Source organism: Mesoplodon mirus, assembly GCF_964341445.2.
Source record: "Mesoplodon mirus genome assembly, chromosome: 15".
NCBI classification, from domain to species: Eukaryota; Metazoa; Chordata; class Mammalia; order Artiodactyla; family Ziphiidae; genus Mesoplodon; species Mesoplodon mirus.
The window spans coordinates 5,054,480-5,126,245 of record NC_138991.1 but is presented as its reverse complement, the minus strand read 5'-3'; the positions used below and the strand labels follow the sequence as shown (position 1 = coordinate 5,126,245).

At 49.3% G+C, this 71,766-nt stretch overlaps 1 protein-coding gene across 1 annotated transcript; it reads left to right on the top strand.

Moving 5' to 3' along the window:
• Positions 1–29,787: 29,787 nt before the first annotated feature.
• CIMIP1 (ciliary microtubule inner protein 1) lies at positions 29,788–38,626 on the top strand. Its single transcript, XM_082644928.1, has 4 exons — positions 29,788–30,132; positions 32,099–32,180; positions 33,816–33,917; positions 38,215–38,626. Exons 1-4 carry the CDS (start codon positions 30,065–30,067, stop codon positions 38,374–38,376), a joined length of 414 nt encoding a protein of 137 aa, XP_082501054.1. The 5' UTR covers positions 29,788–30,064; the 3' UTR covers positions 38,377–38,626.
• The last annotated feature ends 33,140 nt before the right edge of the window (positions 38,627–71,766 follow it).

The following is a 71,766-nucleotide window of genomic DNA, read 5'->3' as shown; positions in this document are numbered from 1 at the left end:
GGCAGGCTGTAAGCAAAGGTGAGGTTGCATGGCACATTCCCCATAGTCACCATCCCAAACTTAATATTTCCTTTAAATCAACTCTTGCTTTTGTGTCCTAAATGTATTTACAATAGCCAAGAGATGGAAGCAACCTAAATGTCCATCGACAGATGAATGGATAAAGAAGATGTGGTACATGTATACAATGGAATATTACGCAGCCATAAAAAAGAATGGAATAATGCCATCTGCAGCAACACATATATATAAATGTGTACATATATATATATATATATTTTTTTTTTCTCCCTGTTGGTTCTTTTTCTCTGGAGAACCCTGACTAAGACAGTCTGTTTGGGAGAGGCCCTGCCCTAGTACCCCATTGTAACCTGAGGTCTCACACGGTGCCAGGCACATGGTAGAAACTCTGCCAACATTTGTTCAGTAAATACATTTTCCAAGAAAACCACGTTCGACTTCACTGAATGAGACCCTGGCCACTACGTATCCAACCACCCACGCTCAGTAAGTTAACATGTCACAAAGCTCCCTTTACTATCGTTGTCCCCTAATTTCTTAAGAGTCAGTTGGAGTCTTGTTGGTTGCTGTAAATTTCCACACTATCAAAGGGGCTGAGTTAACATCATTTAGAGATAAACTAGGACAGCATTTTCTTAAGTCTCACCAATATTTTTTCCTACAGTCTCTCCTTTTTTCCTCTTGCTTTTGATTCAGAGAGAAAAGGAGACACACCAGGAGAATTAGAGCACAATCCAAACCCCAGGTACTGATTTCAAAGCAGGCGTCAAAACCTTTAGGCTTTTTTGGGGGCTGGTAAATGGAACTTCTGACTCTCTAAGACAAGCCCAAAAGGCAGCGGAGGCCCCGTTGCTAAGAAAAATGGCAGGTGAATGACTCTGCTTTGAGGTCCCCCAAATCCTGAGGCTCCCCAGCCTTGGCTGCATGTCTGGCTGTTACTACAAGGATGTTAGGATGCTGGCAGAAGCAGGCAGTGGGCTTGACTGACTCAAAAACACCCCAGGAGAAAAGAGTTTCTAAACTTGTACCCAGCCCTCTGTACTTTTCCCAACCTCTCGCTCCCCATGAAAGTAACAGATAACCCAGCAACTGAGATGGGGGTTGAAATTTGAAGGTTACAACTACCCCGAAGAGATTCGTGTTTTATGGGAAGAAATCAGGACTGAGATTTCTTCTTCTAAGACTGACTGATTGGGTCAAAATCAAGAAACAAAACATCACCTATTACAAACTCAACTGCTTCAGCAGCTAGGCCAGTGATGTCACGGGCAGTGGGACATAAGAGAAAAGAGAATGGCGACAATTGTGGAAGCCCAGAAGCCAGGGCCATCTCACCTGGGGCCCTCCACATGGCTCCAGACAATTGTCTCTGCATGGAAATACAGCCCCCAGATCTCTTGATTTTTCAATAGAAGTTAGATATCTGTATCTAAAATTCAAATCTCCCAATAATGAGAATGATTCATAGTTTTTAAAAAGGATTTGGGGAATTCCCTGGCGGTCCAGTGGTTAGGACTCCGCACTTCCACTGCAGGGAGCACAGGTTCCATCCCTGGTTGGGGAACTATATAAAATCCCACATGCCATGTGGCGCAGCCAAAAAAATAAAAAATAAAGTAAAAAAGGATTTGGACAGGTGCCTGGCCAAGCGAGTCTCTGACTGGATTCTGCCCTCAAGCCAGATATTAAACAGAAGACCTTGATCAATGAGATTTGGAAAACAGGCATTTGTCAGCAGGGTAGCTGGTCGTGACCCTGTGTAGGGTTCCTTTGTTTCTCATTAATTTCAGGGTGGCAAATCAGTGTCATCTCAGTTACTGAAAATATGTATTTGAGCAAACAGTAGAGTGACTAACTCATCCCGGTTTGCCTAGGCTGTCCCAGTTATAAAACGGAAAGTCCCGCTTCCCACAGACCCCCTCGGGCCCTTTCAAAACCAGGACAGTTGGTCACCCTAACAAAGAGACACTCGGTGAGCCATCTGATTGTGCCCACTTGGGAGCTCATAGGTTTGAAGAGGAAAAAGACCCTTTGGGGAATAACTATGGCCACAATGGGGACCGTGCCACTCAGACTCAGGTCAAACATCGCTTCTTCTGAACTTCACCTAGTGGAACTAAGCTGAGCAAAGCTGTGCCTTCAAACATAGTCTATCAGGGCTTCCCTGGTGGCGTAGTGGTTGAGAGTATGCCTGCCGATGCAGGGGACACGGGTTTGTGCCCCGGTCTGGGAAGATCCAACATGATGCGGAGCGGCTGGGCCCGTGAGCCATGGCCGCTGAGCCTGCACGTCCGGAGCCTGTGCTCCACAACGGGAGAGGCCACAACAGTGAGAGGCCCGCATACCACAAAAAAAAAAAAAAACATAGTTTATCCGATCTCCCAGGTGTCTGCACAGAATTGCTGGGAGAGCCTGGGTGTGTGAGTGACTACACGGGGCAGCCTCCCTGCCACCCACACTGGGCTGTGCCACAAAGGAGGACACATCTTGATGCTGTGAAGCCACTGAGATTTGGGGGTTGTCTGTCACGGTACTTGGCGTACCCTGACTGATACACCAGGGGACACTTACCTTTTTAGCCAGCAGCACCTGGCATGAGGGTGATCACACCACTCGATTAGACCCATTAGATTTCCTCCCCAAGGACTTTGGATTCAGTGCTCAGGGGCCTAAGTGGTTTCTACCTGCTACTTGAAGGTAAGTCTGAGCAGGAGCCATGGGGTGGTCCAGGGCTCAGAGGAGAGGAGAAAGCTGCTGTTAGGAGCTGAGTCATGTCCCCAAATTCCTATGTTGAAATCCTAACCCCCAGTACCTGAGAATGTGACTGTTTTGGGAGATAGGATCCTTCCAGAGGTAACTAAGTTAGAATAAGTTCAACAAGGTGGCCCCAATCCAATATGACTGATGTCCTCATAAGAAGAGGAGATTAGGACACAGACATGCACAGAGGAAAGACCATGTGAACACACAGGGAGAAGACAGCCGTCTGCAAGCCAAGGAGAGAGGCCTCAGAAGAAATCAACCCTGCCCCCACCCTGATCTGCAATTTCTAGCTTCTGGAACTGCAAGGAAATTCATTTCTCTTGTTTAAGCCTCTCCGTCTGTGGTCCTTTGTTTTGGCGGCCCGAGCTGATGATTATAACTGGTCGGCAGAGAAGAGGAGGCTGAAGGTGAGAGAGACAAAGCTTCCCTGGCTCCTGCAGCCTTTCCTGTTTCTGAGCCTCCTTGGGATCTGACTCTACTTCTGGTCTTCAGATCTCGGGAATAACAAATTCCCCCCTTCTGCTAAGCTTACTTGCAACCAAAGCAACCTGAACCACATAATCTGGTTTTGTGATTATGACCATTACCCAGAGACCTTATTCCTATGAATGTTCTTAGCCCATCAGAAAAGGGACATTTAATGCAAAACACTTTTGTGGTAGACAGGTATCTTCGGCCTCCCAAAGACATCCACATCCTAATCCACAAAACCTGTGAATATGCTCCCTTGTGTGGCAAAGGGATTTTGAGATATAATTCGTTAAGGGTCTTGAGATGGGGAGACTATCCTGAATTATTCTGAATTATCTAGGTCAACCCAGTATAATCCTAAAGGTCTTATAAGAGGAAAAGGGAAGAAGAGTCAGAGAGAGACTGGAAGATGCTGTGCTGCTGGCTTTAAAGATGAAGGAAAAAGGGCCACGAGCCGGGAAAGCAGGTGCTCTAGAAGCTGGAAAAGGCAAGGAAATGGATTCTCCCCCAGAGCCTCCAGGAGTGCAGCCTTGCTAACACCATGATTTTGACCTCCAGAACTGTAATAAATGTATGTTGTTTTAAGTCACTAAGAATGTATTCATCTGCTAAAGCAGCAGTAGGAAACCAATACAACTTTGACTAGTGTACTCTTCCTAAGCCCAAGCCCTGAACTTGTTTAAATTCTTGTTTCCTTTCCCCCTCAACTATTCATACAGAAGATGGGTCAATCAAAGAATGCACCCAAGTTTTGAATTCCAGTTGAGTTCCAAACAAGAAGCAATGAATGCAGAGAACAATTTCACCTTCACCCAAAGGAGTTAAAAGCCTCACAGCCACGTGAATCTTCAAAAGCAAACGCCCCATCCTTCCTCTTGCTGTCTCTTGCACTCAGATGGTTTATTTGATGGAGCATGTGTTAGCAAAACCTCAGGGCTTTTGGAGAAATGCCGTAACTCTGCCTTGACCTCCCAGCTCGTGGGCCATCCAGGGCCACCCACCCCCGCAGGAGCAGAAGACCTCAAGAGGCTTCAGTCCTAACGCAAGCGAAACAATGAAGGAAATCAGTCAACTTTTCCAAATGCTGATGCTTTGGCCTCGTTTTTACCCTCGTCTCCCAACAGGTCCCCACCCACACCTTAAGTGACATTGCAGGTTAGCAGAGTGGAGCTGCCCAGAGAGGTGCTGATTTGCTCACGTCTGTGGTATTGGTACAGTCACAAGCCCCTCAGACTGGAAAAAGCAGACAGCTGTGCCCGGCGGGCTCACATGTGCCAGCTCCACCTGCTAAATCGTTAAAACTGAGCCTCGGCAGTCTGCAGAAAAACACATTTGTTTTCTCCATAAAGAGGAAGAGTAAGCTTTCCTCTCATCCTCATAAGTTTCTGCAATTACTTTAATGTGCAAAGCGCCTTGTACAAAAGTAGGAAGCTGTTCCACAGGCTAAGGGGCCGAGAGGCAGGCTTTCATTAAGTTACGTTCTAGGTTAAATGATACATCCACCCGCTCTGGCGGCTTAACCACCATTTCACAGTAATAAGACACATTAATGCCAAAGCTCACAACGACATGCAGAGCTCAGCAATGTGCCTCTCCCACTAACACACATCCCCGGGAAACAGCCAATGTGGTGGTCCAGGAGGGGTCACTCGGAGAGAACGGACCGTCTTGGGGACGGTGACAGGTGTGATTCACACACACAGTCTTAGAGTCACCCGGGAAAGGGAGGATGAGTCTACGAAACCTGAAGAATAGAGGTGTCCCAGCTCCTGAATCCAGAATAAATAAGCCTTTATTTCCATCCTTTTAATGTGTGATAGAGAGCCCTGTCCCAGATTTCATATTTCATATACCAGTTATATTCCCAGCTCACCCCACCCAACATGGAACTGACTGGAGTCATTAGGACAGCCTGAAGGTCCACTCTCTTGAGTGGTAAATATGCGACTCTGAGCTTCAACTTTCTCATCTGTTAAATGGGCATAAAAATAATAGCTCCTTCTTAGGGCTGTGAGAGAATTGAGGGAGAGAATGTATGCAAAGGACTTAGCACGTGTCTCTTCTTAGTGCGTGTCTCTTCAAGACCTATTATCATCAGCGTCAGCATCATTTCTCTGTAGGTATCATATAAGATACTTTCAAAGTTTACATTGCCCTTTCAGTGCAGTCTTCGGACCCCATTCTAAACCTGGTACCTACAGGTCTGTGAGACTAAGGGCAAACTACAGCTTGTGGGTCAAATCCCCTGCTTGCCACCTGTCTTGTACACCTGTTGAGCTAAATAACAGTTTCTACATTTTTAATAGAGAAAAATAGTCTTCTTCCAAAGAAGACTGTTATTGTGTGATATGTGGAAACTAAATGAAATTCAAATTTCAGGGTCCACAAATAAAATTTTATTGAAACACAGCCACCCCCATTTATTTAGGTACTGGCTATACTTTGTGCTAGAATGGTGGAGTTGAGTAAACTGCAACAGAGACATCACCCATAAAGCTGCAAATATTTACTATAGTTCCCTTACAGGAAGTTTACTGACCTTCGTTCAAGGGAATAAAACCATCATCTTTGGAGGTCTTGGCCCAGTCTCAGAGCTGATGTTGAAAAACCCCAAGACCTGACTTACTGGGATAGATGTGAGAAGCACCTAGAAAGATAGGGATTTTTATCAGCTCATTGACATCTAAACCAAAGACAACACCAGAAGGGGCTAATGGCTTAGAGTCACGGGAAGGACCCTGGCATCGGAGCCGTGTTTGAAACTCAGCTTGGCCACAACAGACTGTGTGACTTTGGACTGGTGACCTAACCTCACTAAGTTCTCAACTGTAAATTGGGGTATCAGTCCCTTTGGCAGGGGGTCGTCATGACAACGGCAATAAATGGCATCCCCACTGCAGAGGATCTACTGCTCTGCTGGTGAATGACATGTGTTGGCTCCCTCCTTCCAAAGTTTGTCTTTGTTGTCCGTTAAAGAAGAAAACATACTAAAAGGAAAAAATTGTTCTATGATATGAAAAACACTGTTGACTTTCAGTTTCAGCTCCAACACGTGAAGAGCTTCAAGTCATCACTCCCAGTTCTAGAACAACAACAAAAGCTGAACTAACTGAAGAATCAATGACTTTTCTTGGACCCATCAGATACCTGAGTTTTCAAGATAAACTTCTGCTCTGAACTCTGGAAAGATGGATGATGCCAGAGGCACAGCTGACCCGTGCTTACCTGGAACAGAAGCTGCCGGAGCCAGAATCAGTAGGAAGAGTTAAATGGTAAATTTTTTTAAAGCTTTTTTTCCTTTTGACCTCGAAGTATGGCATGTGGGATCTTAGTTCCCCAACCAGGGATCGAACTGGTGCCCCCTTCATTGGGAGCGCAGAGTCTTAACCACTGAACCAACCACCAGGGACGCCCCTAAATGATAATTTTTATGAACTGCTGAAGGCTGAGTATGAACTAGCTGAGAGCGAGGAACTCTTGCGAGCTGTGGTCCTTGGGTTGAGGGGGGTGGGGAGTGGATTTCATGGGCTTTATCTCCAGGAACTCCACCAGGTTCTTCCTGTGAATATCCAAGAAAGATCCCTTCTGGGCTCTGGCAAGGGGAAGGGAAACCTAATCCTTGTGAAATACACTCAGATACGTCTCCATAACAAAAGCCCACTCTGCATTATCCCAGCTAGGGAGAGAGCAATCCTCTTACTTTAACCCTCTCCAGCCTGGTCTCACCTAAGGATGGGGTAATGGAGGAGAAACATTTGTGAAGGTCACAAGCCTGATACACAGGCCCGCTAAAAGACAGATTTAACCTAAAGATTACAGCACACTCCCTTTCTCCCACTCCTGACCACCACACCAACAGGGCTCCAATATAATAGCAGTGGATTACAGCTGAAAGTATATTACTTGATATGACACGTCTGGCTTGCAACAAAAAATTACAAGGCATACCAAAAGGGGAAAAAACACACAGTCTGAAGAGACAAAGCAAGCATCAGAACCAGACTCAGATATGACACAGATGTTGAAATCATCAGACAGGGAATTTAAAGTAACTATGATTAATACATTAAGGACTCTCATGGAAAAACATGCAGTACAGATGGGTATTGTAACCAGAAAAATAAAAATTCTAAGAAATAATCAAAAGGAAATCCTAGAGATCAAAAACTTTCTAACAGAAAGGAAGAATGCCTTTGATGGGCTCTTCAGCAAGCTGGATATGGCTGAGGAAAGAATTAGTGAGCTTCAAGATACATCAATAGAAACTTCCCAGGGGGCTTCCCTGGTGGCACAGTGGTTGAGAGTCCACCTGCTGATGCAGGGGACACGGGTTCGTGCCCCGGTCCGGGAAGATCCCACATGCTGTGGAGCGGCTGGGCCCGTGAGCCATGGCCACTGAGCCTGCGCGTCCGGAGCCTGTGCGTCTGGAGCCTGTGCTCCGCAACGGGAGAGGCCACAACAGTGAGAGGCCTGCGTACCACAAAAACAAAAACAAAAACAAACAAAAAACCCCACTAGACCTACAAAGAAAAAAGAAAATGTAATCCACAGTAAAAAAAAAAAAATAGTCAATAGAAATTTAAACAAGATGGTTCAGATGTTGGACTTAGCAAAGACTTTTATAAAGATCATTAAATAAGTAAAGGAAAATATGGTCTTAATGGCTGACCAAATAGGGGATCTCAACAGCAAATTGAAAATTACAAAAAAAAATCAAATGAAATTATAGAATTGAAAATTGCAATAACTGAAATTTAAAATTCCCTAGGGTATTTAACATTACACCAAACATGGCAAAAGAATAGGTGAACTTGAAGGCAAATGAATAGAAATTATGTAACCTGGAGAACACAGAGGAAGGAGATTGGTTAAACTGCTGAAAACCAAAGCCAAAGAGAAAATTTTGAAAGCAACCAGAGAAAACAGATGCTTTATATATAGAGGAACAAGGATAAGAATTATTCTTGACATCTCATTTGGAAACAATGGGGGCTAGAAGACAATGGAATGTCTGAAAAAGAACACCTCTCAGAATTATCTACCTAAGGATCTACCTGGAGAATTATTCAATCATCAGCTTCCACTCCCCATTGCTTGAGGCTTTCTCCTGGGGTACTAGGGTACACATTCAAGCTGAATGTGTGTGCTTGGTGATCAGGGTCCCACCTGATCACCAAGCATCAAAGCATCTCCAGGGCAGGGGCATTAATTAAAGCTACATGGCAGGACTTCCCTGGTGGCGCAGTGGTTGAGAATCCACCTGCCAATGCTGGGGACACGGGTTCGAGCCCTAGTCCTGGAAAATCCACATGCCGCAGAGCAACTAAGCCCATGCGCCACAACTACTGAGCCTGCGCTCTAGAGCCCGTGAGCCACAACTACTGAAGCCCGTGCTCTGAAACAGAGAAGCCACTGCAATGAGAAGCCCACGCACCGCAATGAAGAGTAGCCCCCACTCGCCGCAACTAGAGAGAAAAGCCTGAGCACAGCAACAAAGACCCAGTGCAGTCAAAAAATTAAACAAACAACTTAATTAATTAATTAATTTTTTAAAAAGCTACATGGCACACTTGGAGGCTAGATTCTACAAGGGTGAGGCGAGTCCAAGCTTTCATGGAACCTACAGCAGACACAGCTGAAATTCCAGGGGAAACAAGAGGTTATAAGTCAGGGTACCAAAGACATCTTGTATTCTGTGTGCCAGGCACTGTTCTCAGCATTTGACATAGCGTACCTCATTTCATCCTGACAGCAACTCAGTGAAGTTGGTACTATTATAAGAGTGGAAACTAGCATCAACTGGTTTAACCAAGGTGCAGCCAGACGTGGGTCCTTCACCGTGTCCACCCACTTCAGAGGGTTTCTTCTGCTTTAGCACATTCACAACAGGTGGGCACACTCCAGAGGCTCTATCTCATCTCAGTCACCCCCATTTCAGCACCCATACCCCACTTGGCTGTATGTGATGCCTTCGGCCTTCACACACTGCATTTCAGCACACGCACCCCTCTTGTGGGTGCACCCTCCCCTTCAGTGAGTCCTCTCCTTCCCCGTGTACACGCCTCCTCGCCAGATACACGTCACTCCAAGGGTGGTCAGTGATTAGACTTGCCCAACTTGGATCCAATTCCAGGCCACGCCAGAAGTGTAGTGATAATTTCTAGAAAAGCCAGGCCAGACCTACCGCCATGAAATCCATTCTTGTTTTTAAAAACAAGAAAATCAAAGCAAGTGGGTGCCCCCCAAATTCTACTCCATGTCATGGCAGAATGGCTTCAATACTGAGTGTCCCCATGCATTTATGGAGCAGCTGCACTGAGCCGAGGGCTGGAACCTGCTCAGAATTGTTGTTTCCCGTTTAATTGGTGGGAAAAAAAGTAATGGATCCCAACCAAAAACCATTCCACTGCATCAACCCTGTTGTCAAAATTGCTCCAACCTCATTATTGTCCACGTGTTTGTTTGACAGGCAAGCCTGTTTCCCCACAGCATCAGCTGGGAACTACCCCAACTGCCTCCACTTTCCAAGCATCTCTGGAGATTCAGGGTAAGCACAAGTGACTTTAAAAGTGCACCTTGGGGGGCTTCCCTGGTGGCGCAGTGGTTGAGAGTCTGCCTGCCGATGCAGGGGACACGGGTTTGTGCCCCAGTCCGGGAAGATCCCACATGCCGCAGAGTGGCTGGGCCCGTGAGCCATGGCCGCTGAGCCTGCGCATCTGTAGCCTGTGCTCCGCAACGGGAGAGGCCACAACAGTGAGAGGCCCACATACCGAAAAAAAAAAAAAAAAAAAAAGTGCATCTTGGGACTTCCCTGGTGGTCCTGAGGTTAGGCCTGGTCGGGGAACTAAGATCCCACATGCCAAAAAACCAAAACATAAAACAGAAGCAATATTGCAACAAATTCAATAAAGACTTTAAAAATGGTCTACATTGGACCTCCCTGGTGGTGCAGTGGTTAAGAATCCGCCTGCCAATGCAGGCGGCAGGGGTTCGAGCCCTGGTCCGGGAAGATCCCACATGCCACGGAGCAGCTAAGCCCATGCGCCACAACTACTGAGCCTGCGCTCTAGAGTCCGCGAGCCACAACTACTGAGCCCACATGCCACAACTGCTGAAGCCCGCATGCCCTAGAGCCCATGCTCCACAACAAGAGAAGCCACCATAATGAGAAGTCCGAGCACCGCAACAAAGAGTAGCCCCCGCTCACCACAACTGGAGAAAGTCTGTGTGCAGCAATGAAGACCCAATGCAGCCAAAAAAAAAAAAAAGGTCTACATCAAAAAAAAAAAACTCTAAAAAGAAAACATTTTTTTAAAGTGCAGCTCTTCCCTTCAACCCCTCTCAAACTCAAGTTTTGACTTTTGAGTTGTTAATAAGGATTTCATGGAGCCAGAAGTTCTGTAAGTTTGTCTGCTGCACTCACAGGGGATCGTGTGCAGACTTTGAAGGTTGCCATGGAACTTCAGCAGCCAACCAAGAGAAATGGAGAGACTGCAACCCACGCAGACACATCCCACGTCTTCTCTTTCCCACGCCCAGCCCTGCGCTCCCTCCCTAGCACTCATGTTGTCAGGCTGCCCATTTCAGACCTGTGCCACCAGCTGCAGAGAGCCTGTCATCCTTGGGTTTACACTAGCATTTATCACCCGGCTGCATTCTCAAAGTGGCTCATCTACTGGCGCCTCACCTGGCTCCCCTGTGGCCTCCGTGACCACACCCTTCAATTCCCCACAACCACACAGAGCTCTGCAGGGCAGGGACTAAGATGTTTTTCCTTTCACTCTGTAGGTCATTCATAAACACCTCCTGGATTTGTAAGCCAATTGCCTACAGGCTGGTGCACCAAATATAAATCTACAGTCACAAATTCTGGGGCCCCCAAACTGTCAGGTTCCTTTTTTTTTTTTTTAAAGCAAACTAAATCCCCCTCTGAGGTCCCATCTTCAGGAAACTGGACCACCATCCTAGTAATGCACAGCCTGGGGTCTGCAGGAGTTTGAACCAAGAAAGCTGGTCCAGGGTGCACTTCCTACAGCTCACTAGCTGTAGGGCTTCAGACAAGGAACTTAACGTCTCTGAGCCTGAGTGCCTGGTGTGTAAAGTGGGAATGATTGCACACATGTGCACACACATGTGCCTGAGATAACAGGTCACAGCACTTTGTAATCCGGGGCAGAGAATAAGTACGACCTATTAGTGCTATGATTTACAACAGAAAATCAGAGTATTTTCACGTTTCTGTTTCTCTGGATTCCCCCCTCCACAATCACTTCCTTTCCAGAGGTCAATTGAACTATCAGTCACCGGAAGTTACAGGCTGCTGCGGTCCCAGCTAGGAAATGGCAGACCCCAGGCTCTGCCAGTAAGGGCTTTGCAACATCACTCACGGAATCCTGCAAGAGCCCGGAAAGCTAGGGCTCTCACATCCCCATTTTACAGCTGAGCACACTGAGGCCCAAACAGGAAGAGAACGCACCCGGAATCACTCCACTGTTGAGTAAAAGGTAAAACCAGTGCATGCTGAGGTCTGGGGGAAGCCCCCAGGAAGCAGGAAGAATGGTTGGCACAGACAGAAACTATAAAATGCCACATCTTATGAAAATTAAAAACAAATTTTAAAATTTTATTATTTTTATTTATTTATTTTTGGCTGCGTTGGGTCTTCGTTGCTGCTCACGGGCTTTCTCTAGTTGCGGCAAGGGGGGCTGTTCTTCGTTGTGGTGCGCGGGCTTCTCATTGCGGTGGCTTCTCTTGTTGCGGAGCACGGGCTCTAGGCGCGCGGGCTTCAGTAGTTGTGGCTCGTGGGCTCTAGAGCGCAGGCTCAGTAGTTGGGGTGCACGGGCTTAGTTGCTCCACGGCGTGTGGGATCTTCCTGGACCAGGGCTCGAACCCGTGTCCCCTGCATTGGCAGGCGGATTCTTAACCACTGCGCCACCAGGGAAGCCCTAAAAACAAATTTTAAAATCCAGGCTTAGGGCAGTTTCTGAACATTTTTGAAGGCTTTTCAAAACTTATTCCTCTATAGCTTCATATCCGGAAGTCAAGCCCTTCTGGGCTTGTTGAATAGCGTGGGTGGGTGGGTGAGTGGGCGCTAATGTCAATTCACTTCCTCCTTTTCCTCGCCCCACCCCCAGCCCCCTCCGATCTGTCCAGTGGATGCTGAGGAATCATGCTGCTGACGGCTTTGAACTTGGCCTCTCAGGAGGAAGCGTGTCTGAGCAAATGAGAACCTTGTTCAGATGGGTTGGCAGTTTTGCTCCTGTAGTGAATTCTTTTATTTTCATCCTCCGTGATTCCTTCCCAACAAACTGAAGCCATCTTATTTTTCCCTTGTTGAATTAACTTAATTAGGGCGCTTGCTTTTGACCATGCTGGGAGATTTTTAGATAGTGAACACGCCTCAGGAGACCAGAGGCAGGTGTGATGCTCTCTGCCTGCAATTATGGAGCAAATCGCTCAGAACACGCTCACTTGTTGTATCTATTTATATCTTGGGATATAAACCTTCATTTCCATTTTCTTCAGTTCCGCCTTTTGTGCCCGGCAGTGGGCAAGAAACTAGGGGCAGGAGATAAGCCCCCATTTATGGAGAGCAGCTGGGAACACAGACATTAACAAATAGTAACACATAGAAACATGTAAATACAGGGTGCAAAGAAGGCCACGAAGAAATAGTACTTTGCAATAGTGCCTTCTCTCTGGAGTTCTTTGGAAGAAGGCGAACAGGAGCACACCTTTCATACAAGAGGAAGCTCTGCTTTGTAAGATATTCTGTTTGAAATCAAATCCATTCCTCACCATAGCCAGTGGTGGGCTACAATATTCTTTTTGGTCGCAGGCTGCATCCTCTGGTCCTCAATGCTGAGCCCTGGGCTGGTCACAGGATGCAATCCGAAGAGGCATATTTTAGGGAGATCAATTCTAAAATTCACACTCAAGAGACAATATCTGAACTCTCTGTAATCGAACATATTTTCCAGTTTCTCCTTGGGTCACAGATGTGCTGCTTTCTACATCAGCTTTCAAAAAGACAAAGCTTTCTGTGTCAGGAAGAAAAGTACAGAGACGAAAAAGAAAAAAGAAATCTCAAGATCTGATTCTTCACTCTCTTCTGACTTACCAGAAACAAATGATCCCTTTCCCAGCAGTGACTGGCACCTACCTCGAAAACAAAATGATTACTCCTTCCTTTATTTAAAAGAAAAAACAAAAAGGTGAGGATATTTAGTTGTCCTTGGCTACAACCAAATTTCTCTAAGTATTTCACTGCAGCACAGAATACTGCGTTGACAGGTTCAAATCATAAAAAAACTGCGTTAGGAGTTTTGAAAAGGCACTGGTAGGATTATGCAATTTTCCTTCCATTTGAGGCTTCCTCTGAGGACATAGTTTTTTTAAGTGTAAACTGTAGTATTTAGAAGATGGAAGACTGATTTGCAGGCTGTGCTGACTTCAAGGGGCCCTGCCATCTCCTTCCATATGATGCCACCAAACTAGCAATGCCCGGAGGGCACACAGCCCAAGGGGAGGTCCCAAGGTGATTTTGGAGGTAAGGGGGCATCACAAAGCACAGAAACACACACTGACAAAGTTATTCGTTTTTAACCCTTCTGACTCGGCCAAGGAGAGCCTCCGCCGGGGAACTAGCCAAACGTTAACACATCCTGAATGGTGCCACCACCCTTTTGAATAAAGAGAGTGAGGAGCTACAGCATCGAACTGGAATGTAATAACATTGGCTTGTTACTTTTATGACCACCTTCTACATACGGCAAATAACATTGGTTTTCCGTTGATGGTAATGATTTAAAGTTTCCATTTTGAATAGATGTATGTTTTCAAAAGTGTGTAAAAATTTGAAAGAAAAGATGAAGTAAATAATAGCACAGATGTCATAGGTGTGCCAGGGACAGGCTTGGGATAGAGTACCATCAATAACAAGAAAATCCAACTTGGTTCTCCTGCTTCCCCGTCGCCGCAGAGCAAACGAAAACTAAAATGAATTCCCTCTGCAGTGTGATGGAGGAGAAAGAGTGGCCAGGAGGAAATTCACTAAACCGTTAAAAGCTATTCCCCCTAGGGAAGGGGCTTGGGGACAGGGGAAAAACATTCATTTTTTACTTTAAACACATGTGGGTTATTTGGAAATTTTGTGTTGCCCAGAAATTAACCTGTTTGTCTGACATCTCGGTTATAAACATGTTTTTCCAGATTGGTCATGTGCGTAGTGCCTTTGTGATATCTTTGGCATGAAAAACTTGTTAACTTCATAGAGTCAAAAAATATCAATCTTTTCTTTATAGCTCCTGGGTTTCCAATCTTGGTTAAGAAGGTCTCCCCACCCCCTAGATTGTACATGTAGTACCGTAAATTTCTTGCAATACTATTACTATTAACTTATTACTTGTACCTAGTTAACGCTTCTAGAATTTACTTCTGTGTGCCGTGGATGACTGGTTCCATTTTCCTTTTCTCCCACTTGCCAGTGGGTCCATCCTGCCTCCTCTAAACTGAACTATGCCATGGGCTGTCTCTATAGACACCGTCTGAGTCGGAAAGGCAGTTACTGCTCCCTGCACCCAAACTGACTTGTTTGCAGGGCCTTTAGAGCAGGGGTCCCCAAAACCCGGGCCAGGGACCGCTACTGGTCTGCAGCCTATTAAGAACCGGGCCACACAGCAGGAGGCTGGTGGCAAGCCAGCGAAGCTTCATCTGCCGCTCCCCATCGCTCACATTAATTACCGCCTGAACCATTCCCCCACCATCCATGGAAAAATTGTCTTCCACGAAACCGGTCCCTGGTGCCAAAAAGGTTGGGGACCGCTGCTTTAGAGTACATACTGATATCTGGAGGGGTTAATTCCCCATCCCTGTTCACATTTTCCTAGCCATTCTGGGGTCATCTCTCCCTCCATATGAACTCTAAGAGTTTTATGTGACTATGCATTACTTCAATCATTTTCAAAATAAATTTTCTTTTATTGTTAAAAATGGGGAAAGGGTCTTTTAAGTCTCTTTCTAATATGCCAAGAAGTAAGATATGCCAGCATCATAAACAGAAAGTGGCTGAGGGTACCTCTGGCACTGGCCCCTCATCTGCTAGGAGGCTCCCTGAACTTTCTGAAAGAGGAAGGCAGAGGGATGGAAGATGGAGCCCCAAGCGCAGTCACCATCCTGGCCTGAATCCTAGAAGATACCTATCGTTACCCCATTTCACAGATTAGCATCTCAGAGAGCTTAGTTCTTTCACACGTGTCCACACAGCTCGGGGCACTTGGAGCTGAGTTGTTCACTCCACACACATACCACGCTCAGTGCAAGAGCAAGAAATATACTGCCAGCAGCACCCTGGAGGAAAATATTGGTCTTTGAATACGCATCTCCCTGATGTATGGATACGTATAAACAAATGAACTCAATGCTAGCATATATATACACAAAAATGACTAAGCCTGAATCATCATCTGACAAGCAAAGAGATACAGCAGTATTGATGCTGGCAGCCAGCATTTTTGAACAGACAAAACAAAAACAGAAAAAAATGAGAATCACTCTTTCTAAGTGTTTTTGCATCAAACCCCATATCTGTTCAACTCCTTGCTGTTGCTTAAAGGATATCGAAACTTACAAATGCACAGCTTGGTAAAATCTTCATTATTTCACCTTCATTTGTCCCAGCTCAAAGTCCTCATGAGAGAACATGAATAACATAAAACAAATAAAAAGTTCTCGGCTGCTTCTCCCTTCTCGACTTTTTAAAAGTTTGGCGTCCAAGTGACTTGACAAACCCAGACCGTAGCAATGATATTTTACGCAGAATTCTGGGATCAAAATACAACTTCAAAAATAATGTATTTTCTGACATCCCCCGAGAAAAAAATTACTGGTTTCTTCCCTCTGAAAGGATTTAGAAGGAATAACATCTGTGTTGAGAATATTGTGAATATGTTAAACTGACAGGCAGTCTCTAAGGCACTCCACTCATTAATGTTCTGTGCATAAAATTAAAACTTGAAATATATTTTTAAATCCATTTTGAATCATTTAAGCAATTCTCCCGCAAAGAAACTATTGTGCTGAAATAATATATTTGGAGCGAGGAATATGAAAGCTATTAAAATGTCTTAGACCCCCTGCTTTTCACGAGAAGAAGAGGGGAAATGTTCTCTCTCTTTGATTTGAAACACGCTCTCTATAAAGTACACCCAAAAGGAAAAAAAAAAAAAAACCTACTTTGAAATTACACTAAGAGCTTGACTTAAACCCACAGGAGCCAAGGAACTCAAGCTGGGCCTTCATATTTCTGCCCCAGCACGCTCGACGGAGCCAGGAGCGGTTCAGTGCGGGCGTGGGACGGCCAGCAAGGGTATGCACCTTCCCTGGTCTGCAGCGCTCAGAGCCATGAGCATGGAACCCCAAAGGAGGTGGGAGACAGAGGCGCAAAAACAGCCTTGGTTTGCTCCTGCCTTTTCCTGATTTCTGCAAACACCTCCACGTATGCTCAAAACACTCATCGACTCGGTTGGTTTTTTTGGATCCGGTCGGCATGAGCGTGTGCTAAGAACAGCAGATGGATATTCTCTCATCATCGTCCCCATCATCTGTTTAACAAATATTCATTGAGTGTCAAGAGCCACCACCGTCCTAGACCCTGAGAGAGTTCAGCGTTGGGCCAAATTCAACTATGGAAACTATTAGGACACACTCTAAGAGAAACGACATGATGCTGTGAAAGGGTGGGGAGGTCATCTGGCCTGGTCTGGGAAGGCTTCCTGGAGGAAGTGACAGCTGAGTTACGTTCTAAGGGAAGAGGAGGAAAGGGAAAGTTCATGCCAGGCCAGGGAACAGCAAGTGCAAAGGCCCTGAGGTAGGAATTTGCCTAAAGTGTTTCCTCGATGGAAACCAGGACAGTGTGGCAGGAGCAGAGATTGTGGGGAGGAGGTGAGAGAGGGTGGAGGTGAGGGTTGAGGTAATGGGTCAGCCCAGGCGGGGCCTGTGTCCACCATGAGAAGCCTCCACCTGCCCCGAAGGGCCGGTACTTTCATTGTCCTTTGCACATGTGGGGCCTTTCCCATGTGGTATTAATTCATTTCTTCCCCATAACAACTGTCAAGGTGGGTATCATCGTGATCCCCATTTTACAGATGAGGAAGGAATCTCAACTTTGCTCAACTGGTAAATAGAAGAGGATTCGAACCCCAGGAGCCTCACTCAGCAGCCCAGCCCTCCCCACACTGCAGCATCACCACTGGGAACGAGGGGGCCACTGGGGACTTAACTCAGGGAGGGTGACTCCGTCCAGTTTGTGAGTGTCCAGCCCACTCTGGCTGCCGGGTGGAGAGGGGCGGAAGAGGGGGGCCTGGTGGGTGCTGATGAGGTGAGATGGGAGGGGAGCGTGGTTGGGGGGCTGTGGACGTGCCACTTCCCGCCCCAGTGCTGAGTCAGTGGTTCCCCCTCCTGGTCCCCACCCACTAGTCCCTGCGCATTGTTCGTGACTCAGGCTTGGCAGGATGCGCCTTGACCGTGCTGTGCCGGGACCAGGTGAGGGTGGGTCCCCCATGAAGCCCTGCACTCCCTCCCTCACCGTCCGCATGGACTGGAGCCCGCCATCCACCCTGCGGGCCGGGGGCTCCTGAAGGCGCAGCCTGGGGCTCACTCACCACCGCACGCCCCTGTCCACCCCGGGCCTGCCACCACCTGGGGGTCCCAGAAAGGCAGGGACCACACAGCCTTCCCCCCTCACCACATGCGCACGGGACACTTGTAAACTTCTGTTGAGTGAATTTCTGAACAAACTGAACTAAACGGGACAAACCATGGCGTCGGGAGCATTTAAGGCTTCCAGGGTGGATGACGGCATGGATTTCTGGCACTTTTCTGGTTCAAAAGCTGAGATTCTAGGGGACTGCTGTGTCGTCAGTCACCCGAGAACACCTGACCCCCTGCAGCCAGGAGGACGGCCCCCTCTCGCCTTGTGGCCCAATTCCCCGCGTGTCCAGTGCTTCAGCAAACCTCTGGCAGGGAAATTTCGTCTCCCGTCTCCACGCCCCTGCCGCTAAGACCTTGCAACTCACTGTCAACACTAGCCCCTCGTGGAGACACGGAGATGAAATCCACCCTGTGCACGAGGCGGGAGGGAGCGACAGAAGCACCCTGTGCAAATGCAGGGACGTGGCCCTGAGGGAGAGCCCGGCGCAGGGCAGAGGAGGGGCTGCATCCGGCTGGGGTCCTCACCCTGGACATGCTCGCTGTCCTCACCCAACCTGGGTTCAAGGCCTTGTGTTTTGCTGATTCTAAATGCACGTTAGTTCACATTTTAACATCTCTGAACTGAGACACAACTTACGTTGGATGGATGTCAGACTTAAAGGGCAGAGGGAGGCTGACACCCAGATGGCGGTGGAGGTTTGATTCCTCCCTCTTCTGAGAGTGGAGCAAAGAGCTGGCCCCACGGGTCTGAGTTTGCTTTGCAAAGGACAGGATGACTCAGCTGTGAGGCTCCAGAGGCTGTCTGGTCCAGCCAGGCCTCCCGTAGCTGTCAGAGATTCCCTGGCTGCCATCCCTGTCCATGCGTAGAGCGTGACAAGAACAGAATCCTTCTGCCTGGGCTTTTTCTGAGCTGCACCCCATCCAGCCACTGCCGGCCAAAGCACACCTCCCAAGCAACAGCAAGAGCTCGGGGCCCGAGTGCACTCAGCTTCTTCTCGGCCAAGTTCTCGGCAGCAAACTTGACCGTTTGTATGTCTATGGCGCATGAAATACCAGGGTGTCTCATGATCAAAGGCATTTTAGATTTCATTACATACAGTGGTTATGAAATGGGGAAGAACAAACCTGACTCCATATGGAATCTGTTTCTTTTACTTTAACCTTTGTCTTCTATTGCTTTTGCTACAAGTTAAGAATGTTGCCTTGGGCTTCCCTGGTGGCGCAGTGGTTGAGAGTCCGCCTGCCGATGCAGGGGACACGGGTTCGTGCCCCGATCCCGGAAGATCCCACATGCCGCGGAGCGGCTGGGCCCGCGAGCCATGGCCGCGGAGCCTGTGTGTCCGGAGCCTGTGCTCCGCAACGGGAGAGGCCACAGCAGTGAGAGGCCCGCGTACAGCAAAAAAAAAAAAAAAAAAAAAAAAAAAAAAAAAGAATGTTGCCTATAGCCTGAAATATCCAGAAGAGCCCCTTCTCAAGGCTCTGACCTTTAAGGGTAGAACACTTTTCCATTCATATTGAGATACAAAGCTGCAGAACGGAGAATAACATGTGTCTTTGAGGTTTGCAGGAACATCGTGACCTGACCTGCGTGGTCCCCTGTAATAACAAAGGATTCTGACACCAAGAAGATTGCAACAACCAACAAAACCCCCCTCCCCTTTTAGTATTAAAGACGCCTGAATTCTAAGTGGGGTAAGATGGTTCTTTGGGATATCAGTCTACCATTTTTTCAGTCTGCTGGCTTTCCAAATAAAGTCCCAATTCCTCACCCCGACAATTCATCTCTCAATTTATTGGCCTGTCATGCAGTGAGCAGTACAAGCTTGGACTCGGTAACAGTTAGTTGACCTGGGCTGGTAGTACAGCCACTCTGAGCCTCAGTTTCCTTATCTGCATAATGGGATAATAATACCTACCTTGCAGGATGAATGCAGAAATTCAAGAGAGTGTTACATGTGCATAATACCGGCACATAGTAAGTGCCTGATAAACACTGACAACCCCAGATGAAGATCACTTAGCTCTTCTTTAGCTTGGGCTGCATTGATTAAAATTTCTAGTTATTTCTAGAAAAAGTCAATGTTTTGGGGTTTTTTTCCCAGTCTTTCGCAGAAATTTTCCCGAAATCCCTGTTTCCTGGGAAAGATCTAAAGAGAGCTAATGTGTAGCCATTTTACAAGTAAAACGAATTACACAACAGAGCCCAGGGTAATTTGAGATGTTTTCTGTACCAGGCTGGGCAGGTACCTGGGAGTATTAACATTTCAGGCAGACATCTCAGGGAGGATCCTCAAAGCAGCCTGAAATCTCAGCATTCCGTGTGAGCTCCCCTCTGCAATAGTTACGTGTTTCTTCCTAAACTCTTTTCTGCTACACTCAGCTCTCCATCCTTCTGCCTTCTTGCTCCCAATTTTTGTACCTTCAGGGAAAGCCCATTATAATTATAGAGTATACCCCGTACGGGTCACGTGCGCAAGGTGCTTTCGTGGGGGTGTGGCCCCCCCTTCTCCAGGAAGATGCTACAACCCTCGGATGATGCAGGTGGCTGTCCTTCCCAAGGCTGTCCGTGCACCAAATTGCTAACTCCCCACTGAGCCCATAAGGTGGGTACCACTCTCTTACCCATGTTATGGAGGTGACGGAGGCTCCAAGAGGCCGGAGAGTTGGCCTGAGAGCTCACAGCGAGAGGCTGGCAGGGCTGGGGTGTGCACCCAGGTCTGTGAGGCTGAGGACCGAGCCCTGGAGCCATCCAGCCACATCCCACACCTCCCTCTACACTGCGCCCTCATCACCTGGGGGACGGGGAGGGTGGGGTGACGGTGACTAGAGATGGGGTCAGGGGGTGTTGGGCCAGGATGGCTCCAGTCCACTGAGGATGCCTGACGGTCCCCACGCAAAGGCAGTCCCTCTCCCCAGGGACCAACGTACTGTCTCACATTCTGCTCAGAGCCCCACTTATGCTGGGCATTTTCCTTGTCCTACTCAGGTTCCTCCAAGGAAGCTCTCCCGGATTTATAAATGTGGATTAGAGGCGCATGGATCTGTGTTGTCTCCCGTCCAAGCCCTCAGCAGCCTGCACAGTGGTTGCTGAGACCCGTGTATGTCCCCTGTATTCATTTCCTGGGGCTGCGTTAACAAATGACCACACACTTGGGGGCTTGAAACAATAGAAACGTATTCTCTCACAGTTCTGGAGGCTGGAAGTCCAAAACCAAGGTGTCCGTAGGGCCATGTTCTCTCCAAAGGATCGAGGGAAGGATGCTTGCTTGGCTCTTCCAGCCTCTGGTGGCTGCCTGCTTCCTCGGTGTCCTTGGCTTGTAGCTGCATCACTCCAATCTCTACCTCTGTCTCCACATGGCCTATCTTCCCCCTGTGTGTGTCTGTGCGTGTCATATGGCCTCTAATAAAGACACCAGTTACCGACTTGGGGCCCCCCAATCCAGTATGACCTCATCTTAACTAATTACATGTACAAAGACCCTACTTCCAGAGAAGGTCACATTCAAAGCTTCTAGGGGAACATGAATTCTGGGGGGACACTATTCAACCCAGTACACCACCTTGCAAGATAATTGTCTTTTGAGAGCAGAGGTGGGGCTCATTTACCTATGTAGGGCGTCAATAAGTGTCTGATAAAAGAAATGAATAAATGTGCGTACTGGGGCTTGGAAATGCTTATTCTTACTATCAAATGTCACAAGCTTCTGAAATCGGCCCAGCCTGTGAGCACCTCTAACACACAGAGGGAGCCCCCTACTCACTTGCAGGGTCCCCAGGCTGAGCTCAGGGGCTACAAAATGGAAACGGGAACATCTGCCCTGGGAACGCTGTGAGTTTTGAACATAAGGTTCAGGGGCTCTCGACAGGGTCTAGGGAACATGTTAGAAAAGCCAGGGAGAAAAAAGCAACACGAAATGCCTGGGAGGGGAGGAGTATTTGGGGTTATCACAGTGATGGGGCCACGTGGTGTGCTAAGAAAAATACACAGGACGGGGCACCACCAAGAAAGATCCCCACCCCCAACGACTTGGGATCCCCCTGCTGTATATTCACGGAGGTTCATTCATGAAAATCTCCCTTATAAGGATCTAAGCCGGAGCAGCCCTCTGTTTTTCATAGAAACGCAAAGCCATTTCACACATGTCAGTACAGTCCTCTTTGCACAGGTTTGACTTTAAATTCACCAGGAATAAAACTGCTGCATTCAGATAGAGTCAAGAGTTGTTTCACAAAATCACATCATCAACGGCAATGTCACCAGTGGTATTTGAGGGGCAACTATGCTCCTCCGTGGGTAAGTGGCATCTGTGACCGCATACACCCCGTGACTCCACCAGGTCATGCAGGAGATACGGATCCCGTCTGGCTCAGTGGAAGGGCTCCTACCTGCGGCGCCTGTGTTATTATTAGGGATCGGAGTCCAGGCACGGCTGAACCCAAGGGTCCTTCGAGCCCATGACTTTCACCAATTTTTAAACACAGCCAAGAGAGGGGAGCCTGGGCACACGGTCGCTGAGAGACAGGGACCAGCCACAAGCACAAGGCCCTCAAGAACAAATGGTGGATTTTATGATCCCAAAGGACTCACGGTCAGTCTTAAAGGGCAAGGAGGGTGTGGATGGGATAAGACCCAGCAAAGGGCCAGAGGTGGGCTGGAGACCCCCAGGCTGGGTGCGGAGGGAGCCTCACAGTTTATCCACATGGCTAGAGCTGCCCTAATGCACCCAAAGACGCCCTGAACCCAGACTCCAACAGTCCCCCCACAATGCACTCACCAGCAAAATGTTTTTTGTATTGAATCAAAAAAAATGGTTTTCCTATAAAACCCATCCTGATTATTGTCAGGGTGATAAGCCGATTGTCCCTGGAGATAAAAAGAAAATTGCACTGGTTCATCCTTTTCCCCTGATTGAGGAACACTAAACACATTGCAGGGTGACAAGATCTTAACTGAGAGATAAAGTGGAAATGACAGTTGAGTTACAGGCAAACGAAGGCCGATCGTCACAAATCTATAAATCGGGAACACTTAAGTCGGGCAGAGCCAGAGGGTTATTTTGGTTTAAAGTGGTCTAAATGTCACTGCTGTCTTTGCCACTCCCCTATCCCCTTGTCAGCGGGCTCAGTTCATGGCACCCAGCCCCAGCCCCTGGTTACACCTCAGTGTGATGCTCAAAGTCACCTGTGGCGTCCACTTCTTCCCCATGCCCACTGGGCCTCCACACCCTGTGCAGGGACATTTGTCAGAATCGCCTACTCGCACCTTGACCACTTATCCAGGTGCTGGAGTGGACACGTGGCCCCAGCCCATTAATCAGCTCATTCTGTTTGCTGGCCATGGTGATCCTGTCAGAGATGGGCACACACCTCTGACAGTCCAGTCAGAGAGAATGCTGAGACTGGTGTAGGAGCCATGGGGAAAGGAGGAGCCTCCATCCATCGGGAGCCTGGAGCTGCCAGTGGCCACTGCCAGAAGAGCCTGCCAGAGAGGAACAAGCAGGGAGGTGTGTGGAGCCCAGGGGTGGAGGAGACCAGGTCCTGATGGCCTTGCTCTAACTCCTGGATACAGTGTTACCTGAAGCTTCCAAAGCCTTCAAATACAGAAGCTAAACCATCCCCCTTTCTTATTCAAGCTGATTTGAGCTGAATGTCTAACACTTTCAAGTAAGAGTCCTGGCTAATACGTCCTCCTAATTTTTCCCTATCACCCCATATCTAACTCTTTCTCCCCACCCCAAATGCCACCCCTCTGGGCCCAGGCCCCATCACCACTTGTCTAGGTATCATTACCAACCTCCAGACTGGCCCCCTGGCCTCCAGTCTGCTATACAGTCCATTCTCCATACCAGAGCAACCGAAACAAAATAGGGCACAGTGCGCCCCTCCCCAGAGCAAAATCTAGGACAAAGTCCGAGCTGATTACAGGGCGTGTAGGGGTCTTGTACTTGTCAGTTGGGCTTTAGGGGGTCTCCAGAAGTGGGCTTCCATTTCTCCTTGGAGGCTCCAAGCTCTCTCTCATCCAGGGGGACCAGCACCCTCCCCGATGTGTCTGGGAGATTTCCATATCTTGGAGCCTAGGAGCTCACCTCCACAATATACGGCCTCAGAGGACCACGAAAACTTCAGGAACTCCATCTTGGCTGTCTCCTCCCCTGGTCTTGCTCTCTCTCTCTCTCTCCCCGCCCCCCAATCACAGAGAAAGAACTGAAGGGTAGTGAGGCTGATTGCGGACAGCGGCCCCCTCGGCTGTGTGCCGGATGGTCTCCCCAGATTCCCATCCGAGTGCTCCCTTTTAAGCCTCTTCGATGACTAGACAGACGGGCAGAGCCAGGAGCCACCGCAGCCGCTATTCCTATTAACCAGCTGTAAAAGACCCGGCACACACGTGGCCCCTCAACAATCACAGCAGTAGCAAATCTCTGAAATAATAGCTATTCCCAACTTAGCCTTCTGGATTTCATAGAGCCTCCAAGTTTTCATTTGAAATCCATTTTATGTGAAGTTACCTGAGCATGAACAACAGGAACCTCCACGAGATGTCTCCCCAGACACCAGCGTGAAGAATGCAGAAAGAGATCCGTGCACAAAACCGACTTGCCTTTTAGATCAAATGTGCGGCGTCCCAGGGGGTTCTCCCTCCACGCTGATGACAGGAAAGGCCTCTCCTGGACACGTTTCTTAGCCTCTCGTGTTGCAGTTTCACACCCTGGGTGAGGCTTGTAGCCACAGAATGGTCAGAACAGCCTTCAAGCAACCAAACAAGAATCTGCTGAGGGCCTACTGTGTGCTGGGCCGGATGGTCTCCCCAGATTCCCATCCGAGTGCTCCCTTTTAAGCCTCTTCGATGACTAGACAGACGGGCAGAGCCAGGAGCCACCGCAGCCGCTATTCCTATTAACCAGCTGTAAAAGACCCGGCACACACGTGGCCCCTCAACAATCACAGCAGTAGCAAACCTCTGAAATAATAGCTATTCCCAACTTAGCCTTCTGGATTTCATAGAGCCTCCAAGCTTTCATTTGAAATCCATTTTATGTGAAGTTACCTGAGCATGAACAACAGGAACCTCCACGAGATGTCTCCCCAGACACCAGCGTGAAGAATGCAGAAAGAGATCCGTGCACAAAACCGACTTGCCTTTTAGATCAAATGTGCGGCGTCCCAGGGGGTCCTCCCTCCACGCTGATGACAGGAAAGGCCTCTCCTGGACACATTTCTTAGCCTCTCGTGTTGCAGTTTCACACCCTGGGTGAGGCTTGTAGCCACAGAATGGTCAGAACAGCCTTCAAGCAACCAAACAAGAATCTGCTGAGGGCCTACTGTGTGCTGGGCCCTGGCTGGTGGCAGGTCTAGAGGGAGGAATGAGACTTAGACCCTAACCACCACACCGGGAGCTTGACACTTGGTAGGTCCTTAACAATCGCGCGGCAGGTACTCATCCGGAGGGCCTTTCACTCAGGCCCAGGTTGTAGGGGTGAGGCGTAAGGGGTGGCAGGGGGGCAGACACAGAAACATGCAACGCTATTGGCTTCCATTATAGGCATTAAGATTGTGCAAACCGTCACATGGGAAACACATGGGATGTATTCCTGACTATTAACCATCTAAGAGGCCTGAACGGGTATTCCAGGTGATCTTTCTCCTTGCAATCTGCCACGTTGTTGATGAGGTACATCTGGACCTTGGCTTCCTACCTTTACTGCTGTGTGACCACGGACAAGTGGCTTAACTTCTCTGATTCTGTGTCTGCCTCTGCAAAGTAAGAATGATCATCATTCCTACAGGAAGGACTGTGTGTTGGACAGAGCTACCCAAATGCACTAAGGGCCTCCCATTGAACTCAGAATAAAGTCCCAACTCCCCACCCCAACCTGCAAGGCCTGCTGGACCCAGTCCCCATGGACAGCCTCTACTCTTTCTGGGGGTGGCCTCCGTGCTTCACGTGGGTCCCTGCTCAAATGCCACCTTCCCTGACCACCCGCTAGAGAACCCCGACTCCACACCATGCTTTATACGTTTTCATAACACTCGTCCCCAGCCGAAACTCTCCTGGTTTATTTGTTTATTGGACTGGAAGCTTCCTGAGGTTGGAACTAGACCTATCTTGTCCCTGCTGGGTTCCCTGGGCCTGGCACAAAGCCCAGCACATAGAAGAGACTCTATGAATATTTGTTGGTTGAATGAATGAAAGCCATCTTGCTTAAGCCTCAGCCAGTGGAGGATGCGAGGAGTTTGCCTGGTGCCCCCTGGGTGATTAAATGAGTGTGGGCTGTAATCCCTCCTCACCCCCCACCCCAGTGATCCACCTTCCTGTCAAAACCCTCTGTCTGACCCTCTGTCGGCAGAACCCGGGGCAGCGGGTCCTCTCTGGGAGCAAAGCTCTCCACGTGGCCAGTCCGGCTCCATAAACTATCTCTGGGGTAATAGATAACTACTGCACTTACATTGCCATTCAAGTTCAGTCTTTGTGACTTAAAGCTATGTCTAAACCCTTCAGAGACGACGCCCCTGTCCTCAGAACACATGCATCTCTCACTAGCACCCTTCTCAAGCACTTCGTTGCACATGCACAGACGCCTTCTGCTTCCAATCCTAACAGCCACCAGAAGGGGGGTCCTGGGCACTCACCACCCACCCTGAATGACCCAGATCCTCCAGCCACGTTCACACTTGGAAATCAAAGTCGGTTCTTTTCCCTTGCATTCAAACTCACTTTCCTTTTCACACAGGGGTTGGGCTTTTCTCACATCCTAAGAGCTGGGACAAGAGAGGCAGGGGAGAGAGAAAGAGCAGGACAAGCTGTACCCTCGCCCTGGCGCCGGGTCTCTAATTGGAGCAATAATTGATAATTATGCCAGATGTTGAACAGGCTCGAGAGGGAGACTTCTAGGGTGCTGAGGAGAGGAGAGGTGGCAGCGGGGAACTCAGCTTTTTTCTTCCACAACAAGACCCAGAGAATGTGTTCATTGTTACCTTAGGGGTGTGGAGTGTAGCTTTTTTGCGAAGTAAGAGAAGAGTTCTTTCTGCTGGGACTAAAGACAGCATAATGTGTTTGTGAAGGCTGGAACTTCCCAGTTCCCCAAGCTGAAGCTCGGTTAAGCCATCAAGTACATTCCCTGCAAATTAGCACCTTCAGTTCAAGCCTCCGTGCTTTTGTTGTGCAGTCGAGGTAATAATCACCCGTGCTGAGAAAAAGGCACACTGGCTGGCAGGGATCTCTCCCCACACAAAGCCTTCTTCGGTTTAAAAAAAAAAAAAATCATACAATAAAAAGGAAAACTGTTTAAGCTTAAAAACTGAAAAGAAGCAGTTGGCTCCAGTTGTTGGAATGTTTTAAAAAGTAACAGCAAGATGAAAAAAATAAAAAATGAGGAATCAATGGCCCCAGAATGCTGAGAGGGCCAAAAATATTAATATACAGGAACATGGCAAACCCTCTGCAAGCTGTAAATATTGTCTCCATTTCCCAGGTATAATCAACAAGTGCGGCCTTCTTCTCCCTCAGCTCTCCCTTCAAACTTCCTGTTTGAAATCTATGCTGCAGGGATTTCCCTGGTGGCGCAGTGGTTAAGAATCTGCCTGCCAATGCAGGGGACACGGGTTCAAGCCCTGGTCCAGGAAGATCCCACACGCCGCGGAGCAACTAAGCCCGTGTGCCACAACTACTGAGCCTGTGCTCTAGAACCCACGAGCCACAACTAATGAGCCCGTGTGCCACAACTACTGAAGCCCGTGCACCTAGAGCCCATGTCCTGCAACAAGAGAAGCCACCGCAAAGAGAGAAGCCCACGCACAGCAACGGAGACCCAACACAACCATAAATCAATAAATCAATAAGGGCTTCCCTGGTGGCGCAGTGGTTGAGAGTCCGCCTGCCGATGCAGGGGACACGGGTTCGTGCCCCGGTCCGGGAAGATCCCACATGCCGCGGAGCGGCTGGGCCTGTGAGCCATGGCCGCTGAGCCTGTGCGTCCGGAGCCTGTGCTCTGCAACGGGAGAGGCCACAACAGTGAGAGGCCCACAAACCGCAAAAAAACAAAAACAAACAAACAAACAAAAAATCAATAAATTAAAAAATATAGATATATATGCTGCGAAACACTTTTCCCAAATAAAATAAACTAAAAGCATTAGGTGAATAAATTGTGTCTGTCAGAGGTCCATGAATTTCTTGTTTCAAATATAGGGAGGAGGGTTCGACCCCCAGAACCAGGAAAGAAGGAGGATATGTATAAAGCAAAGAAACACAGACCACCAGAAATAAAAATCAAGAGAATTTCGTATAAGGCAAATGTATTCATTTGCTGAGCGTGGTAGGTACACTGGTGAAGAAACTCACTGAGGGTAGGGTGGTCATGTAAGCTACGGATGCCGAGCTATTTTTAATTAATACATAATTTCTTAGCATATAGTACAGTATGGGTATGCTCCATGAAAGTCAAACTTATGTCCTGTATTTCTATATGCTAAATCTTGCAACCCTACTGATAGAAGGTTCCAGTGGTTATGCTAATTAAGGATTGGTAATACACACTCCAACGGGACAGTGAGTCCAGGCTCTGTTCATACTTAGATGCAAGTCCCGAGCCCATCGGTCAGGAAGGAGCCTTCAGGGAGGTCCAGGGAGCTGGTGTCTGGGGTCCCTATGTGATCTCAGTCCTCCCTCAGCTTCGGCTGCCTGAAGGCACAGCACGTGCTGCTCCAAGGAGAAACTTCGCCTCTTCCGCAGACATCGCCTCAGGAAGGCCAGGCCCGGGCTTCTTCCCCAGCTGTCACTTGCTGAGCAGATCCGACCCTCACAGCTAAGCTTCAGCCATTCGGAAATCATCCAGAGAGAAGGGGGCCTCCTCACTGGCCAAGAGAGAGAGGAAAGCCAGGCTATGGTGACTCTGCACCTTACGGAGGGTCCTGCCCCTGGGAAGGAAGAGCGGTCCTCTAAGACAGGGGTTTATGGTAAGATGCAGGGGGTGGCTTTGGGGTTTGGTTCAAATCCTTTCTCTTCCACCTATTGTTTGAGGCAGTTTTCCCTTCTGTGACCTGGTCACGAGTGAACCCTTCCTCCACAAAGTTTGTGAACCTCCATGAAGTTAGAGGCTGAGGGAAGCGTCCAGCCAGGACCTGGTGAACGCTGCACCATGACGGTTACTGCCTTCCTGCAGTGGCCTCAGGGTGGAGCCCGGGGAGAACCCCAGGCCAGCGTAGCTGGGTTCCTCTCTCACTTCTCAGGAAAGAAGGAATCTCGCCTTCCAGGCCAGTCCACCAGCCATCCACAGCCTCTTATTCAAAACTGACATCCTCAAGAAGTCAACCCCAGTTCCACCCAAAGCCCCATTTCCGTCTCCCTACACTGTCCCCCAAACCTTTGTGTCTTGGGCCAACCATTTGGAGATGGTTATAAAGAGTGGATGCCAAAGAAATGCATGCATATGTTCTCCAAAAGCCATGTGCGCTGAAACTCACAGCAGCACTTTCACGGAGGCCCCAAAACTCAGCCCCAGTGACGCCCACATGGAAGTGAACACACCCCGGCTACTCGCAGCGACACGGATGAACCTCTCAAACGTAACACTGGACCAAGGAAGCCAGGCAAAAACGACACCAGGATGATTCCACTTACACAAAGTTCAAATTGTGATGAAACAAATCTCTGCCGACAAAAGTCGACGGGGCTGGGGGGCGGGGCGTCGAGTGACCTATTTCGTAACCCAGGCGGTGGTTACAGGGGGTCTCTATGACGGAATCCATTAAGCTCGGTACGCTTAGGGTTGGTACACTTGGCCTGTACACTTGCATGACAGGTCTAAATTTTAAAGGGAGGAGGGAATGTAAGGTCTTGAGGTTTCCCCAAGGTTTTCCGCAGAGAAGGGCTGCGGCACCCGCGAGCCGGCAGGTGGGCAGGGAGGCGGACGAAGAGCGCAGCTGCGGACTGAGATTGGCAGTGGGCGCACGGAAGCCGCGAAGCCAGGCGGCCACAACCTCGCCAGGTGCTGCGCCGCCTCCGCCTCCGCGTCCTGCGTTGCTTGGCAACCCGTCTCCTAGGCGACGTGAGACGCTGAGCCCAGTGACCGAGCGTGCCGGGAGCTCCAAGACCCCAGGACCCATGGCGCAGAAGCCCATCAGCAGGGCCGCGGCCGAGCGCATGAACCTCGTGGCCCAGGACGAGATCTGGTAACGCCCGGGACACGGTAACCCAGTGGGCTGGGCCGTTCCCACCTGAAGTGTTCAACCTGGCGGCCTCAGTTTCCCCACCAAGTCCTTGAGGTGATCGACCTCTGGGCGCGAAGAGCGTGCCCTGGAGGTGGTCGGGGCCTTGCGGAAAGGGGTAGTGTTAGGGACGAAAGAGCCTTTCTTTCTCTTTTCTTAGGGACACCGCAAAGGCGTGAAAGATTTTGCATCTGGCTTTACAACCCGCTGCAAAGCTTTGCTTGTTGAGATACGACTGATGTGTGCTTATTTTTAATATTTACCAAATGTTTAAAAAATCTTTATGTTTGTTCAGTCGAATGAGAGCACTTCACATTCTCTCTTGCTTGTCCTGGTTTTTGAACAAGAGTTTTAATTTAAAGAATAGATCCATTTTCTAAAAGATTTACGTTCAGCAGACATCTGTAATGGATGTTTTTATCTGGCATTCTATCCCATTGCTAAATAGTATCCCATCTCTTTGAAGTTTTAACCAGTATGGGAAGTTACTAATTTAGATGCAAGTAAGTAAATATTAGCAACAACAAACCAACATGGCTTAGCTCTTAAACTTCAGTTATCCTATTGTCATCTCTATGACTTTTACCATTTCCTTGAAAATCCTGTAATAGTCACTTCATATTTTTCTTTAAATTAGCTTTGTTTCACTTAATGAACTTATTTTTATAGGAAACTTTATATCACTCTTGAAAATGGAAAGCCAGTATTATTTGCAATAAATACATGCTATTATTATTTTTTAAATCTTTATTTTTATCCAAGTACCCACTATAGGAAATACTACCTAGCAGGGTATTAGCAGGGTCTGTTCCCTCTGCCTAGAATGCCCTTTTCTCTCTTCCCCCACCAAACAAACTCCTACTCATCCTTCAAGACCCAAATCAGATGGCCCCTCCTATGTGAACAGAGCCAGTTAAGCCCTTAGACTGTTCAGTCCCATGTCCAAAGTGGCTATTGAACACTTGAAACGTGATTATTCCAAACTGGGATGAGCTGTCAATGTAAAATACTAGATTTCAAAAACTTCATGCCCCTAAAAAGTGATACCAAAATTAAGTTTGTTTATTTTTACTTTTTTAAAAATGTGGCTCTAGAAAATTTTAAATTACATATATGGCTCATATTTTTGTCTCATGTTACAGCTCCCTTGGAAATAGACTCTGCTTTAGATGCTCAGTGCCCAGGGAAAGAGCCTGGCCAGGACCTCTGAAACTGTTGAGACATCAGAGGGGGCTTGGGGTGCAGTTATTGATTCTAAAATAGGAAAAGAAACTTGAAAATCAAAATGAATACATGTTTAATCAGATTTTTGCAAAATGCGACACACCCGCTCTTCAACTGCAACTCAGTTCAGCTCCTAGGTAGTTATGTATAAATTATATTCAATGTGGAGCAAAAGCAGGGCCAGGATCAGGGTGGGATGAGTGAGGTGTCTGGAGTGCAATAGTTAAGGGGGGGCTCCATCTCAAGGTCATGCAGGTGCTGGCTCTGCACTTGCAGGAACCTGAGAGCGGGTGCCTCCTTAAATTTTGCATCCCAGGGCCTCACTCACTCTGCCCCGGGCCTTGCTCTGAAAACAAAGGACCTTTATATGTACCTCCATAATGATTTAACACTCTCCCATTACTATAGGTCCAGGGGCCCCCAAAACAAGGATTCCATTCCTAGATGACCCCTCGGGCAGAGTCAGCCCCAGTCCTCTCTGCTCCCCGATGTACCATCCAACCAGCATCTCTGGTTCTTAGACATGTGTCTTCCTTACATTAGTGGGAAGTCCCCAGCGACAGGGACTCCTGTTTCCTCCCTGACACGGAATCATCCTTCAGTTCAGATGCATCGAAGAATGTAAAATTCTCCCCATTGCACCTTAGGGTTTGCTACTTTAACCCTTTTCAAATGTTGTCTGGTATTTAAGAGCTTTCTTTTTCAGGAAGTACCGCCTGAAGGCTGAAAACGAAGCACGGCAAAACTGGGCCCCGAACTGGGGATTTTTAACAACCCCCCTCGAAGAGGTAAATGTAAATTTGGTGAGCTTGGAGGTTATAGAATCAATCATTTCCAAGAATAAATGGTTATGAAGTGTATAATTTGCAAGAATAAATTAAAGAGCATGTTGTAGGCGAAGACGGCTGACATCTGAAGTTTCCTCCCATTCACAAATTTATTGAGCACTTACTATGTGCCAGGCACATTCTAGGTGCTTCATCCGAACCAGCTCATTGAACCCACACGACAACCCCTGTGCGGAGGGAGGTGCTCTTTGATGTCCATTTTCCAAATGAGGAATTTGAGCTCAAAGAAGTGCAAAGTCACACAGCTCAGAAAGAGAGGCACCAAGGGGAGATGCTGGTCTGGCTGATTCCAGGGCCACTCGGCCTTGGAATTCCCATCTGTAAAATGGGGTGACAGTCCTCACTGCCTCACTGAGTGACTGTGACGTTCAGATGGAAAGAGAGGAGAGGCCAAGTGAATATCGGCACGATTATTAGGAAAATACTCTTGGTACTTCCTACACCAGATAGGAAACAGAAATGAGGAAAAGGACCAGGCATAATTAATAGGGAGTGATGGGGACACCAGCAAAGAGACCACTGACCCCATCCAGAGGCAGCCACCGTCAGCCCAGCTGAGGGCTACCAGGCAAGCAGACTGGCTGTATTTTCTGACTGTTCAAGAGAGTCCAGGGCTTCCCTGGTGGCGCAGTGGTTAGGAGTCCGCCTGCCGATGCAGGGGACACGGGTTCGTGCCCCGGTCTGAGAAGATCCCACATGCCGCGGAGCAGCTGGGCCCTTGAGCCATGGCCCCTGAGCCTGCGTGTCCGGAGCCTGTGCTCCGCAACGGGAGAGGCCGCAACAGTGAGAGGCCCGCATACCGCAAAAAAAAAAAAAAAAAAAGAGAGAGAGTCCAGAAATCCAGATGCTTTAATGAAATCTTCTGAGTCTTGAATAGTGGCTTGGATTTATAAGACACCAACAGGCCCGCAGAATGCTTGTGTGAGCTTCACTGGGATTGTGGCCAGTGGTTTGCAACCTTCCACGTGATCTCCAGGACACAACATGAGGAAACCACATTTCTTTGGAGGGAGGCAGAATCGCACAAAGGCCACATAATTCAAAATGTTCATGATTCTAGGCAGCGTAAAGCCCCTTTGTAATTCACCCCGTCCCACTAGCGCTGAAATTATGCCATTCTTAATGAGTTTTTTTAATACTTAGAGAGTTACACAATTTGAAATTTCATGCATAAAATGAGTCCTTATTAATATAATATGCATAAAAAGTCTATATTAATATTCCTTATGTGTAATTAAATTGGGTTTTTGAAGAGTTCAAAATTGCTTTAAAAATTAAAAGGGGGGATGGAGGCTCTCCTCGTAGTTTACAGGTTGGTCCTGAACCTTGCTGCCATGTTTTACTCTGAGTCCATAACCTGTGACGTGTTCTCAAATCACTCAGCAGGGCTGTAAATAGGCAGTCTGCAAGGGCCTGGGGCTGAGCTGGCCTGTTGGCCAGTCCCCACTCCACCCCTTTCTAGCTGTGATCTGAGCACCACCTTACCTGTAAAGTGCCTTGTCCTGGGGGGGGCAGTGAGGGGAAGCTTCCAAGGTCTCAGCCTGCGGGGCCCCATCCCTGGGGATTGTGTTTCAGCTGATCAAGTGTGAAGAAGAGCCCGCCACCTCAAAGCCCAAAATCGAGCTTCCCGAGCGCTTCCGCATCCGGCCAGTGACCCCAGTGGAGAAATACATCAAGGTTCGCAAAGTCCTTTTAAGTACTTGCTTTCCTAAGTAAGAAATCAACCCCACCAGAGATGATGTTTCTCCGGTGTTGCTTCTGGTGGGCCCAGCCAGGAGCTGGGTAAGAACAGAGCGGCGCCCGGCCTGCGGGGAGGCGGGTTTCCAGCCCTTTCTAAGCGCACACATGGGAGACACAGCGGGTTACTGGTCCCTACACGGGCGGGACCTCAGAGGCCAGAGGAAGGAGTTGGGATTTGAGCCCGATTTGCAGTGGGAAGCAGGGCCACAGGGTGTTGAGAATTGCCTTTTTAAGAGATCGCTCTTGTTGCTGAGTGAGGGACCAGGCTGTGCAGAGGGCTGAGACCCATCAGCCACCTCCTACCCCCACCTCCACCCCAGAAGAGGACACAGGGGTCCCCGAGGGACCCTGCTGTCTCTCCTGGCCACGAGCGGTCCCCGTAAGTGCCTTGCCCCTGGGGAAGCTGGGCCCCTCCCTCTGCCATCCTGACAAATGACCCCCGTGCCTGCTCAGGCAGGGTGGCAGCTGCCACCAGAATCATCATCTTTTCAAAGGAAGCGTTCCCACCTAGAGATCAGAACAGCATCCCCTTCTGGGGGGGAGAAGAGAGGAACTGTCCTGGGACCAGAACAAAACAAAACGGAACATGATTTCTCCTTGTGTGAGCCTCTGCTTAGGAGAAGGCCAGGTGTGGAAGCCACACCCCTGTCAGAGCCTGCGGGGGTGGACGGGGGGAGGAGTGGAGGGTCAATCTCACGATCCAGCAGAGAAAGGCACTTTGCTTGGTTCCCTCTGAGCTTCCTTCCTTGCCGAAGAAATGGTTCCCCTCTTCCTCCTTCCCATCCCCTCTTCAGGTGGGTAGACCCTTTAAAAATACATTTATGGTTTAACAGGCATCCTACACCCCAAAGGGCAATGCTGCGAAAAGCCTCCTTCCCTCCCCCAAGTCCTGAGAGCTGTTGCCCCCTGTCTCTGCACCCTTCCCCAGATGCAATATGCCTATCCAGGTGGATGTGGAGGGCTCTAGCCCTTTTTCCTTAGTACAGAAATTATACCATATTTTACATCTTTTTATGCATCTTTTTTTCTCTTAGCAGTTTGTCTTCAAAGTCGTTCCATCTGAGGATATACAGAGCTACCTCGTTCTTTTAAATGGCTGCGTAGTTTTCCATGGTGCAGAGGGACAGTGGCTGAATGGGTCCCCCCATGGATGGACACGTAGGCTGTGTCCAGGCATTGGCTATAACAAACAGGGCCTTGGTATGTGCGTGTGCAGGTATTAGGATGTCTTAGGATAAATGCCTAGGGATGGATTGTCAGGTCAAAGAGCGTTTGCATTTTCATTTTTCGTAGATGACTGTGCCCTTCACAGAGAATTAACAACAGGTTTTCCCATAAGCTCCTTCACGGTGGTGTTTTCCTCTCTTCATCTGGTGGGTGAAGTGTGGCATCCCAGGGTGGGTTCTGACTGCACTCTCTTACAAGTTGGAGATGGACTTGAAAGCTGGTCCCGTGTGTTCCCGAGGTCCCAGCATCGTGGAGAACTGGCTCGCTGGAGGAAATTCTGGCCCCGCTGGCATTTGTTCATGACCCTCCCTGCATGGGGCCTCTCAAGAGATTAATTTTAATGCCTCATCAAGAATATATGTTAAGGGGCTTCATCCACCAGGACCGTCCCCTCTGGCCACCGCCTCACTCAAAGATCCTTTGAGCCAAGTGTGAACTCGTAACCCCAAGCATACTAAACCTCTTCATCTCGGTTCTTCTGCTGGAACAAATATTCCTCACTGCTGTCTTGGTTAAAATCCCCCCGTAAGAGCAGAACAGAAGATTATTCCAAATGGAAGGGAGAAACCTGCATAAACATTTAGCCTCATTTTCCAAAAATTTTCCAAATTTCAAGGAATTGACAAACAAAATTGTGGGGTTTTTTTCATTTCAGATAGAATCCCATTTCCCTTCTGGTTTTTAATTAAATTCAATTGTTTTTCATTCCTGTGGCATCTATGGTTTGGGTGTGTGTGTGTGTGTACACACATGTATCATAAAACCTTCTAATCAAACCTATAACTGCCAGGCTACCATCTGACAATGTTGCCACGTATTTTATAAAGGGCACTGTGAACTGTAGTATTTGATATTTCTGCACCTTACTTTTTTCTCTTTTTCTCTCTTTTACCAAATAAAAAGTATTTCATTGGGTTGTGAATTAAATGTGTTAAGCATTACAAGATAAAGAGAAATGTTTCGTGATCATTAGTTTCAGGGAAAACGTGATCTCCAAGGCCAGCTGATTGGAGCGTGCTTACGTTCAGTGCACCTTACTTAAGGACCCTGGCTCTTCTTTCTGTCTTTTCTTTCTAATTTTTTCTTCCAGTTTTATTAAGCTATAATTGACATACAGTACTAAGTAAGTATAAGCTGTGCAGCATCATGAGTTGACTTACATACACCATGAAATGATTTTCACAATAAGTTTAGCGAACATCCATCTTCTCATATAGATACAAAATTTAAGAAATAGAAAAAAAATTATTTTCTCCTTGTGATGAGAATTCTTAGCATTCACTCTCTTAACAGCTTCCGTATATAATGTAGAGCAGTGATCATAATATTGTACGTTACATCCCTAACACTTGTTTGTCTTATAACTGGAAGTCTGTACCTTTTGACCACCTTCATCCAATTCCTCCTCCCCCACCCCCGCCTCTGGTAACCGCAAATCTGACCTCTTTTTCTACGAGTTTCTTTGTTTTTGAAGTCTAATTGACCCACAACACTATGTTCATTCTTATTATACAACACAGTGATTCAATATTTCTAAACATTTCAAAATGATCACCATAAGTCTCGTTACGATCTGTCACCATACAAAGATATTGCATAATTACTGACTATATTCCCACACTGCACATTTCATCCCTGTGACTCATTTATTTTGCAACTGGAAGTTTGTCCCTCTTACTCTCCTCACCCATTCCTCTCCTCCTCCACCACCCCTCTGGCAACCATCTGTTTGTTCTCTGTTATTATGACTCTGTTTCTGTTTATTTTTGTCCACGTGTTTTGTTTTTTAGACTCCACATGTAAGTAAAATCATGCAGTATTTGTCTTTCTCTGTCTGACTTATTTCACTTTTAAGTATCCTCTAAGATCCATCTATGTTGTCACAAATGGGAAGATTTCATTAATTTTTATGGCTGAGTAATATTCCATTGCATATATAGACCGCACCTTTATCCAGTCATCTGTCGATGGGCACTTAGGTTGCCTCCTTATCTTGGCTATTGTAAATAATGGTTCAATGAACATAGAGTTGCATGTATCTTTTCAAATTAGTATTTTCATTTACTTTAGGTAAGTACCCAGGGGTGGAATTGCTGGATAGTATGATAGTTCTATTTTTAATTTTTTGACAAACCTCCATACTGTTCTCCACAGTGGCTTCACCAATTTCCATTCCCATCAACAGTGCAGGAGTGTTCCCTTTTCTCCACATCCTCGCCAGCACTTGTCATTTGTTGTCTTTTTGATGATGGCGACTCTGACAGGTGTGATGATTCGTGACAGTGAACATCTTTTAATGTGACTGTTAACCACCTGTATATCTTCTTTGGAAAAATGTCTATTCAGGTCCTCTGCCCATTTTTTAATCAGGTTGTTTGTTTTTTTGATGCCGAGTTGTATGAGTTCTTTGCATATCTTGGATATTAACCCTTTATCACATACGTTTGCAAATATCTTCCCCCATTCAGTAGGCAGCCTTGTTGTGCTGTTGATAGTTTCCTTCTCTGTAAAGAAGGTGCCTTTGAGTTTGATGTAGTCCCATTTATTTATTTTTCCCTTGCCTGAGGAGACATATCCAAAAAAATATTGCTAAGACCAATGTCAAAGAGTGTGCTGCCTATGTTTTCTTCTAGAAGTTTTATGGTTTCAGGTTTTACCTTTAAGTCTTTAATCCATTTGAGTTTAGTTTTGTGCATGGTGTGAGAAGTAGACCAATTTGCTTCTTTTGCATGTCGCTGTCCCGTTTTCCCAACACCATTTATCAAGGAGGCTGTCTTTTCCCCACTGTATATTCTGCCTCCTTTGTCATGGATTAAGTACCCATAGAAGTGCGGGTCCATTTCTGGGCTCTCTGTTCTGTTCCATTGACCTATGTGTCTATTTTGGGGCCAGTACCGTGGTTCTTCCTGTCTTTTCCACACCAGGCGTACCGACCCTGATGCCTCCGTGGACACGCCTCGTGTTGCTGTGGCCCAAGGCGACTCAACCTCCTGCCTTTCTATTCCAGGTGCTCCCATCCCCCCCAGTCCCAAAGACGACACAGGGCTTCATCGGCTGGAGATCCGGGGTGCCAGGCCTGCACAAGTGTCTGGAGTACAATTATGAGATCAGAAGCTGCAAAGGGGCGTATGCCAAGGAGCTAAACTGGCCGAAGCAAGGTGTCCACTGAGTCCAGACAGAGACCCCGGCCCCTGGGGCAAGGAAGGGTGGACCGCCAGACGCCGGTGCCCATGCCCAGGAAAGGAAGAGCTCCCCGGCCTCCCCGCAAGGACAGGGTTCCCCTCCACACCTGCTCATGAGATATTGTTGCAAAGAACACAAAACAGCCCTTAGACGTTTTCAATTCATCAATGCCTCCCTTCCGGAACATTCTTGTAACATATTCATTCTTGGCTAATGCAATGAATAAAGCAAAATAGACTCTCTGATTTTTTTTAATACCATGGGAATTTCTAGGTATGGCTTTTAAAAACACAATGTGATTTCATTTTTAAATATTTGTCTAAACCCTTTCATGTCACCTTCAATCCCCCTTTTCAGCATCCTCGTTGTAATGAGGTTGTTGGCCAGGTGTTTCTGTACCCAAATACCCCTGGGCCTGCTTTTCAGGAGGAATAAAGTGCTTTGAGCGTCCCTCGACACTCCTTCCCCAGGATATCTGCAATAGGTCAACAGCTTTAAAGCAAAAACGAGCACGAGATGTGCCATTGAGTGCAGATTTCCTGGAGAGGATGGGTTTCCCAAGCGCTCCGTAGAAAACCTTCCCCGATTACCTGGTCCACCCCCCGACCCCCATCACCACGCAGACAGCAGCCAAGCTGGGCAACGAGGCCATCGTCCATCCCCCATGGACGTCTGACATTAACCCCTTGGTCAACATTTGATTTCCGGTCCCTGCCTGTCCCTGAGGCTTTGCTTCACCTCCTACAAATGGGGCTGGGGGTGGAGAGTGCCGTGTCCAGTTGGTGAAAGAGGGCAGCAAGGAAGAGCCAGCAGGCCCTGAGGCCCCACCAACCGGACCCCAGGCAGTAGGCAAGCAGAGAGTTTGTAGGTGGCCTGTGAAGGCGGGTCGGTGTTTCGTTTCAGAGTAGCAGAGGCTGGTGCCTCCTTCACACCTGGGGTGGGCAGAGGTGGGGGGCAGCCATGTCAGTTACCTGCCCTCCACGGAGTCACGTTCCTTCCTCCCTCTGGTTGGTCCAGTGTCACTGTTCATGGGATGGGTTCCTCCCTGGGTTTGCTTGAGTGAGGGGGCTGGAGGCGCTTATATCTCATGGAATCCACCTACAAGCCCCACCCATCCAAACCTTTCCTGCTCACCTTCCTGTCCAGGTGTGGGTGGGAGTGCTTTACCAATGCAAGAATCCCTCATCTAGAACCTTTCCCCGACCCTGGACACTGGCCTCCTCTAGCGCACTTCTACAGGGGCTCCATGACTTTGGGGGCACCAAATACTGGGGGACAGAATTCCTACCGAGTCTGGACCACCCCTGCAAGTTCTGGGCTCAGTGTCCAAATGCCAGAGGCTCCTGGCTGAAGAGCTCCTCTTGTTCAGGGATGTCGTTCTCTACAAAGCCTGCAGGATGTGCTTTGAGTGACTGGGCTTCTCACCAGGGGGTGGGAGTGCTGACTGCCGACAGCTCCAGAGGGAGCCGGTCGGGCGCTGAGAACAGAGCCACAAGGCGAAGCCTCCTCCCAGGCACCTCGTTGGTTCTCTGCCCCACACAGCCCTCCTCCAGCCCAGAGCTGGAAACTCAGGTCCTCACAGGCTGCCCAGCCTGGAAGAGCCGGAACATAAGAGAAACAGCCCTTCAAGGAGCCTTGTCATTCCCTCTGAGTGTGGAGCCTACACTTATCACCTGCCACATGGGTCACATGGGCCACGGCCACCAGGAAATCCCACGGTCGTCATGCTCACGTCCCACCTGCCACCCACAGACCACCCATTTAAAGGAGAAATGTCACAGCTCTTTAGGTCCTGAGAAAAAAGACGACCAAGGTATTATGGCCTAAACTGTGTCCCCCCTAAAAAGACCTGTCCAAGTCCTAACGTCCAGCACCTGTGAATGTGGCCTGATTTACAAACAGGGTGATTGCAGAGGGAATGAGCTAAGATGAGCTCATACTGGAGTGGGGGTGTGGGGTTAATCCAGTGTGACTGGTGTCCTTGTAAGAAGAGGAGAGACACGGGGAGGAGGCGGCCACGTGAAGACACAGGGGGAGAAGCCACGTGACCACAGAGCCAGAAATTGGAGTGATGTATCTACAAGCCAAGGGATGCCAAGAACTGCCAGCAAACCACCAGGAGCCAGGAAGAGGCAGGGAAGGATTCTACCCTACAGGTTGCAGAGGGAGCACGGCCCTGCCGACACCTTGATCTCAGACTGCCAGCCCCCAGAACTGTGAGAGAACCAGCTTCTGTTACTTAAGCTGCCCGGTTTGTGGTCCTTGCTTATGGCTGTGCAGGAGCAGAACAGAGTACTGAATACATTTTGCTGCCTCCCTCTCCCCCCGCTCAGAAAATACCCTCCTCTGAGCACATGTCCTTCATGGGTCTTGACTCAGGCTGTGCCTGCATGAGACAAGGTCACGTGGCTCATTCAACTCCAAAGATGTTTCCAATCACCCAGATGTTTAGCCTGATATAGACTAAACAACAGGATGCTTGGCCAGACTCGTCCCACTTAAATCCGAATGTTTTGGCATCTCAGTCATCGCTGCAGGCGAGGCATCTACCCTTGAAGAAACCCACGTCCCTTGTGATCAGATGCCGCCACTGTGGTTGAGCAGAGCAGCCAGAATCTTCTGTCTTCAAGCTTTGCCTGGACCCCACCAGGGTTGAATTTCTGTCTGCTAGGCATGACGCAGCACACACCTTGGCCTGGGACACAATTCCAACATCAGGTGCTGCTTTTTGTTCTAATTCCTGATCATAAAATGAATCTGTGCATCATCTTCCACAACAGTTTGGCAACAAAAAAGTCTAGCAAAAAAGATGGGCTCTGGGCTTCCCTGGTGGCGCAGTGGTTGAGAGTCCTCCTGCCGATGCAGGGGACACGGGTTCGTGCCCCAGTCCGGGAAGATCCCACATGCTGCGGAGCGGCTGGGCTCATGAGCCATGGCCACTAAGCCTGCGCGTCCGGAGCCTGTGCTCTGCAACGGGAGAGGCCACAACAGTGAGAGGCCTGAGTAACGCAAAAAAAAAAAAAAAAAAAAAAAAAAAAAAAGATGGGCTCCCTTGACTGTCTGGACCCCAAGCCTGGACAGGAATTCAACATGCCCAGTTTGACTCTCCTGAAACTTGCTGGTGGGTTGACTTTAATTCTGATTTTAACTGGCTGGTCTGTGTCGATCGCAGCCTGGCTGTAGGTCAGTGCTGTCAAGGGAAATGCCCAGAGCAGCAGAGCAGGCCACACCGCAGTGCCAACAGCTGAAACTTCAGAAAGACTAGAAGTCCAGGTTGTAAAGGTTTTCAGGGCTGTCCCAGCCCTGGTACCCCCCGTAGACCAGTGGAGGAAATGGGTACATCCATACTTAGATCTACTTAACTTCAGGTCCTTGGGAGAATAAAAATTCAAGAGACCCAGATCAACCCTGTGCACTGTTGGTGGGAATGTAAGTTGATGCAACCTGTATAGAAAACAGTAATGGAGGTTCCTCCAAAAATTTTAAATAGAACTATCATATGATCCAGCAGTTCCACGTCTGGGTATTTATCTGAAGAAAATGAAATCTCTGTCTCGAAAAGATATCTGCACCCCCATGTTCATTGTAGCATTTCATAGAGTATCCAAGAGATGGAAACAACCTAAGTGCCCATTGATGGATGAGTGGATAAAGAAAATGTGGTATATTTGTATACAATTAAATATCATTCAGCTATAAAAAGGAAGGAAATCCTGCCAGCCCAATGACACAGATGGACAGTGAGGACATGATGCTAAGTGAAATGAGTCAGAGAGAGAAAGACAAATACTATATGATTTCACTTATATGTGGAATCTAAAAAAAAAAAATCTCATAGAAACAGAACAAATCGATGGTTGTCAGAGGTGTGGGTGGGGAAAATGCGTGAAGGGATTCAAAAGGTACAAACTTCCAGTGATAAAATAAATGAATGCTGGGGATGTAATGTACAGCATGGTGACTATAAATTCTAAGATTTCTTTAAAAAGAGAGAGAGAGGGAGTCAGATCAAAATCTGAAGACACACAAATCCTTTAGACAGTAAGAACACAAATACATTTAAACTTCTAGGAAACTATTTGATGCTTTTTGCCACCCCTTAATTTAGATGACACTTACTCCAATTTTATGTTCATGAGTTTAATGCCCCGTAAAACTACTTCTACTTAAAACATTGAAGCACAGATTCTTTCCGCGGCATGTGGGATCTTCCTGGACCGGGGCACAAACCCGTGTCCCCTGCATCGGCAGGCGGACTCTCAACCACTGCGCCACCAGGGAAGCCCAACACACAGATGGTTTTATAAACTAACCAACGTCTCAGAAACCTCGGCTGGTGGAATTTTTTTCTGCCTCCGATAATTTATTCACTAACCATGTATGTGTTTTATTTAAAAAAATAAAAATGAGACATTTCTGCAGGTCTCCAATTACACTGCCAGGAGCCTCCCCATCACACCAATCCCCCTGGACTCAGATGACCTAAGTAATTTGGGCTGCACTCGTGGGCTCATAATAGAGAACAAATGTCCAGTCAAAGGCCACCGCTGAGAATGGGAGTGGACAGCACTGGAGGATTCCATCACCCTGGACCGTCTCAAACTTGACATTTAATCTATGGAAATCAACCTCTTTGTGGGTGTCCAAATGGGCTCATAAATGTCACCACACACTGTAAAATGCCACAACATTTCCAAGGTCGAGACGAGGCTGGTGAACCTGGGTTCACGATGCTGAAATACATCACAGCAGTGAACGTCCAAACGGGCCTCGGTCTAAATGAGTGACCCCGGAAATGAACCAAAACGTAACCGGGCCGAGGACGTGGGATGGACGCTGTCACAAGCACAGCTCAGTCTAAGACAAAGTAGAAACTCCGGTGCTTGGATTTCAAAAAAGTGACATGACCGAACGAGAGAAAACTAGTGGAGAACAAAACTTTTGCTCTTACATGTTCAAACACACCCGGGTACCAACCCAACAGGCCCTGGACTGAGGGAACCCACTGTCCAACAGCTCAGGAGGCCTTAATCCAACAGCACACAAGGAACTGGGTCCTGCTGGTGATCACGTGAACAAGCCCGGAAGCCTATCCTTCCCAGCAGAGCCTTGCGATGGTCACAGCCCGGGAGGGACCCCGACCCAGAGGACCCAGCTAGGCTGCACCTGGGCTCCTGACCCACAGAAGCTGGGAGATCACAAATGCTGTTTTAAGCCACTAAGTTTGGGGTTAATTTGTTATGCAGAAGCCGATAACAAATACAGGCTATAATAGCAAATAAATAGCAAACCCACCCAATCACCCTATTTTCAGGAGAGCCTAGAGAATTCCCCAGAGGCTCTGCAGCGTTCTGGGATTCGGGGACATTCCCTCAAGGCACACTGACATCACCAGTGTCCCATAAGGGGCAGAGCCCTTTTGCAAGGAAATACCGTGAAATATCCTTCAGGAAGCTCTTCCTTAAAATCGCAGAAGCTGGACCAGCATTCCAGGTGACGCTTGTCGTTTTAAGTTTGGGGGACAAAGCCAGAAAAATAACTCACAATCCCTGTAGCTCCAACGACAATGTAAAAACAGTCCTCAGGGCTTCCCTGGTGGCGCAGTGGTTGGGAGTCCGCCTGCCGATGCAGGGGACACGGGCTCGTGCCCCGGTCCGGGAGGATCCCACATGCCACGGAGCGGCTGGGCCCGTGAGCCATGGCCGCTGAGCCTGCGCGTCCGGAGCCTGTGCTCCGCAACGGGACAGGCCACAACAGTGAGAGGCCCGCGTACCACGAAAAAAAAAACAACAACCGTCCTCACAGGTCCACCAAGGGCCAGGGAGAGCTGCCCTTGCCTCAGGGGACTGGGTCAGGAGCTGGGCTCAGGAGTCAGGCTGACCTGCCCTCCAAGCCAGCCACTCCCCTTTCAGACCCTGTGACCTTGGGCGGGTGGGTGGACCCCTCAGACCCCTGCCCCCTCAGCTGCGAAATAAAGACACAGATTCAGTCTCACGGGGGCGTGAGTAAGGATTAACGGGGATTAGGGTGGAAAGGGGTTGGCAGAGGAGACAGAGGAGGAAACTGTTTGTTCCATCCCTGGCGGCAAAAGAATAGACGTTTCAGAAACAGGGTGAAGATAAGGTATTTACGACGTCTGGCCTGGCCAAGGGACTCAGACAAGGGCACTTGCTGCGACTTTTATAGCTGTTGTTGGTAATGAAAACAATTCTACTTCCATAAAGTGAGACTGTCCTCAGGCTTTTCAGTTAAGTGTACAGCATTTACTCAGCACCTACCGTGTTTAAGAGCCGCCCGTTGCCAGGGCTCTAGAGAAAGCTGGGCGCTCCTTCAAAAACCCACAAATCCATTAAACTCTCCCCCATTCCCCCACGGGGGAAAAAAGCTTTAATATCTTTCTGGAGCCATTCATTCAAACTTTAAAAATGGAGGCCAGGATAACCGTGGATTTTACACTCGTTGCACGTAATTGTAGTACCAGCAGGCTACCTGACTGGGTTTTCGTTTCAGGACACAGTCGTGGGCTTAATAGGCCGTGTTCTGCCTATTCTGGGGCACGACTCTGACTAGAGGAAATGCAGCCCATGACTTCTGGTTAAGCCACAGCTTTTGGAACCCCAGGCATCAGAAGAGAGCAGCTTGCTTGTTCCCCAGAGGAATTAGGCACGAGTGTAAGTAAGCAACTGTTGTCTGTGTGTGTGTGCGTGGTTGTGATCGATTGATTTGCTGTACAGGAAGCTCTCTTTTAATTAGGAAATAGATCTTGCTTCTCGACATCTGACTATAACGTTCCCATGGGGATACACATAGAATGTTGATCTGGGCTCAACACAGGCTGCACGGCGGGCACAGAGGTGTGGATTGAACCAGCCCTGGAGCCAGAGGCTGCAGAAGGGGTGCGTGGCCAGGGCTGAGCCAGGCTAGTGCCCCTATAGGAAAAGAGAGGCTGGACAGCCACTGGGGCGGGGGGAGTGGATAAAATAAGGGCTTACATTTATTGCATTTATTGGATCTCTACTAAGCGCCAGTGTAATAGTCAGACCCCACTTTTCGATGTCTGACTACATTTATTGCATTTATTGGATCTCTACTAAGTGCCAGCATAATAGACGGACCCCACTTTTCCATGTCTGACTGCTGACACCTTTTAAGCCTCACCCCTCCCTCTCCCCGTCTGCCCACACCTGGGCACGCTTTTCACTATGCAACTTCAACTCACCTTCCGCTTTCTGCCACTGGTCCCCTGCCTAAGAGCAACCTTCTCTGCCCCATCGCAGCCTTCACGCTATCAGGGCAACACACACCACTCGCGACAGCTCATCACCCAACAAGTCCGTCTTTATCTGTGTAATATTTTTACTAATATGTTACTCCTCTAAGAGCCTGACATTCCTGGTAGGCCAGGAATCATGTCCAGCTTTCCTCACCATTACACACACAGTATCTAGAACAATACACAGTGCATAATAGGTGCTGAATACTTGCTGAAAGAAGAAAGACGCTGCTTGAGGTGGAGTCATAGCGGCTCAGCCCTTGAAACATTCACAGCTCAATATAATCTTCACAGTATAAAACTCTTATAAAATTACAGGCACCTCAGAGGTCCAAATATAAAGATTTCCGAAAAACATGTGTGAAAGTTAGATGTTGAAACTCTTAGCAGTCGCTTTACATGCCATTAGGAAAATTCTCCTTGTTAGAGAGTGAAAACATTTTTACAAAATCCCTAATTACCCTTTGTCTTTTAGAGGTGATTTTTAGTGCCATATTTCAAATTCAACACCAGCTCTTTTGTTTTGTTTTGTTTTGTTCAAGACTAAATAGAAAGCCTTCAGATTTGCCTCCTGTAACATGAGCCCGCACTTGGGCCAGGGATGCGCCACGGTGTCTGAGACACCTGTGATGGTTAATTTTGCATGTTAACTTGACTAAGCCACAGAGGTGCCCAGAGTAAACATGATTTCTGAGTGTGTCTGTGCGGGTGTTTCAGGATGAGATGAGCATTTGTTTCGGTGGACTTGGTAAAGCAGCTTGCCCTCCCCAGTGTGGGTGGGCATCCTCCAACCCATCCAATGGCCTGAATAGAACAAACAGTGGAGGAATGAGGAATTCACGCCTTTTCCTTCCAGCCTTGCTGCTTAACCTGGGACATCTTGCCTCATGTTCTCCTGCCCTTGGACTGGGATTTACACCATCTGCTAAACTCAAACTGGAGCTACATCACCAGCTTTCCTGGGTCTTCAGCTTGCAGATGGCAGATATGGGACTTCTCAGTCCCCATAATTGTGTGAGCCATTTCTTCATAATAAATCGATAGCTGATAGGTTAGATAGATAGATAGATAGATAGATCTTCTATTAGTTCCGTTTCTCTGGAAACACAGCTAACTAATACAATACCCATCTTGGTTGCAATGGCATTAATGTGGGAGACCTTTACTTCTCATCCCTGGTTTCAGCAAGTTCCTGTTTCCCCACTCATTCTTATAAAAAAATTATACTGAAATATAGGACCACATTCAAATATTTGCACCAAAGAAAGCCAAGGGAGCTACCAATATGGTGCTGGGGCCCAGCCTGATCTCAGGTGTGCAGGCTGTACCTCCACAGGACAGCTCAAGTTCATCTGCTGGCTGATATGGCAAGGGTTACCCTCCAACACACAAGGAAATGCACCAAGTGTAAGAAAAAGCATATACCATCATAATTCCTTTGAAAATTGACTCTCTTGCACTATCCTTTGTTTTCCCAGTTTCAACAGAGACATGGGTGTAGAGACACAGTTAAAGTTCCTCTTCACTGCCTCCTGAGCAAAATGATGAATAGCAACTGGCATACAAATTCAGGATCAAGGACCCTCTGAGGAGGGGCCACAGGCTGCAGAGCCCAGGTCCTGTGTAAGGAGCAGCTGCCCCTCTGCTCAGGCAGAGCCTCGTCCTGGGGAACTTGGGGCCAGGAAAGCCAGACCTTCTAATCAGTCAAAGGAGTCCAAACAATCTGAATTTTATAATGTAAAGTTTCCCAAATTTTTACACTTAAAATTTTTTTTTGATTTTTCTAATGTTTAAATTACTGTTGAATACTATGCAAGTTAAACCAAATATGCCAGCAGCCCCAGTTTACAATTTCTAAAATTATCTCCTACTTCCAACTGCTTTTCTGACATCTCCATGTGGATGTCTAAAAGGCATCTAACTTGACATTCAGAAATTAAATTCTTGATTCCGGCTGTCGCCTCCCCGCCCCCCCCCCCATAAATCTCTGCCCCTCCCCAGTGTTCCCATGAGACACAGTGACCAGGGTGTTCCCTGCCGCCGGGGATCTTGGCTTCCCCTGTCTCCCCCAGCCCAGCAATCCTTCAGCTTATGCGTCAGTGTAACTCTCTACTTCACCTCCGCCACCAGCAGCATCTCTGTAATAGAACAGGCCTGGAACACCGTGACGTTCGCCTTTTGTGGCAGTGACAGTGATGGTAGACAGCGTGGTCCATGACACATGGTATTGTGGTCCATGCACACTGGCCTGGAAATGCTTCATCCTGGGGGGGGTGGGGACACGTGTCTTCTGTTCACATCTCATTGCCCAAAGCAAGTCACGCAATCGTGCTGAGCTTCAAGGGGCAAGGAGTCTTCATCACCGTTAATCATGTCTGCTGCAGGGACCAGCACCTCTACCCTTGCGAAGTTTTTATTTTTACAAGTTAAGAAAATTTAAAATATGTATAAACAGTGCCACTATCTATTAAATGAGGGGTGCCCAAATCTGGTCTGCCACCTCTTTTATTAATAAAGTTTTATTGGCACACAGCTCCCTCATTCGTTTGCACATTGATAAAACGGCTTTCCACATGGCAGAGAGGAGTCATTGCCACGGAGACTGTATGTCCTACAAAGCTGAAATATTTGCTATCCATCCTTTTACGGAAAAGCTTTGCCTACCCCTGGACTACACCATTTAGTATCACAATTATCTCATAAAAGAACAATTGAATGCCGAGAAAGAGAAGATGTCATCTCAGGATAGAGGCCCATCCTTAAATCAGATGTTGATGGAAAAGCTGTGATGGCTTCATTTTCTTCGTTTATGTACAAAGAGAGGAAACCTCATCAGAGGACTGGGGCTTTGGAAAACCAAAAGGCAATTTGTATCCTCTCCCCAAGAGGAGCTGTGAGATCCTGGAGGGATAGTGGGTAACTGAAAATGGGCACACAGTCTTTTTGGTTTCTGGAGATAACTCATCAATAAAAGCTGCTTCCTCTGCTTTAAAGAAAAAATGACATAACAAGGAAGGAAGTACTGAGACGTGCTACAAAATGGAAGAACTTCAGAAACGTGATGCTGACTGAAAACAGCCAGACACAGAAGGCCACCTGTTGTATGGTCCCATTTGTCTGAAATGTCCAGATCAGGCAAATCCATAGACACAGAAGATTTGTGGCTACTGGGGGCTGGAGGAAGGGGGTCTGGGGATTGTCTGCTAATGGGTACAGGGTTTCCTTTTGGGGCAATGAAGAAGTTTTGGAACCAGATAGAGATGATGGTTGCACGACATTGTGAATATACAAAACAACACTGAACTATACACTGCAGATGGTTCTTTTTGTGCAGTGTGAATTTCAGCTCAATTTTTTTAAATGACCGGAAGTTTATTAAGTTGTCGATTCTGGGTAATGTGCATGAAATTATTCTTTTATATGTTCTTTCTACATCTGACATATATATGGAAACATATATTTCCTGCTGCAGTGGGCAAGTTAAGTACGATCCGCCCTTGAGCTGTCAGTTTGCCATGTCAGATCTCAATCATCCATGGTGGCCATCTGGTCATTACCTCCGTCAGCCATCACTACCCCATGGACCTGATTAGCAGAATCCTTCCCGGCCTCAGGAAGACTGTTCTGGTGGGGTCAGAGATAAAAATAAACCCGCAGGATGCTGGGCCAAAGAAGCCAGACACAAAAGAGAACATGCTGTATGATTCCATTTAGAAAAAGCACAAAAACAGACAAAGCGGATGGACGCTGAGAGAAGTCAGGATGGTGGGATCTTTTCGGGGCAGGGATGGAGTGGGGAGGTCACATTCTAGGTCTCAGTCTGGATGCTGGTGACACAGGCATGTTCCATCGGTGAAAACGCATCCAGCTGAACATTTACGACGTGTGCATGTTCTTGTATTGTGCTAGACTTCAGTATTAAAAAGTTTAAAAGTAAATAATCAATGCAAAATTCCATTGAATACATTTAATTTCCTGCCAAACCTTTGAAACACTGGCTCAGAGCTTGGCTTCAGGTGGCAAACCTCCAGATGGGCGAGTTGGTGGCTCCAGCCCTCCATATCTCGGGATGTGGGGTTCAGGTGCCATTTAAGAAAATCAACGCACAGGAGGTGGATCACAGTTGCTTATTACAACTTCTTTCTTGTGCAGACAGAACTGCCTTATCCCAGCTCAGGGTCCCCTCTGGAGACCAAGAGGGGAGTACCTGCAATTTCTAACTTCAGCCCCACCCAGCACAGGGAGCAGAGGGTCCGAAGCTGCCCTTGTGGACACTGAGACGTGGGAAAGGAAACGGAGGACTGGAATGTTACCCACCCCGAGCAAACTGTTCTCGGGCTCAGAGTCAGGAGCACAGACGTGGAATTGCGGAGGGCACACACTCCTCTAATGTTTTTCAGCAAGAATCCGAATGTGTTGGTCTGTTATTAAGCCCTTGGAGAAGCTGCTGGCGCCCACCTCCCCTCCGTGGGCTTGCTGACACCTAGGAGGGAGCCCAGGAAAGGCCTGTGCCCCCCAGAATGGCCTTTCAGAGCCCCCCCAACCCCAAGCCAAGCCCAGCCAGGCCCCGCATACCTGGCCCGTTGAACAGGTCTTGCAGTTTCAGCCCGGACCCTGTCCGCGTCCGTGGCCAACAGCTGGCCGGGGATTACAGGAGCTAATCCCGTCCCTTCCCCTTAATACAGACAAGGTCGAGTCCCCACAGTGGGCACAGAGCCCAGTAGAGCCCACACCTCCAGCGCCTGCCCCAGGGTGGAGGGCTGGGGAGGAGTGGGGGAGAGAGAGACAAAGAGACAGAGACTAAAAGAGACAGGGGGAGGGAGAGAATGAGAGACAGAAGCAGATAAAAGGAGGAGCAGGGAGGGGGGCGGGGGGTAGGGAGATGTACAAAGAACAGGAGGAGAGAGAGATGGAGAAACAGAGGAGGGAAAAGGGGGGGAGGGAGGGGAGGGCTTGCAGAGAGAGCAGGTTTGTTTTCTTTTCTTTCCTTTTCTTTGTTTTTCTTTCTCTGAACTTCCAGCGGGAGGGAAGTCTGCATTCCCAGGAAAGGGACCGCTCCCCAGAAGCCGCCCGGTGTGCACTGGGCAACCAGCCCAGGAACGAGATAGCACGGGTTGGAATCCCAGCTCGGCCCCCCCTGGTGGCACAGTCCCTGGGGACGAGCTGCCTTCTGGGTGACCGTCCACCTGTGAGCTCCCGGGGAGCTGGGCGAGGGTGGCCGGCCGCGTCTGTGCTGAGCGCCACCCAAGCCCATTCTTCCAACACCAGCCTCCCATCCCAGGGACAGTCCCTGGTGACACCCATTGTCCAGTTCAGCATTTGTCCCAGACGGAAGCATCCCGGTATGGTCACTTACTCTGTCGCCCTTGGTCACCAGCTGGGGCCAGCCTGGGTCCAAGCCCCACCTCCACCCCTTACTCCGTGTGACATGGACACCCTGACGTGTGAGATCAGGGATCAGGGGTTCTGGCCAGAGGCTGCGCTGAGGGTCAACGCTGACGAGGCAGGAAAAGCTCAGCCGTCTCAGCGCTGCGGCCGCAGGTGCACTTACCTGTCCTGAGCGTCACAGGCCTTGTATCTGATGGGGCACCTCAGGAACCTGTCTTGACCGGGGTCCCCCAAAAGCAGAGCCCTTGAGGAGCTTGGGAGCAGGGGTCTCAGGATGTGCAAGCGAGGAAGGGGCACAGGGAGCGAGAACAGCAAGGGGTGTGGGGGGGTGCGTGTTGATGGGAGGACCCTGGGCTTGATCCCGCTGGGGACCCGCTAAGGAACTGTGAGGACCAGGATGATGGGCGCCTAACCAGCAGTCTCCACCCCGCTGAGGGAGACCCAACTCCCCGCACTGCAGGCTGAACCAGCTTGAGGCTAAACAGGCTCCCCCAGGGGCCTCCAAGTCCTCAGGCCGAAGACCAAAGAAGCCCAGCTGAGATGGAAGCTCCAGCTGGAAGCGTGGGAACTCAGGTGGGCAGGCGGCTGGGGGGGGGCAGTACCTCTGCACCCCCCGAGTGTAGAGAGGACTCTGGGGGTGCTCGGCTCTAACCTGCTGAGAGGAAGCCCTACGTGTCACCTGCAGTTACCTGGCGCTTCAGGTGTGGCACCTGACGCCCAGCAAAGCTCAATAGTCAGTCGCCGCCCAGGGCTCCGGTTCAAAGTCCACGGCCTCCCACCATCACGTAAAGCCACATCCCCCTACTGGCCACGGCACCAGCTGACCCCCAGCACCAGCACCCCAGGGTGGCTCACGCCCGTGGCCTTGTGGCTGAATTGCACAAGCAAGGCCAGGAACAGGCTCAGCACAGGGCCAGCTAGGACACACCACCGGGATGGAGACCAGGTCCCCGTTCCTAGAAATGACCCTGGAACCAGCCAGGCTCCCCCGGGGAAAGCGGCTCTCCTGGGGGAGCCCTGCCCCCGCACAGGAGGGTGTTCAGAACGAGGGTCAGGCTTGGAATCTGCAGGTGACCCCCAGTCCCTGCCCAGGAGAAAAGAGCAGAAGCTCCTGGAAGAGACGGGGGAGCATCTGAGCGCAGTGGGAGCGCCAGGCCTGCCTCTCCTTCCCGGCAGGCACCCGCCGGGCAGATCTGCAGATCCCCCCACTTTACAGACGGGGAACTGAGACTTGGGGTGGGAGGAGCGCCCTCTGGGTCCCCCGTCAGGCAGCCAGAAAGTGACAGAGCTGTCGTCTGTATCCTGAGCACACAGGTGGCTCACAGGGAGAGGAGAGGCAGGGGGCCCATCCCCACGAAGGGCTCAGCCCTGAGCTCAGAGGCCAGAAGCCGCGGGGGGGCCGGGGGGGGGCATCGCTGGGCCAGGGCTGAGCTGTTTTCATCACTAGAGACCAGAGCCTTCCCCTGGGAAGTCGGAGCCCCGAAAGGGCAGCTAAGCCCAGTGTTGAGGGTCCCCGATCCTCGGCGTATCAGCCACGAGCAGGGGCAGCCCCCCTGGGGGCCCCGAGTCCCAGCTTCCCGACTACAAAACGGGGGCACGAAGCTCCGCTCAGAGAACGTGAGGAGACCCACTGGGGTGACATGCAGGAGGGGCTCTTTCAAGGGGGGAGCAGCTGTCACCAGGTCACCCTTGGAGACACCCCCTGACACCGGGCAGGCCAGCTTCCTGCAAAGCAGAGCAAAAAGCTCCACTCTTCCTGGGTCCTCCAGACACTCACATCCCACACTCTCCTCAAATCCCCCAGAAGCGCCTCAAACCCCCATCCCTGGGCCTGCGGGGTGTCCATCCACCCTGTCAGGTGTCAGCCAGCCTGCATCCTGCTGGGATGCACTTCCTGCTTCCTGGTGACAGTGGGGGCCTGACATTTAATGCCGAGGATGTCTCTGAACTGGGCCTCGACAAATAGCAGTCACTTCTGAATCCATTCCTCTAAAAGGTCACCAGCCAGACACCCACGGAAAACACGGCCGTTGCCACCACCCACCCAGCGGCCCCTGCCATCCGTTGTCTCCTCCCCCGCACCGTCTCCTCCCCCATCTGTCTGGCTTGCAGAGCCCAGCACAGGCAAGAGGGCACCAGCCAGGGCCCCTACCTGCCAGGACCGTCACCTGTCACCCTTCAGACTCCAGGCACCCCCTCCACCGGCCTCGGGGGGCAGCAGGAGGTGCCTGTGCCCTCACCTGGGGACCAGGAGGCCCCTGGGCCCAGCACCCTCCCCCGCTGCCTGGGGTCCGACAGGATGGGCTTCCCTAAGAGGCACTTTCCCTGTCCCTGGAGAAGCCGAGGACCCTGGGCCAGGTGACAGTCCCCACCCTGGAGAGGAAACTCTGTGAAAGCACAAGTGCAGACCCCTCCCTAGCTGGGCCCTGCTCACACCCCGTTACCCCCTCCCTTTAACACAGAAATGGAAGAGGGGCTGTCACAAGCCCGGCTCCATCCCCCAGGCAGTCTGTGAGCCCCACTGCCCGGCCACCCGGTGCAATTGCAGGGCCCTGGGCTGGGAGGCAGGACTGCCACCGCCACCCTGTGCTTGGGAAGGAGTGAGGGAAGGAAGGAAGGAGGGAGGGAGGGAGGGAGGGAGCAAGGGAGGGAGGGAAGGAGGGAGGGAGGGCTGGCATCTAAGACAAAGTGTCACGGCCAGCCCCCACCCACCAGAGGGAGGAAAGTTCTTCTCCCAGACACGGGATAGGACAGTCCAAATATAAAGATCAGCCGCTTTCCCTTGGGAGGGAAAGCCAAGGGCTCCTTCCGTGATCATCACCGCTTTTTGTTTCTCTTGGATGAGAAAACGGGACTGGAGCCCGGCCACAGCTGACAGCTGTGCCCCCCCTCCCCCAGACACCCTTTGACACCTCCAGGCTGAGTGCACACCGGCGTCCGCTCATTCATTTGTTCATTCTTTGCTTCATTGGCACGCACTTGGCTGAGCACCTGCTCTGTACCTGTGATGCACTGAGCCAGGCCGCCGGGTGTCCCGGCCCCTTGGGGCTGATGGTCTCATCAAGACGTCACTCCAACAGCCCCAGACCCAGAGAGAAGCTGGGACCAGCGTTCTGAGGCACCCGAGAAGGTCGCGGTGAAGCTGAGAATTTGGCCGGGGGGTGAGGGATTGGAGCAGACGGAGTGGGTAGAGGTGGGGCGGGGGCGGGGGCGGGCGCTCCAGAGAGGCGGGGGGCTGGCACGGCATCACGGCCTCCACCCCGCTGGCTCCCGTCCCCGCCGCCCAGAGACAGACCACGGAGCACCCACCTGCGGGCAGGCACAGAGTCCACACCCAGTGGGTGCAGGAGGCCTGTTTCCTTGGCGGCTGGCTTTAGGCAAGGGCTTGGCATCTCTGTGCCTCAGTTTCCCCCTCAGTGGAGCTGCAGGGCCTCACACACCCAGGTCTGCTGACCCTGAATTCCTTCTTTGTAGGACACCACTCTCTCTGTGGAACTCAAGTCTCTGATTTGCCCAGAGGGAATTCACTAGCTCTGGAAATGTCTGCTTTTTATGCAGACCATGCTGGAGTCCCAGTCAAGGTGGGAGGGTCAGGGAGCCAGGGGGGGTCAGCATCCCCTAGGGGTCAGGAGCTGCCTCTGGGGCCAAATTCTGAGACTAGACTCCTGATTCACCCCTTTTGTGCTGTGTGACCTTCAGCAAATTACTTAACCTCTCTGGGCCTCCATTTTCCTGAGAAATGGGAAGAATAATAATAATAGTAATACCTACTTCATGGGGCTACTGTGGAGATTGAAAGGGTTAATGACACATGGTCACCACAACATGTCAGTAACTATTGGGTTCCTGAGGGTGGGGCTCTTCGGAGGGGGGCAATGCACCCTGACCTTCTGGAGCGGACAGTGGGCAGACACTTACCAACCAGATCCGACCATTCAGCCATCCACTTGCCTGCATTCCAGAAACTACTTTTGACCAAGCATCCTGCTAAGAGCTCACTTTAGCTACATTTCCTCAGTTAATTTATGTCTAACTGTGCTTTTACCTGAAAGTCTTAAATTTTTTTATGGTTTTCTTTTCAAATTATGAAAAGCGATGCACACTCGCCTTTGGGAGAAAAATGAGTAAAATATAAACTGCAGAGAGATGAACAACGAGCCCTCCACCCCAGTTGGCACAGAGCGGGGGTGGAGTCTTCCCTCTCCAGCTGTGACTCGCAGAGACTGGGATGTACCCCAGCTTCCCCGCTACACACCATCATCCATGACGTCAGGCTGCCTAGAGCCATCCAAAATGACCATCCTGTCCAAAATGACCATCCTGAGAGGAAGCCAGGCCCCGGCACTCATTCACTCCTTCACACCTGGAAAACCTCGACCTGCCATTTCTTCAGTCTCTGGTTCATTCAACTAGCTAAGGCCATCAGACCTGGGTCTGAATCCTGTGACCCTGTGACCTGGCCCCCTTCCTCATCTGTAAAATGGGACCCGCTGAAAGGATCCAATAAGGTAAACCCTGCAAAGCCCTAGACACAGCTCCTGGCATACAGTAAGTGCTCAATAAACAGCAAAAATAAATGTTACTGCTGGTGGGGGTGATGATGGGACAGGGGAGGTGTTATCAAGGCAAACCACCACCCCGGGCCCCAGAGGCTCGAGCCCACCTGAAAACTGGGGGAGGGGTACCAGAGGGTACCCGCGGGCAGGGAGCTGGGCGTTCATCCTCCACTCCCACTGCCTTGGCTGGGGCCTGCTCTGGGGGGACGTTAACTCCCTGGCACTTGATCCTGGACTGGAATGGTAAGCGTCGAGAGGAAGTGGACAGGACACTGACGCCATCGAGCGCGGGATCAGATCTGCGCTTGGTGGTCTCCCAGGAGACCCTGTCCCACTGAGCCTGGGCAACACGCGCATCTACGAAAGTGGGGCTTACGGTAGCGACCACCTCTCAGGGCTGCTGTGCAGAGTCAGTGGGAGAACAGCCTGGCACATAGTAAACATTCATACACATTTCGCCTGTGTGAACGTGTGAATTTTTTTCAGTTCAAATCCAAGGGAAAGAATGCTGCTCATCAAAACAGCACTCAGAGGTTCCTCCCTCTCGTCATCCCTCCCCAGGAGAGGGACTGTCAGCCAGGGGTGAAAGAGCAGCCTTGTCGGCTGTCACTTGGGACAGCTGGCAAGAAGAAGGAAAAGCAGCAAAGTGGGAAGAAGGAACGCCCCAGGTCGCAGGCTGGGAATGCACGTGCCCACGCCGCCCCCTTCTGGGCAGATGTGGAGTTACAGGAGCGGAGGTGCGGGCTGCGGGGACTTAGGCGCCCAGGCTGGCCGCTGCCCGGGTCCCTGCGGAGAGAGGCGCTGAGCTGGGGTCCTCCCCTCCCCCTGCATGAGCGTGGCGTGACACGTCTCCCCTGCGGAGCACTGGGGTCTCTTTAAGGACACCTAATGCCTTAAAGAAGAGAGGTTGGGAGCTGACAGGCTGGGGAGCTGTGATGGAGGGGATCCAGGCAAAGGACCGCCCCAAACCAGAGAGGCGAGTAGGGTGGCACTGGGTCAAAACGGCCCCGCTGGTGGCCATGGGAAATGCCAACATCCATCCTTTCATGTTAACTGGCCTCTGGGAGCTGCTCCCCCAAGGCCGAGAGTGGGGCAAATGGAGTGCAAATTTTAATGGGACGCTCCCAAAAAACAGTGTTCAAGATAAATACTATTTTAAAAATTCAAAATTTCCATGATGAACAAAACGTGGAAATTTTTAAGTGAAGACAGGATCAGTATTACTGATTTTTCCCTTTGCCTCAGGCTCCAATATGGCTCAGCACAACCCTGTTACTTATCTGTCTTTAAAGCTTTGATATTTTGTTCATCATGGATTTTCGCATTAATTTTGAGTTTTTGCAAATCGCATGAAAACATCATTTATCTTGTTTCCTGTTTCTGGCGTCCCCGTAAATTTTGCACCACAGGGGACTGTCGCACTTGCCTCACCCTAGTCCTGGCCCTGCTTGGCCCTCCCCCGACTCCTGGGCCCTGGGGCCCCTCTCCTTGGACTCTGCAGGCCAGCAGAGCTGGTGGAGTCCCACTGTGGCTTCTTACCATCTGTGCCACTTGGGGTAAGTTACTTAACCTCTCTGACCCTCAGCTTCCTCATCTGCTACATAGGATCACAGTTTTTTCCGCCACACAGGTGGCTGGGAGGATTAAATGAGCTACCCATGTGTGTGAAGCAATGAGCCTCGAGCCAGCATCTTTGCAAAAGCCTGTGACAGCCTTTGTTTTTACAGTACACGATTCAGAACCTAGCAATGGTTTAGAGGGATGTGTGCGTGCAGCCCATTAGCAGAAGGAACAACGTTCCACTTGCCAAGGATGCTTACGGAGACGGCAAAACATCCCTGCTTTTCCTGACAGGTCACTGAACATCCATCCCTTCTGAACACCTGTCCCTTCTGAATCCCTGATACCTGGCCCTGGGGAGCGGGAGTCCCAAAGACCTGAATGCCACCCCCAGCTCTACCCTCCCTCACTGGGACCCCTGGGACAGTGACTTTCACTCTTAGACCCTCGGTTTCCTCCTCTATCCAATGGGAATGCTGGTTGTGTCTCGTAAGGTCCCAGGAACAAGTGCTTGAAGCGTCCCTGGCACCGGGACAGCTCTCAGTACATACTAGCTAATATTATCTTTAGTAGTAGAATCATCGTTGACAGTGATGGATGAGAGCATGGGGTCAGGGCAGGTCTGTGGCCTTGGACACGTGACCTCACATCTCCCAGCTTCGACTGCCTGGTCTGTGAAATGGGGTGATGACTATGACCACATGACACGTTCATTAGGGGATTAAGTGAGATGAGGCACGTAGAAAGCTGTGCCCCCGGCCTGGCCCTTGGAGGGGTTTCCCTGCCATCCCACCGTCCACAGGAGGAGAACATCCCCAGGGGAACTGGTGGGAGAACTAAGGTCCAGGCCTCTCTCTTCCTCAGTGGCTCAGCTCCCCCACCCCCAACCCCCGGTACCCCAGGCACCACCTCACCACTCAAACATGAGGTTCACCCCATTTTTTACATGGTCAGCTGTCATTTCATGCAATTTCTGGCCACGGGAGCCAACCTCATGGGACTCCCCACATACTCTCAGTGGCTTATTATCCCTACAGATGGAATGATAGCTTTATTATGTATAATTGGCCGTATAGAAGCCCACATTTTATTTTTATTCATCATTATTGCTAATTATATGGGAAAACCCGTGTCACTGAAGGGAGCATATAAACAATATCTCAATCATTTGTGCAGAGCTGATTTCCAAACAAAAGAGAGTCAATGGGCCCATCTGGCCCAGGAGAGATTTTATATATCTATATTATACAAACAGACATACGTTGATTTATATATATGTATATATATGCCCACATAAATACATATATGTATATGTGCGTATACATATACATACACATCTATAGATACATATATTTATATCTTTTCCCACCACCTCCAGTCCCCCAGGATTTGAGAGTATACTTTCAAAGGAAGGTTGTGAAGGACAGTTTGATGTGTCAGCTTGGCTAGGCTACAGTTATTCAATCAAACAATAAGTTAGGTGTTGCTCATAAGGTACTTTGTAGATGTGATTACAGTCCATAATCAGTTGACTTGAAGTTAGGGAGGCTGCCCTAGATGGTCTGGTGGGCCTGGTCCAATCAGTGGAAGGGCCTTAAGAGCAGGGCTGGGGCTCCCTGGCGAAGAGGAAACTCTGCTCGTGGACGGCAGCCTGAGTCCGTGCCAGGGAGTTCCAGCCCTTCCTGAAGGCCCATCCCACGGATTCCAGGCCTGCCCAGCCGGCCCCACAGTCACCTAAAACAACTCCTTTTCCTGATATTTACCTGCAGCTGGTCTATTCTCTGGTTGAACCCTGACTGAGACAAGGACCCTGGAGAATGACAACTCACAAAGCAGCCAAGTGCTCCTGAGCTAAGATCTGGTACCAACGTGTCAAATGGAATTGTTTCTTCCCACGCCATCTCAAAGAACCCAAGAAAGTACAACCTCTCGGGCCTCCCTGGTGGCGCAGTGGTTGAGAGTCCGCCTGCCGATGCAGGGGACGCGGGTTCGTGCCCTGGTCCAGGAAGATCCCACACACCGCGGAGCGGCTGGGCCCGTGAGCCATGGCCGCTGAGCCTGCGTGTCCGGAGCCTGTGCTCCGCAACGGAAGAGGCCACAGCGGTGAGAGGCCCGCATACCGTAAAAAGAAAAAAAAAAAAAAAAAAAAAAAGAAAGTACAACCTCTCGGGCCTCCCTGGTGGCGCAGTGGTTGAGAGTCCGCCTGCCGATGCAGGGGATGCGGGTTCGTGCCCCGGTCCGGGAGGATTCCACGTGCCGCGGAGCGGCTGGGCCCGTGAGCCATGGCCGCTGGGCCTGCGCGTCCGGAGCCTGTGCTCCGCGACGGGAGAGGCCACAACAGTGAGAGGCCTGTGTACCGTAAAAAGAAAAAAAAAAAAAAGAAAGTACAACCTCTCGGGCCTCCCTGGTGGCGCAGTGGTTGAGAGTCCGCCTGCCGATGCAGGGGACACGGGTTCGTGCCCCGATCCGGGAGGATCCCACATGCCACGGAGCGGCTGGGCCCGTGAGCCATGGCCGCTGGGCCTGCGCGTCCGGAGCCTGTGCTCCGCAACGGGAGAGGCCACAACAGTGAGAGGCCCGCGTACCGCAAAAAAAAAAAAAAAAAAAAAAAGAAAGTACAACCTCTCGGGCCTCCCTGGTGGCGCAGTGGTTGAGAGTCCGCCTGCCGATGCAGGGGACGCGGGTTCGTGCCCCGGTCTGGGAAGATCCCACATGCCGCGGAGCGGCTGGGCCCGTGAGCCAGGGCCGCTGAGCCTGCGCGTCCGGAGCCTGTGCTCCGCGACGGGAGAGGCCACAGCGGTGAGAGGCCCGCGTCCCGCAAAAAGAAAAGAAAAGAAAGAAGGCAGAGCCTCTCACGGCCTAGCCCCAACCTGGGGCAGTGTCCCTGCCGCTGCATCCTACAGGTCAGAGCAGCTCGCGGCCAGCCTGGATTCGAGGGAGGGAGAACAGACCCCATCTGTCTGGGAGGAGGGGCCGGGGTGCATTGTGGGCAGCTCTTGGAGGCTGCATGAGGGCCCCCAAAGATGTGCAGCTCCTAATCCCAGAACCTGGGACTACGTGCCCTTAGAGGGCAAAAGGGACTTTGCAGGCGTAATTAAGTTAAGAATCTCAAAAAGGGGAGACTATCCTGGATTATCCAGCTGGGCCCTAACTGGGGAGGGTGAGAGGAGTGGGGAAGGAGTGAGGGGGCAAGAGAGGGAGGAACAGGCCTCACACCCCCCTTGCCCAGTTCCCCCTCCTCATTTCAGCTTGGAACTCTCTGCTCCCCAGACCCTCTTCTCTGCGGAATGGGGAAGCTCGTGTCCCTCCCCCAGGGCCTGGCTCACCCGGTTCCCAGAGCCCTTCCTCCCCCACCCTCTCCTCCCCACCTCCCTGAACCCTGAAAATCCGGTCTCTCTATTTACCCCTGGGGCAAGTCCCCCTTCCCCTCTGGAGAGAGAGAATGAACGCCTCTCACCTCCTTTCTGATTTTCTTTATTCTGATGAGCACAGGGGAGCCTGAGACACGGCCAGCTTCTCCATCCGGTAAAGAGCACCAGCTCTGGGGTCGGCCTAGAGTGAGATCCCAGGACACACTAGTTGCGTGGCCACGAGCAGGAAGTGGTGCATCTGAGCCTTGGTTTGCCTTCTCCAAGGCCATCGCCCCCTTGTTCACGTGCCGTGTGTGAGTGCACGTGTGAGTTGGGGTGGAGAGTGTTACACAAGGTGACGCGTGGTGTGCACGTGGCAGGGGATGAGCAGTGGGTGTCCCACGTGGGACGTGTCCAGAACCTTCCCTAAACGTAGCTCTTCCCCGTGACCCCACTCTCAGGACCGAGAAGTTTGCTCAGGCCTTCAAGCCAGGACTCATCTCACTCTCCAAACCCAATCGGGCCGCAAATCCTGATCGGTTCTGTCTCAAGTCTCTCCAGAATCCAGCCACTTCCCACCACCTCCCGGGGCCCTGGCCAGGGTCACCGTCATTGCTCACCTGAATGCCTGCAGCCCCTAATCAGCCCCCCACCTTGCAGCCAGAGTGAGCTGTGTGTGCGTGTGTGTGTGCACGTGTGTGCAACAAATACACAGAATATAAAATGTACCATCTTACCCATTTTTAAGTGCACAGTTCAGTGGCATTAAGTACATTCATGTTGTACAACCATCACCAGCATCCATCTCCAAACAATAACTCCCCATTCCCCCCTCCACCCGGCCCCTGGCAACCACCAATCTACTTTCAATGTCTCTTTGAATTTGACGCCTATAAACGGAATCATACAGTATTTGTCTTTTTGTGTCTGGCTTATTTTACTTAGCATAATTTTCTCAAGGTTCATCCACGTCGTAGTGGGTGTCAGAATGACATTCTTTTTTATGGCTGAACAGTATTCCGTTGTGTGGATGGACCACATTTGGTTTACCCGTCCATCCATCGACAGACACTTGGGTTGCTTCACCTTTCGGCGGTTGTGAATAAGGCTACTGTGAACATGGGTGTACAAATATCTGTTCGAGTTCCTGATTTCAGTTCTTTGGGATATATACCCAGAAGTAAAATTTCTGAATCATATAGTAATTCCATGCTTAACTCTTTGAGGAGCCACTGGGCTGCTGTCCACCAGCCACACCATTTTCCATCCCCACCAGCAACACACGAGGGTTCCAATTCCTTCACATCCTCACCGACACTTGTTACTCTCCATTTAGGGGATGACAGTCATCCCGGTGGGTGTAAGTTGGTCCGAGTGAGATTTTACAGGAGCAAATCCTACCACGTCTCTCCCCTGCCCAAAGCGCCCAATGGCTCCCTTCACTCTGAATAACGTCTTTCCACACACACAGGATCCTCCACCACCCGGCCCCCGCCCCCTCTCTGACTGCTCCACCCACCCACCGTTCTCCCCCTCGCACTCTCTGTTCCAGCCTCACTCACCCCCTTCCTGTTCCTCAGAAACGCCCAGTTCCCACCTCAGGGTCTTTGCATCTGCTGCTCCCCTTCCTGGAAACTGCTCCCTGAGACACAGATGGCGCTGCCTGGGTTGATGCACTTGAGAGCCTTGAATAGAAAGAGAGCGAAATCGTGTTTCCATGGTAGGAAGTCTGTGGATAACACCTAAAACTGCAAGATCAGGAGAAGCTGTCCAAGCCTATGATTTAGACGCAACGAGGAAAATCCCTGAAATAATCAGGTAAAAGTGCTGGATGGAATTTCCCCGATCAGGTGAGCACGGTGGGTACTGCCTTTTTCATCCTAACGAACTTTATGGCACTCTTTGGCTCTAAGTGTAGCAATTACTTCGATTAAAATATAAATTAAGAAATAAGACTTAGTCCCATTTGGTTCTAAACAGCTATCTTATTTAAACAGTGCCCAGCACTCAATAATTTGTGGAATAAATGAACAAATGTTCCATTCCCAGCCCTCCTCCCACCTTGGCTGCAGTGGGGGGGGAATAGAATTCTGGGGTTCATCCCCCTCTCTCTTCTGTGCTCTCCCCCGTCTGGTGTTGGGGCAGGAGGGGGTCCGCTCCATATCTCTTGTCTGATGCCAGCTGGTGGCATCTTGCCACATCCTTCCAACACCTGCCCCTGTGCCCCATGCTGCAGGGATCCTTGTTGGTGAAACCCCCAACTTCGTTGCTTTTCCATGACCTGGTCCTGGGGGGTGCAGGACGGGTGGGCTCCATACCCCACTGCTGTCAGGGCATGGAGCTTGGAGGGGGGATGGGCGTGCTGATCATACCGGCAGTTTCTCCCCAACACTTTTGCCTCAACACAGGACCAGGGCTGAGTAAACACCCAGGTGGGAAGAGAAGTCGGTCTCCCATTGTGCAGACAGCCCCAGCCCCCACCGCTCCCCTGCCCATGTACTTCTCCTTCTCCTCCCTCTTTTGATCTGGGGAAGAAGATCTGCCAAGACCAAGTCTCTCAGAAAAGAAGGAACTTCCCTGAGTTTCTATGTCATCAGATGTCCTCACAAGTATTTTACTTCTAACAGCAAAGTTGTGTTAGAGAAAGACATATCTTAAAAGGGGGGAAGGGTGCCAATAAATGCTACTTTGGGAGGCTTCCCTTGATGTTATCAACGAGAGGAGAAAGAAACCCTGCTGATTTGGTCATTATCAGGAAAGTGTCTTCACAAAGGAGATCACAGTTCTCATTGTAAACAAGTGTCACAAGCAGAATCCTAATATGACCCACAACCCTGCCCCTGGGGTCCACACCTTTGTGTGGTTCCTTCCCTGGAATGTTGGCAGAACTGTGACCCACTTCTAATTGACAGATTATGGCAAAGGTGAAGGGATTTCAAGAAAATGTCAGAACCTGACAGAGGTGGGAAGCAGATCCCACCCTAACCAGGTCTCCAGATGAGACATTTCGTCTCAGCCTTGTGAGATACGAGAAGAGAAGCCAGTTAAGCTGTACCCAGCCTTCTGACCAACGAACTGTGAGATCATAGATGTGTGCTGTTTTAAGGCACTAATTTTGTGCTACTTTGTTACACAACAATAGAAAACTAACAGAATGAGTCTATTTAGATCATTTTAAAATGCAATAAAGCAAATGATTGCCCTATGAAGATCACCTGCTTACACCTACCGGCCAGATGGGGAAAACTGTCCTAACATCACACAAATGTACCTTACCATAGAATATAGAGTAAGAGCCTTACGGAGAGAATTTGAAAAGTGCTGTGTCTCATGCAACTAGATGGGAGTGAAGATGCTGAGCCCTGGAGAATGTTGGACCCTCAAAGGCCTGGGTGGAAGAGACCCCAGTGGAACATTGACATAAGACTGATCCATGCCCAAATCAATAAAATTAGAAATGAAAAAGGAGAAATTACAATGGACACCACAGAAATACAAAGCATCATAAGAGACTACTACAAGCAAATCTATGCCAATAAAATGGACAACCTGGAAGAAATGGACAAATTCTTAGAAAGGTATAACCTTCCAAGACTGAACCAGGAAGAAATAGAAAATATGAACAGACCAATCACAAGTAATGAAATTGAAACTGTGATTAAAAATCTTCCAACAAACAAAAGTCCAGGACTAGATGGCTTCACGGGTAAATTCTATCAAATATTTAGAGAAGAGCTAACACCCATCCTTCTCAAACTCTTCCAAAAAATTGCAGAGGAAAGAACACTCCCAAACTCAGTCTATGAGGCCACCATCACCCTGGTAACAAAACCAGACAAAGATACTACAAAAAAAGAAAATTACAGACCAATATCACTCATGAATATAGATGCAAAAATCCTCAACAAAATACTAGCAAACAAAATCCAACAACACATTGAAAGGATCATACACCATGATCAAGTGGGATTTATCCCAGGGATGCAAGGATTCTTCAATACATGCAAATCAATCAATGTGTTACACCATATTAACAAACTGAAGAAGAAAAACCATATGATCATCTCAATAGAGGCAGAAAAAGCTTTTGAAAAAATTCAACACCCATTTATGATAAAAACTCTCCAGAAAGTGGGCACAGAGGGGAACTACCTCAACATAATAAAGGCCATATATGACAAACCCACAGCAAACATCATTCTCAATGGTGAAAAACTGAAAGCATTTCCTCTAAGATCAGGAGAAAGACAAGGATGTCCACTCTCGCCACTATTATTCAACATAGTTTTGGAAGTCCTAGCCACGGCAACCAGAGAAGAAAAAGAAATAAAAGGAATACAAATTGGAAAAGAAGAAGTAAAACTGTCACTGTTTGCAGATGACATGATACTAGAGAATCCTAAAGATGTCACCAGAAAACTACTAGAGCTAATCAATGAATCTGGTAAAGTAGCAGGATAGAAAATTAATGCACAGAAATCTCTTGCATTCCTAAACACTAACGATGAAAAATCTGAAAAATGCCATTCACCACTGCAACAAAAAGAATAAAATACCCAGGAATAAACCTACCTAAGGAGGTAAAAGACCTGTACTCAGAAAACTATAAGACACTGATGAAAGAAATCAAAGATGACACAAACAGATGGAAAGATATACCATGTTCTTGGATTGGAAGAATCATCATTGTGAAAATGACTATACTACCCAAAGCAATCTACAGATTCAATGCAATCCCTATCAAATTACCAATGGCATTTTTTACAGAACTAGAACAAAAAATCTTAATATTTGTATGGAGACACAAGAGACCCCGAAAAGCCAAAGCAGTCTTGAGGGAAAAAAAAACGGAGCTGGAGGAATCAGACTCCCTGATTTCAGACTATACTACAAAGCTACAGTAATCAAGACAATATGGTACTGGCACAAAATCAGAATTATAGATCAAAGGAACAGGATAGAAAGCCCAGAGATAAACCCATGCACCTATGGTCAACTAATCTATGACAAAGGAGGCAAGGATATACAATGGAAAAAAGACAGTCTCTTCAATAAGTGGTGCTGGGAAAACTGGACAGCTACATGGAAAAGAATGAAATTAGAACATTCCCTAACACCATACACAGAAATAAACTCAAAATGGATTAGAGACCTAAATGTAAGACCAGACCCTATAAAACTCTTAGAGGAAAACATAGGAAGAACACTCTGACATAAATCACAGCAAGATCTTTTTTGATCCACCTCCTAGAGGAGTGGAACTAAAAACAAAAATAAACAAATGGGACCTAATGAAACTTAAAAGCTTTTGCAAAGCAAAGGAAACTACAAACAAGACAAAAAGACAACCCTCAGAATGGGAGAAAATATTTGCAAATGAATCAATGGACAAAGGATTAATCTCCAAAATATATAAACAGCTCATGCAGCTCAATATTAAAAAAAACAAACAACCCAATCAACGAATGGGCAGGAGACCTAAATAGACATTTCTCCAAAGAAGACATGCAGGTGGCCAAGAAGCACATGAAAAGCTGCTCAACGTCACTAATTACTAGAGAAATGCAAATCAAAACTACAATGAGGTATCACCTCACACCAGTTAGAATGGGCATCATCAGAAAATCTACAAAAAACAACTGCTGGAAAGGGTGTGGAGAAAGGGAAGCCTCTTGCACTGTTGGTGGGAATGTAAATTGATACAGCCACTATGGAGAACAGTATGGAGGTTCCTTAAAAATCTAAAAATAGAATTACCATATGACCCAGCAAACCCACTACTGGGCATATACTCTGAGAAAACCATAAGTCAAAAGAGTCATGTACCAAAATGTTCATTGCAGGTCTATTTACAATAGCCAGGACATGGAAGCAACCTAAATGCCCATCGACAGATGAATGGATAAAGAAGATGTGGTACATATATACAAGGGAATATTACTCAGCCATAAAAAGGAATGAAACTGGGTCATTTGTAGAGACGTGAATGGATCTAGAGACTGTCATACAGAGTGAAGTAAGTCAGAAAGAGAAAAACAAATATCGTATATGAATGCATATATGTGGAACCTAGAAAAATGGTACAGATGAACCGGTTTGCAGAGCAGGAACAGAGACACAGATGTAGAGAAAAAAATGTATGGAAACCAAGGGGGGAAAGTGGCGGGGGTGGGGCGTGGTGGTGTGATGAATTGGGAGATTGGGATGGACATGTATACACTGATGTGGATAAAATGGATAACTAATACAAACCTGCTGTATAAAAAATAAAATACAATTCAAAAAAAAAAAAAACACCGATCCATGAAATGTGAAAGAGGGGATTAACAATATTTCCAGAGTAATACCTCTGCATTATGTGATTTTTAAATACACGTGTGTAACTAGTTAAAGAAACATTATAACTAGGCTTTTGATGATTTCATCTACATCTTGGCCAATATGGTCTTTTTGTTTTTAATTCTTATTAGGAAAGTGGGAAGAATCTCCTTCTGTTTTGGGTCCCCATATACGCAGGCATATATGGTGTTTGTTGTAAATAAATTCACGGGCGTCCATTTCCCAGCTGGGCGGTGGGGGGTAAGGGTAGTCGCAGGGCTTGGAAGTAGGGGAGCCAGGACACAAACAGCCACATCTGACCCCAAGACCATCCTTTCTAGACTATCCCAGACAAACATGGAGAGAAGAAAGTTTCCAGGACCCCAGGAATCCACAGATGATGACAGAGTCGCCGAGGTGACCGCGGGCATTGTGGAGGCCAAAGGGGCTGGCCAAGACCCTTCACTGGAATCATAGGTGGTCACGGGCAGCAAGGCCGTGGTCCCCCTCAGGCTCCCACAAACTTCCCACTTTATGTGCTAAAACTCACCTCTTCTCCAACTCCTACCTGAAACTCCCTCGCCTCCCAGAGATAACTGCTTGGTTTTCAGTACAATTTCAGTCATGTTAATGGAAAAAAAATACCCTGAACTAAAGCTTTTAATGACCAGTTGTACATTTCTCGTTTGCCAGCCCATAGGGGAATGGATCTTGCTCATTTACTGTCCCCAGTGAGACTTGGGGTAATGTGTCCTGGAACCTAATTCTGAGACTACAATGGCAGGGAGAACCCATTTGGGGGCCACGTTTTGAGTTGATGATATACATTCATTTAGTGGATGGACAGCTAAAAGCAAAAATGCAGCAGCTAGAAGATTACTGTCAAATTCTACTTTTTTACTTTAATTTTGTTTTGTTTTAAGTTCCATGTATCACAAGAGCTGTGAAAGTTCTCAAAGTTAGATAAAAAGCCATACCTCAAGTTTGATTTCCAAGCTAGGTCAATCTAGGGGAATAAAGAGATGCTGCCTTTGTTTAATTATCAAAGAATGTATTGAATAGAAAAATGTATTCTTTCTGCTCAACACTCTTTGTTTCAGGAAACCACATCCCACACTCCAGCGGTCCCATGAATCCACAATCATGTGCCAGTCATGGTAGCCTGCCCCAACACATGTACAGGGGCGGGCCATGAACCAGGCTGGCCAATGAGAAGACTCCATTCTACTGGGCATGTGACCCAAACAGGCTAATCAGGGGCTTCCTTGGGACTTCATGCTAGGGGAGGTGGATCCTCTTTCTCAAGCCATGAAGACCATATAAGGTGGAGCTTCTTGGCACCACTTTCCCCTGTTACATGGAGGGACCTGACTGCAGGAAAAGAGAGGGACACAAACGTGAGAAAAAAGAAGCAGAAGAGAGAACCTGGTGACATCATTTGATCCCTGGAGCCCCTCGACCCAGTGGTACCTTGAATTTTTCTGTTTCATGAGCCCAGCAATGTCCAATTTGGGCTACAGTCAGTTTGAGTTGATTTTCTGTCAGTTACACCCAAACGTGTCCTGAGTAATACAGAGAATTTTTGTCATTCATTCGTTCACTCACTCACTCACTCAGGTGAGAAAGACATCATCCCAAACTTGGGGAGCAGGTTGAGCAGAGGCAGAAGCCGTCAGACAGAGTGGCCAAGAGTTGGTCCCTGATGGGGGTGATGAGGGCCACCCAGGAGAAACTGGGGTCTTCAGGGCACGTGCCAAGGAGGGCCCACCCCTGACCGGGGAACTTGGGCGCCCTCCCCCAGGAATGACCCAGGAGATTCGACCACAGCTCCTAAACTCTCTGCTTTTGTGTCAGAGGATTTCTTTTTTGAGTTCTAAAGTCATCATGGATACTAACTCCGCTGGGGGAAAATAAACATTGTCATTCTTCTCTCTTGAGGGAAACCTCTGCTTCCTCCCGTACAGAGATAAACACCTTCCTGAGTGCCACAGAGGCGCGGGTCGCTGGGGGGACGGTACAAAGAAGCCGCTGAAACAGTGTGTGGAGGTAGCCGCGCTCTCCACAGCCCACCCTCCAGACCCGACTGCTGTGTGTCTCCCAGGAGGTTGCACTGGGGCCTCGAGGCCTGCGCCCGTGACCAGCTCCCCCCACCATCCACAGTCCCACACAGAAAACCTCCCGGTGAAGGTCTGCTGCCAGCCACACAGCAGTCTCACCAGAGGCCACAAACACAGACTGTGTACCCACGAGCAGAAACACATGTACACACAGGTAAACACACACGCATATACAGAAGGCATCCGCTATGAGCCGAAGTGGCCTCTTGGAGTAGATATATCAAAAGAAGTTGGAGAAGCTGCCATAGAAGTACCACAATTAAAAACAAACCGGGAGATTGGGATTGACATGTATGCATGAATATGTATAAAATGGATAACTAATAAGAACCTGCTGTATAAATAACTTAATTAAATTAAAAAATGTTTTTAAAAAATGAAGATTTGATTTTTGCTTTTCAAAAAAAATCCCTAAAGGTAGTAATAAAGTTTTTCTTTTTTGTATATCAAATATATTTAAAAAAAACACAAATACACAAACATGCATACACGAACACATACACATATACACACAGGTGCACACAGGTGCACACACAGACACAGTACACTCACACAGACATACACAGACGCATGCGCATGCATGCACAGACGTGTGTGCAATCATAGACATGCATGTGTGGACACAGACACACACAGACACACAAATACACAGCCACAGATGCATGCGTGCACACACATGCACACGCAGACACACAGACACACAGCAGAGGGGGCATGGAGGGTGGGGAGGTGTGAGAGGAAAGCGGATCTGAGGTGAAAAGGGACATGATGGCCACCGGCTCCGGGTGTTACCTCGGCTCAGCAGGTGGGGTGAGGAGACTGGGGCCCCCCAGTGCGGACTAGACCAGGCTTCAGCCATCTCTGGATGCGCTGGACAAATAGGATTCAAACCCCAGCTCCTCCCGGAGCCCGCGAGCCCCCTGATCCTTCCTGTACCAAGTGGAGATGGCAGCGCCACGCTCACTGGGGGTGGCGTGATGAGCCGTGCGTGAAGTGTTGGACGTGAAAGTGTGAGCACAGCATCTGGCAGGGAGCGAGGAGGGGTCCGGAGCGGCTAGAAGTAGCCCCAGAGGTTAATAACGAGAAAGAAACATCATGTCTGAGTCAGACAGAGAAAGGGGACGGGGAGCTGCACAGTCACAGCAGAAGTGGGGAGACGTAGGGCCCCGTCAGCACCGCTGGGGACCCCCTTCTCCCCCTGACAGCATCGCAGGGGTCGGGGTCTTGCCCCCCCTCCCCCGCCACCCACAGTCCGGAGCTGGTGGCTCCATGGCAGTGCCCAGGGACGCCAGCAGAGGGCAGTGACAGCCAGCACACACACCAGTTCAGGAGCACATGTGTGTCAACCCAGAAATGCGGGGCTGGAGGGCACAGGGGCTTTCCCGGGGCGCCGGGTGACAAGGGCAGGTCTCGAGGATGCCTGGACGGTCAAGAGCAGAACTCAGTGCCCACCAGGGGAGAGCACCCCACAGCCAGAAAGAGCGATCCCTGCCACACGGTGGGCAAAGGCACCAGCTGCAGATTAAGCCTCGTCGGCTCCTTCTCACGCCCCCCCCCGGGCGCTGACCCCGAGGGTCCAGGAACAGCGGGTGGAGGAGCAGAGAGAACAGCAGACCACACCTTCCGCTTCCCCGAGACACGGCTCCTATCTCTACCTCCCTCCCCAGCCTGCTTCCTCGGTCCTCTCCTCGGCCTCCTCCTCCTCACCCCCAGGCTCCCTGCAGGATCTCACGTGGTGCCGAGACCCCTGTGCCTCGGAGACCCAACGTGGGTGCCACCTCCTCCAAGTCCCACCGGCCTGAAACTCAGCGCGTCCACACGGCGCCCAGCACCCTCGCCCTCCCACGCCGCTCACCGCTGCCCACCCACCGTGCCCAGCGCATCAGCAGCACCTGCTCCCCGATCCCCACCCTCCTCCTCCCACCTCTTCCTCTCTCCCGCTGGGTCAGTGGATCTCCGAGGACATCAGCACCTTACCCTGCATATTCACAGATTAAGTCGACTGCTTTTCTACAGAAAAGAATTTCCCCTTCTCTTGAACTTCACAACTTTTCATTTGTTAAATATCTGCTGGATGCCTTAAAATACACAGCTTCACTGAGATACAATTCACATACCATAAAGATCACCCACAGAAAGTACACAATTCAATCGTTTTGAGTCTTTTTACAGAATCACCCATCATGACCATAATCTCATTTTAGAACATCTTCATCACCCCAAAAAGAAACTCCATTAGCGGTCACTCTGCATTCCTCCCGGCCCTAAGCAACCAGTGATCTGTCTTCTGTCTGTGGATTTGTCTAGACTGGACATTTCGTGCCCATGGAATCCTACAGGATGGGGCCTTTTATGACCGTGTTTCACTCAGCAACATGTTTTTGAGGTTCTGCCTTTTAGATGCCACCCACAAGGCTGCGGTGTTAAACTAGGCGAGATGAGGCCCTCCCCTCACGCAGCTCCCCTCTATGAAGGAGACAGAGACAGGACAGTAAGGACACCCCAAATAATCCACTACCGTGTTGATAGGAGAGCCAAGGGGTACTCCCAGGAATGTGCCAGGCCAGTGAGGAGCAGCAGGCAGGCCTCACCACCAGGAGACTGCAGAACGGGAGGGTGGGTGGGATTAGCTGGCCAGAAGAGCACCCCAGGCAGAGGGAGCAGCATGTGCAAAGGCCCTGCTCCAGGAAGGAAATAAAAGAAGGCTGCGTGCCTGGGATACGCGTGCAGAAAGGAACGTGGCCCAGAATGAGATCCACAGGAAGTCACAGGGTGGGGAAGGGGGGACTTCCCTGGTAGTTAAGAATCTGCCTG

What these genes read in the sequence shown, in the direction of transcription:
- CIMIP1 (XM_082644928.1), top strand. Translation starts at nt 30,065, where the DNA reads ATGGCGCAGAAGCCCATCAGCAGGGCCGCGGCCGAGCGCATGAACCTC. An exon ending in TAACAACCCCCCTCGAAGAG is followed by an intron (nt 32,181 to 33,815) that starts GTAAATGTAAAT and finishes ATTGTGTTTCAG; the next exon opens with CTGATCAAGTGTGAAGAAGA. An exon ending in CAGTGGAGAAATACATCAAG is followed by an intron (nt 33,918 to 38,214) that starts GTTCGCAAAGTC and finishes TTTCTATTCCAG; the next exon opens with GTGCTCCCATCCCCCCCAGT.